The sequence below is a fragment of the Cnephaeus nilssonii genome, assembly GCF_951640355.1.
Source record: "Cnephaeus nilssonii genome assembly, contig: SCAFFOLD_101, whole genome shotgun sequence".
Taxonomy (NCBI): Eukaryota; Metazoa; Chordata; class Mammalia; order Chiroptera; family Vespertilionidae; genus Cnephaeus; species Cnephaeus nilssonii.
In genome coordinates, this window is record NW_027645480.1 from 1 (window position 1) to 67,195 (window position 67,195).

Genomic DNA, 67,195 nt, shown 5'->3' on the forward strand with positions numbered 1-67,195 from the left:
TTTCTGCCTCAGGCCTCCTCCTTCCTCCTGGGCGCCTCCTCCTTCCTCCTTCCTCCCGGGCCTCCTCCTTCCTCCCGGGCCTTCTCCTTCCTCCTGGGCCTCCTCCTTCCTCCCGGGCCTCCTCCTTCCTCCTGGGCCTCCTCCTTCCTCCTTCCTCCCAGGCCTCCTCCTTCCTCCTTCCTCCCGGGCCTCCTCCTTCCTCCCGGGCCTCCTCCTTCCTCCTTCCTCCCGGGCCTCCTCCTTCCTCCTTCCTCCCAGGCCTCCTCCTTCCTCCCGGGCCTCCTCCTTCCTCCTTCCTCCCGGGCCTCCTCCTTCCTCCTGGGCCTCCTCCTTCCTCCTGAGCCTCCTCCTTCCTCCCGGGCCTCCTCCTTCCTCCTGGGCCTCCTCCTTCCTCCTTCCTCCCGGGCCTCCTCCTTCCTCCTTCCTCCCGGGCCTCCTCCTTCCTCCTTCCTCCCGGGCCTCCTCCTTCCTCCTGGGCCTCCTCCTTCCTCCTTCCTCCCGGGCCTCCTCCTTCCTTCTGGGCCTCCTCCTTCCTCCCGGGCCTCCTCCTTCCTCCTTCCTCCCGGGCCTCCTCCTTCCTCCTTCCTCCCGGGCGTCCTCCTTCCTCCTTCCTCCCGGGCCTCCTCCTTCCTCCCGGGCCTCCTCCTTCCTCCTTCCTCCTGGGCCTCCTCCTTCCTCCCGGGCCTCCTCCTTCCTCCCGCCTCGGGCTTCCTCGCCAGGTGTTCCCGGTGTCCGGCTCTTCAGGAACTGCTCTCGTTCCCCGGCTCACAGCCCGGCTAAGGCTCGTGACTTGGGTCCCGGGCAGAGCACCGAGCCACTGTCTGCAGCAGAATGGAGCCGACCTGGGTTACCCAGGGGTTTGGCCTCTGGTCTGCAAACCTCCTCCGAGGCCACCTCTGCGGCTCCTGTTCTCTCTCCGTGGCGATCCTCTTGGCGATGATGGTGAGCCCTGCACGGTCCCCCGGACCCCCCATCTGACCGGGACGCCGGGGCGTGCGTGGAGGACGGTGTCCTGCTGAGGACATCTGAGCAAGAACGCACGTGGCCTGGCCCGTGGCTCCGTGGTTCCGCCGTCCCGTGCACCCAAAGGCGAGGCTGGGTTCCGGTCGGGAACAGGCCGAGGCTGCGGCTCCATCCCGGGCCGGAGGAACGGATCGGCTTCTCCCTCACTGACGTGTCTCTTCCCTGCCCCTCGCGCTAAACCCGACAGACAGACAACGAAAGCAGAGCCTCGGGTCGGGGTGAACAAGAAGGAATCGGAACCGGGTTTTGGCCGTGACGTGGGGACTGGGTCATGCGTCCCTCCTGCCGGGCGGTGCCGCGGGCCGCGCCTGAGGCAGCTCCTCCAGGACCCGCATGGACAGCAGCTCTGTGACCCCCACCCCAGGGGCAGACCCGTGCGTCCCTGCCGGCTGGGTCCTCCTGGGAGGCGGCCGAGAGGCAGGCCACAGCACAGTGGCGCGGGGGCCCCGAGGGCCAGCAGGCAGGGTCGGGATCGGCCAGTGACTCCCATGTGGGGGGGGTGCCCACACAGCCTCCTCCCTGGCACCGTGCGGGCGGGGGGGCACCTGTACTTCTGAGCTGCCACGACCCCCCTCGAGGGCGAGTCCAGGCTCAGGAAACCCGTCGACGCTCCACCGCGTCCCCGAAGGTCCCGGAAGGGCTTGAATCAGCAGCCAGGTGAAGCCCGGCCGGCGTGGCTCAGGGGCTGACGTCGACCTGTGAACGAGGAGGTCACGGCTCGATCCCCGGTCAGGGCACGCCCAGCTTGCAGGCTCCACCCCCAGTGTGGGGGGTGCAGGAGGCAGCCCATCCCCGGTTCTCTCTCGTCACGGATGTTTCCATCTCTCTCTCCCTCTCCCTTCCTCTCTGAAGTCAATAAAAAATAAGTAAGTGCATAAATAATAAATAAGGAAACTACTGTTTAAAAATAAAGAGTTAGCTCTGAGAACCACGATGCGCTCTAAGCACCCTCTGCCTTTCAAATCCATTCCTTGTGTCCCTGTCGTCGCCCATCCACCTCCACGTAGTCACCTGAAGAGGACGCTGGGCACTGCCCGGGCCGGGCCCTCCGGGGTCCTCCTGGGAGCGGGGCGGGTGCGCGAGCCCCCCCCCCCCCCCCCCCGCCCTCTGCACTCAGGACCCCGGCTTCTCAGCCCTGGCCAGGGCGGGGCTGGGTGAGCTCGGGGTCAGGCAGCCGACCCAGAAACAGCTCCTCCAGCTGAAAATCCTGACTTCTGCGTCTCCGGTCGCTGCGCCATCTCCACAGATCCCCCCCCCCCGCCCCCCATCCACAGGCACAGCCTCCGGCCCCGTCTAGACTCCCAGACCCCCCTCCCCCAGCGCCTGATAGTGCAAAGGATGGCTCTTGCAAAACGCGTGGTGCGTAAGCCTCCTTTTCCAAGTTAGGTCTGTCCTACCCCCCCCCCCCCCCCACGTGCAGGCACCTGAGGCTAATGGCAGGCCTGGCCGGGGGGAGGGGGAGGGGCCTGGAGAGCATCGCACCTGCTTGCAAAGCAGCCCATCAGGTGAGGTCATGGCAAGGTCTTCAAACCGGCAGGACGGACCGTGGGGGCGGGGAGGCAGCTGTTTCCTTCTGCCCAGCAAGACTCTGGGATTCCGGCTGCCCCTCCGCCCTCTCCCCCCATCACCTCTCCCCTCTCCCCCACATCTCCTCTCCCCTCTCCCCCACATCTCCTCTCCCCTCTCCCCCACATCTCCTCTCCCCTCTCCCCCACATCTCCTCTCCCCTCTCCCCCACATCTCCTCTCCCCTCTCCCCCCCATCTCCTCTCCCCTGTCCCCCCCATCTCCTCTCCCCTGTCCCCCACATCTCCTCTCCCCTGTCCCCCCACACCTCCTCTCCCCTCTCCCCCACATCTCCTCTCCCCTGTCCCCCACATCTCCTCTCCCCTGTCCTCCACATCTCCTCCGGACTCTGAGGCACAGCTCTGTCCCATCAGGCCGGGAGAGGAGGTCGCACAGGCTCTCGGGAAGGCGGCCACCGCTGGGATGCTCTCATGTGGGAGCCGGTCACCCAAAGGCTTAAAGAGCCAGACTCCCTGGTGAGTGTGGAGGCAGCCAGGCCTCACGTGCATTCGGACCCCTGGTGACCTCCCTGAACGCCCGTGGGAGAGCCCAGCGCGGCTCAGAGCAGCCAGCCCCCTGGGCCCCCCCATGCCCCCAGCCCCCCATGCCCCCAGCCCCTCCAGCCCCCCATGCCCCTAGCCCCCCCACACCCCTAGCCCCCCCAGCCCTCCTAGCCCCCGGGCCCCCCCATGCCCCCAGCTCCCCGAGCTCCCCCAGCCCCCCAGCCCCCCCATGCTCCCAGCCCCCTGAGTCCCCACATGCCCCCAGCCCCCCAGCCCCCCCATGCTCCCAGCCCCCTGAGTCCCCCCATGCCCCCCCCAGGTCCCTGCCCCCCATGCTGCTCAGCACCCGAACCAAGCCCTCCGCAGGCACCTCACCAGGTGAGCACGCAGTCCTTCCAGCACGGTTCGCCGTGTGGCCCTGGGCTCGCCTGTCCCGTCGTCCAGCGCCCCCGATGGCCCCTGAAGGCCCGCCCTCTGCGGTCCCCGAGCAGGCCAGTGGGCTGTGCACGGGACCCCCCCCAAGGCCTCGGGCACAGGGATGGGAGGGCCGGGCCCCGAGCAGGCCAGTGGGCTGTGCACGGGACCCCCCCCCTCCCGACGGCCTCAGGCACAGGGATGGGAGGGCCGGGCGCCGAGCCTCGGCGTGGCGGCCACAGGGCCTGCTGGGTGGAGTCGGGAGACCGTCCGCTCCTCGAGGAGACCAGCCTGGCGCCCGTGCAGCACAGAGGCGCCTCCCGGGGAAGGAGCCGTGTGTCTGCTCCTGGGCCCGCCCAGAGCCGTGCCCAGCCCAACACCAGTCACCCCCAGGCTCTGTGCGAGGCCGGGAACCAGCCAGACCCCCCAGGACCCGTTGCCCAGCCACGGAAGCTCCCGGGAAGCCGGGGCCACGTGGGCAGGAGGCCGCACAGCTGGGCCCCGCCGAGACCGGCCGCCAGCCGCGCCTGCTGACCGCGGCTGAGCGGTGGGGTGGTTGCCACGCAGCAAGGGGATGGCCGTCCTGCCCTCTGCGAGGAGCTGAGGACACGGAAGGCCGGGGCCTGCATTCGGCTCCAGGGCCACACCCAGCCACGAGCCGTGGCAGCCGCACGGATGTCCTGTGACGTGGTGTTGGATGAGGCTCAGGCCGCTGCTGGTGCCTCTGGCCTGGGCTCACAGGATGGAGCAGGCAGACCCGCCTTCGCCTTCCCCTCCCAGCCCCACCTGAGCCTGCGGATCGGAAGGTCACCCCCCCCCCCCTGCCCGGGCCTGCTTATCTGATCGGGATTCTGCCCCGTGACAGGGACTAAACCCGCCCCAGCAGCTGCTGCATTTGGGGTAACTGGTGAGGCAGCACAGACAGCACTGACCATACCAACGAGAAGTCCAAGGACACGTGTGTCCGTCAGCGAGGGGAAGGTTGCCGCATAACAAGCATCCCCAAAGCCCAGTGTGGACACACACAGAAGTGGACATCCTGTGGGTCCGGGCAGCTCCACGGGCTGGGTCAGTGTCCCGGCCCCACTGCTGGCGGCCCCTCAGCACGAGCCCACACGGCCACCTCGGACCGAGAGCCAGGGGTCTGCCGAGGCTTCGCCCGGGCGGCACGGCGACGTGGTGCGGGTTCCCCTGCAGGGCAGGTGAGGGGATGGGAATGCAGGAGCCCAGGAGCCCGCCCCCCCAACCCCCCGCGGCCGCTCTCCCCTCACAGGTCGGCTCCTCTCCCGGTTCTTTGGGAAGTTCCCTCTTTTCTGATCCTGCTGGCGTGTGTCTCGGACTCGCAGCCGCACGAGCCTCCCTGGTGCAGAGCGTGGGTCCCTGCGCGCCCCGGAGACACCGCCTCTGCTTTATCTCGCTCAGAGGAAAGCGCGCTCATTTTGACGCCGCTCTGCCCGTCTGCCCTCCCTCTCCTCGGCTGCTTGTGTCCACACAAGCCTCCTGTCCCCAAGCCTCTCCCCCACACACTCCCTCCCTCCCTCCTGACCTTCGAGTCCTGACGGGGTCTCAGCACCGCCCGCCTGTCCCTTCGGGCCGCTGCCCAGCTGGTTTGGCTCCAGAGGCATTGCTGTGGTGCCTGGTGATCAGCTCTGTCTCCCGGGAGGAGCTGGGGTGCTGACCAGTCTCTCTGGCTACTGAGCCCCCCGAGGGCTGCTGTCAGCTCTGCCCGGCTGCAGGGGGGGGGTGGGTATGGGGGGCTGGTGCCCACAGCCTGCAGGAGTGGAAGCCCCAGCAGCCGGGGTGGGGGGGGGCGTGGCGAGAGCCCACGGGGCCTGGGGCGGCGCAGGAAGGACCGAGGATGGGGCCCATGCCACTGGGCCGCATGCTATTCGCTCAAATGCCGCCGATGAGGGGCAGGGCCACGTGCAGGAGGCTCTTGGCAGGACACACCCACCCCACCGGCCCCGTGTCTCCCGCCCATCGCACCCCCCATGGCCAGCCCGTAGGGCTCATGGGCCCGGTCGCCCGGGACCTGCTCCAAACCTCCGTCGCGCTCCCTGGGGCCGTTTCTTCGGAGACTCGGCCGCCTCTCCGAGCACCGGCAGCGGCTCAGTCCCCAGGGCCCGACACAGAGCGCTGCGGGCGGGGGGGGGGGGGGGGGGGGGCCGGGTCCAGCCAGGGCTCAGCCAGGAGGAGGCCCTGCCAGGACACAACGCACCCAGGCAGGGAGGGGGCCCTGCTCTAACCAGGAGCGGAGGACGCAGGAGGGAGGAGGGAGGGCAGGTGCCTCCAGGCCTGTGCAGGGCGCTGGCTCCGCCCTCGCATGGAGCCACCCGGGATCTGAAGGGCCCTGGCAGAGCTGCCTCATGGAGGAGCTGGCGGGCCTGCGCGGGACTGCACCTGACGCCTGACTGTGCGCCTGACGCCTGACTGTGCGCCTGATCCTGACTGTGCCCTGATCCTGACTGTGCACCTGGCGCCTGACTGTGCGCCTGATCCTGACTGTGCGCCTGGCGCCTGTGTGCCTGATCCTGACTGTGCACCTGATCCTGACTGTGCGCCTGATCCTGACTGTGCGCCTGATCCTGACTGTGCACCTGATCCTGATTGTGCGCCTGATCCTGACTGTGCACCTGGCACCTGACTGTGTGCCTGATCCTGACTGTGCGCCTGATCCTGTGTGCCTGATCCTGACTGTGCGCCTGATGCCTGTGTGCCTGATCCTGACTGTGCACCTGATCCTGACTGTGCGCCTGATCCTGACTGTGCGCCTGATCCTGTGTGCCTGACGCCTGACTGTGCGCCTGATCCTGACTGTGCGCCTGATCCTGACTGTGCGCCTGATCCTGTGTGCCTGACGCCTGACTGTGCGCCTGATCCTGACTGTGCGCCTGATCCTGTGTGCCTGATCCTGACTGTGCGCCTGATGCCTGACTGTGCGCCTGATCCTGACTGTGTGCCTGATGCCTGACTGTGCACCTGATCCTGACTGTGCACCTGGCGCCTGACTGTGCGCCTGATCCTGACTGTGTGCCTGATGCCTGACTGTGCGCCTGATCCTGACTATGCGCCTGATCCTGACTGTGCGCCTGATCCTGACTGTGCGCCTGATCCTGTGCGCCTGATCCTGACTGTGCGCCTGATGCCTGACTGTGCGCCTGATCCTGACTGTGTGCCTGATGCCTGACTGTGCACCTGATCCTGACTGTGCACCTGGCGCCTGACTGTGCGCCTGATCCTGACTGTGCGCCTGGCCTGGGCCCCGCAGCCCGCAGGGCACCTAGAGAGCCCACGGACGAAGGAGCTTGCGGTCGGACCTGGGACCGCTCCAGGCTGCTTGCTGTGTCCTCCTTTCAGGCTCTGCTCCTGGCTTTGGCCCTTGTCTTCTCAGGAGACGAACGGCTTGAGCACAGACACCGCGCTGCTGGTCAGCCCGTGACGGCCGGCGAGGCCACCATGCCGCGTCGTTTGCCAACCGGCAAGGTGGGGCCTATGGCCTTGCGACCTCATTCTCTCCAGTTTGACCTCGTCCTTCCTTCAAGCCTCGGTAGCTCCTCACGGCGAAGTGACTGCTTCACAAAGCTGTTAGCTGGGGGTGGGTGCGCCTCCCTCCGGGGCCAGGACGCGCCTGAGGCCTGTGTCAGCCACGTGGGCACCGATATGCCGAGGCCCCGGCTGCCCACGGAGGCCCTGGGTCAGCAGGACCAGCCACACCGCACAGCCACCGCGGCCACGTGGCCCAACGGGCTGCCCACACCCAGCCTCCCTGCTCCTGGCCGGCCCCGCGGAGACCGCCCCTGCCCACCGCCCGGTCACACAGGGCAGCCCTGAAGAACACGGGAGACCAGAACGTTTAAGTTATTAAATCAAATATACAGAGTGATTCCTTTAATATGTACATATTTACAGAAATGCACTTTCACGGGCCGGGGCTGGCGGGCGGCGTCCTGTGCCCACAGCAACGCGGACAGCGGCGAGGGGAGTGTGAAGGCACTTGTCACAAGTTCAATACTGCCCCGTCCCGGGAACGGCCGTCAGGAAGGGCACTTCAGAACGCACAGTGGAGAGACCGGAGGGCGTGTTCCGGGAGGAGCGGGCGAGGGCGGTGGGCAGAGGGAATGGCCGTGGCCTCGGGCCACGCCACAGCCACAGGCGCCACTGACAGCCACGGCCACGCGGTCAGCCACGGTGGTCCCACCAACAGCCATGGGTCCCCTAAACACCATGGGCCACGGGTCCCGTCGGCGCTTCGGCCTGGAGCCACGGAGGCCCCCGCGTGAGGAATAAAAGGGGAGATTCTGTAAACGGGGCGCCACCTCGGGGGACAAACAGTTTGGGGAGAACACGACACCCTCTCCTGCCACACGGCGGACGCGACATGCGGAAACGTTACAAAAATAGCCACTATCCGAGAACACACCCTTGCTTTCCACCCGACAGTCACTGAATAATTTATACAAGGTCAAAGGAACGTAGAAAATAAACATTTGTTTTTGGTTTTTGGTGTTTTTTTACACAAAATAAAGAAACTATGCACACAGCCTCAGCCTCCTGGTCGGCAGTAGGGTGGCGCCCAGCACGGGGCAGGGGTCCCGGTCCCGGCCCGCGGCGGCCGGCCTAGTCCTGGCCGGCTCGGCGGGCCTCGTTCATGCTCCTGACCGCCCGGTTGTCCACTTTGGGGCCCGGGGCCCAGCAGGCCGGCCTCCCGGGCGAGCACCCGGGCTCTTTGGTGAGTTTGTGGGAGAGGAACTTCTCCGCCTCCGGGGAGTCCTCCTCGCTGCGGCCCGGCTCCTCGTCGTCCTCGTCCTCCCCGCCGCCGCCCCGGCCCGCGGGCCCCGGCAGCGCCTCGGCCGCCCGGCGCGGCGGCGGCGTGAAGTTCTTGCACTGGTACAGCACGTCCTTGTGGCCGCCCGGCCGCTCGATGGGGTTGCGGATGGGGTTGAGCGGGGCCCACTGGTTGTTGGCGCTCTCCTCCCGCGGCAGCCGGCTCCGCTCCCGCTCTTTCCTTCGCTTGCGAGTCCACCACATGCAGACGGCCACGCAGGCCAGACACAGCACGCTGAACACGCCGCACAGCACGGGCACCAGCACCCCTGCGGGCGGGCGGGGGCGTTTCCAGCAGGGGCTCGGCCCAGCTCAGCCCAGCCCCAGCCCCAGCCCCAAGCCCAAGCCCAACCCCAGCCCCAACCCCAGCCCCAGTCCAGCCCCAGCCCAACCCCCACCCCAACCCCAACCCCAGCTCCAGCCCCAACCCCAGCCCCAGCCCAGCCCCAACCCCAAGCCCAAGCCCAACCCCAGCCCCAACCCCAGCCCCAGCCCCAGCCTAGCCCAGCTCAGCCCAGCCCAGCCCCAGCCCAGCTCCAGCCCCAACCCCAGCCCCAGCCCCAACCCCAGCCCAGCCCCTCCCCACCCAGCCCTGGCGCACAGCTCCCCGCGCCCCACCCACTCACCAGTGGAGGAGCCGCCCATGACCACCGTCTCCACCTTGACCTCGGTGACGGCCAGCAGCAGCGAGCTGTTCCCGCGCTGCGTGATGGCGGCCACGATGATGTGGGCCGTGCTCTGGATCAGGCTGCTGTCAGGCAGGTCCCAGGCGGGGCTGAAGGACTGCGGAGAGGACACGCTGAGGGTGCTGCCGCCTGCGGGCCGGCCCCCACCCCAGCGGCGCTGGATGGAGCGAAGGCCGAGGCTCCGGTCCCGGCACAGCCCACCGGCCGCGGTGCTCCGTGGGCGGGCCGCCCTGGACAGGGCTGCAGGCAGGAGCCTGGGTCCCCAGGGTGGCCCGAGAGGGGTGCCCCCAGGCAGCTCAGAGAGGTGGGTCTGGCTGACCCCCCTTTCACGGGCCCCACCAGCCACCACCGTCTCCCGGGGCCCTGGGCCCTCTCGGACCTGCACACACCTGCCCCCGGCCCCCACCTCTGCCTGGCCCGGCGCTGGCCCAGCCTCTGGCCTGGCTGCAGGCACTGTCCAGCCGAACAGGCCCGACCCCGGCCTTGCTCCCTGCCTCTCCGCTCACCCCGGGCACCTCAACACCCCTCCCCAGGCCCGGCTCCCCCAGCACCGGGCAGGGCACCCCAGCTCCGCCCCCGGCAGTGGAGTGGACTCCACGTCTCCATCAGTCACTCTGCCTTCAAGCACCTGGGGACCGGCCGGCCTGCCCCCTGCACTCCCAGGAGCCCGTGCAGAGCAGGACCGAGGAGGGTGGCCGCCCGCCCGCCCGCCCGCCCGCCCGCACTCACCACGGCCACCTCCACGGCACTGGCCTCCGCGGACGGACGGTCACACAGCAGCACCAGAAGGCGGTCCCGGGCCACCGCCCGCGTGGCCGGCAGGGCGCGGATCCCCGAGCAGATGGCGCCCACCGTGGTACCCTGGGCAGAGACGCACGGCACGTGAGCAGCCCGCACACCCCCAGCGGCCACTCCAGGCTCCTGGCAGGACACGCCCGCAGCCGTCCGGGGCCAGTGGACACGGGGTCAGTGGGCAGCTGTTTCCACACCAGACCTGAGCCCCACCCAGGACAGACCGTCCCCTCCCCGGGGTCCGCCCTGGCGGAAGCAGCACCTCCCTACCCTGAGCCCCTCCCCATGGGCTCCGGGCACCCAGCCACCGGACGGCCTACCAGCTGCAGGCCGAGGGGCCCCCCGGAAGGCTGAGGGGCCCCGGCCGACGGCCCACGGCCACCTGGACTCCAGGCCCCTGGACGGCTGATGGACAGGCTCCCTGGCCTCCACAGAACCCACCGGCCTCCCTGACCCCCAGGGGCGGAGCCACAGGCAGCGCGGAGGGCAGGCAGCAGTCCCCGCCGTCCGAGCGGCCGCTCAGAGCGGACAGGCGTGTCCAGGCCCTGCAGACACGCGGGCGCCCCCAGGACAGCTCACCGGGGGCACCTGGTCGCGGTCGAAGTGCAGCGTGAGGCGGGCGCAGTTGTTGTCCAGGTGGCCGGAACGCGGCACGCAGGGGGTGCCGGGCAGCAGGGGCTCCTCGGGGCCACACTCCCCCCAGGCCGCGCAGGGCGGCTGCAGGCACTGCCCCGGGGCCTTCTCCCCGCACTGCTGGCCCGGGGGGCACTGGGCGCTCGGCGTGTCGGGCCGGCTGGCCAGCAGGCAAGGCTTCCGTCCACACCACACCTGGGCCGGGCACACCGGACGAGGGCCCACGGACGCCACGTAGGGAGACAGACAGACAGACAGACAGAGAGGGTCGGGGTCAGCAAGTCCCAGGGCCGTGCCCACCCCACCACCAGGGCTCCGGGCTGAGCCCAGCACCAGCAAGGACCCCGCCAGACAGGACGGCCCCGAGGGCGGGGCCCGCGCATGCAGGGAGAGGCTGCTGCCGCCCGAGCAGCGCTGAGACTCAGCGAGGAAAGGGGCCTGGTTGTGCCAGGGGGCCTCCATCTGGTCGTCCAGCAGAGGGGGGTGGACTTGGTTCATCCTCCCCCCCCTTCCCCCGGCAGCAGCTCCTGGGCCTCCCAGGGTGAGTATCGGGGTCACGGACAAAAGACGGAGCCCCCTGGGCACCAGGACGGCAGACCCGGGCAGGGCGGGGCCGGGCCGGGCAGGGAGGCTCGCTCGTGGGCAGGGGCCCCTGGCACCTTGCTGCAATCCCGGCGGCCGTCCAGGCAGCGGCAGCTGTTGCAGTCCTCCACCCAGGAGCCCCCGTGCGGGAAGGGCACCCCCTGCGACCAGCAGGACCTGCCGAACACGATCACTGCGGGGGGAGGAGGCGGGGTCGGCGGCGGCACTGAGCCCGGAGACCAGGTCCTGCCCCTGCTCCTGCTCGGCACGCCCCCCACCGTGCTCCCCGCCTACCCTCCTGGCACCGCGGGCCAGCGCGGCCCGGCGGGCAGCTGCAGCGGTAGCCGTTGATCTCGTCCACACACGTGGCCCCGTAGGCGCAGGGCGAGGACTGGCACTCGTCGATGTCTGCGGAGAAGCGGCCGCTCAGAGGCAGCAGGAGGCGGCGCCCACGCGGGGCCCCGGGGACGGTCCGGGGAGCAGTCCCAGGTCAGCACGGGCCTCGAGTGCCCGGGGGTCTCTGAGCTGGGCCTGGACGGTCACCGTCACAGCCCGAGGCCTCATGGGCCCCGGCCCCTCAGCAGCCAGGACCTAGCCCAGCGGGTCCCAGCGGGGCACACGCCCCAGGGGGCCCTGATTTCTGAGGGGCGCCATCTGAGAACGAGTCATTAACAGTGAACCTTCTGCGTTCCTTATGGGTCTAGGGCCTCACCTACAGGATGTAAACACATACTGTGACGCACACGGAGCGGCCAGATGATGATGATCGCTGAACGCATAGTAACCTGGCCACTCAGTGTACATCCTATACAATAAAAGGCTAATGTGCAAATTGTCCCCTCGACCAGGAGTTCGACCAGCAGGCAGGCCGGCCAACCGCCCATGTCCCCTCCCCCTGGCCAGGCTGGCCGGACCCCACCCATGCACGAATTCATGCACCGGGCCTCTAATATATACATACACACACACACACACACACTGAGTGGCCAGATTATGCGTTCAGAGATCATAATAATCTGGCCACTCAGTGTATTTATGCATTTCAGTTCTCTATTCTATGTTTTGAAAGTTTATTGGCTATTTTTTCACATCGCTTCATTTTTTTCTTTTTAACAATTTCTTAGTGATTTCTTCCTCCGTCCTTAACTGTCCTTTCGTCCTTTTACTTTTCTCTCTCATGGATGCCGTGCTCCGTGGAAGCTGGTTTAGGCCAAGTTCATGGCCTTTGAGGCTTCCTCCACGTGAACAGGAGTTCCCTCTGAATAATAAGGATTCTGTGTCACAGGGGCACCAGGATTTTAGAGATCTTAGGTGGGGCGTGGCCAAAACAAGGCTGGGGAGCACGGGTCTAGCCCCCCCCCCCCCGGGCAGCCCCAGAGCAAACGGGGTGTCGGCAGGGCACAGACGAGGGGGACACTGAGGCCTGGCGCCAGGCAGGAGCGGGCTGTGCCCACACCGTCCTCCAGGGTGTGTGGACTCTGGTGACCCCCGACGCTGGACACCCGAACCCGCGCCCGCCCGCCCGCCCGGCGTCTCACTGATGCGGCAGTCGGGGCCCGCGAAGCCGGGAGCGCACTCGCAGCGGAACCAGTTGACGCCATCGACGCAGACACCGCCGTTGTAGCTGCGGAGAGAGGGCGGGTCTCAGGGAGCCCCCCCGGGCGGACAAGCACCCGGCCCGCGGCCCCAGGGCTGCCACTCACCAGGGCAGAGGGTTGCAATCGTTGGTGTCTGCATCCGAGAAAAGAGAAAGGAGGTGGGCGTGGCGTCCGCCACCCAGAGCCCCCGTGCTGGGCGCGGCCTGGGCACCCCAGCCCACCCTGACCACGTGCACCGGCAGGCGGGGGTGAGGGGCAGCGGTGGCCTCGGAGGGCGACCTGGACAGCTGCAGGGGGCGGGGCCTGCAGCAGGAGTTTGGGGGGGCCTGCAGTAGGAGGGGTGGGGCCTGCAGCAGGAGTGGTGAGGAGGGCGGAGCCTGCAGCGGGAGGGGGAGGGGCCTGCAGCGGGGGGGCGGGGGGCATGGGCAGGAGCCTGGCTGCAGGCTGAGTGGTTGGCAGGTCCATGGAGGCCAGGACACCCAGGGAGGGGAATGAGGCTGCAGAACTAGGGGTCAGGGGTCAGGGGAGCACAGCAGGTCTTGGGGTACAACTGTGCTTTGGGCGACAGGTGCAATGGGCACGTGCATGGGCAGGGTCAGGAGGGGGCGGGCCCAGGGAGCCCCAGCCCACAGGCCCCGCCCCACCCCACGCCTGCCCGGCGCCCCGACCGGAGCTCACTGTGGGTGCAGGTGCGGCCCTCCCAGCCGTCCCGGCAGATGCAGGAGAAGGAGTCGCCGCTGCCCACGCAGGTGCCCCCGTTGAGGCAGGGGTTGGGCAGGCAGCTGTTGTTCCTGGCTGTGAGGGGGCAGAGGAGGGTCCTTGCCATGTAGCCCTGGACAGACAACGTCCGCCCCCCCCCCCCCCCCCCCCGCCGGAGGCAGAGCGAGCGCCCGGCCTCACCGAGAGTGCAGGTGCTGCCCTGCCAGCCGGGCGGGCAGGCGCAGCGGAAGGTGTCGCCGCTGTCGTAGCAGGTGCCGCCGTTGCTGCAGGTGTAGGCGTCGCACTGGAACTCGCCTGCGGGCACAGGGCTGCTCAGCGGGCGCGCCTCGCGGCGAGCAGGCCCGCGGGCGGGGGCCGGGCGGGCACTCACGCGAGTGGCAGGTCTTGCCCTTCCAGCCGTCGTCGCACGCGCAGTAGAAGTCGTTGACCAGGTCGTGGCAGCGGCCGCGGCTGTGGCAGGGATCGGGGAGGCAGTCGTTGGGATCTGGGGGCGAGGACGCCGGTCAACAGGGGGTCACCGGCATTCGGGGAGGGCGGCCGGGGCGGAGGCCCAGGAGCGGGCGGGAGAGGCAGAGGGTGGGGAAGGGGTGTGGGGAGCCCGACGCCCAGGGGGGGGGGCCGGGGAGGGGGCGGGGGGAGCCGGGCCCACTCACTGGTGTCGCAGAGCTCGCCCTCCCAGCCGCTGGGGCAGAAGCAGCGGAAGGCGGCCACCTCGTCAATGCACGTGCCCCCGTTGCGGCACGGCTGGCCCAGGCAGTCGTCGATGTCTGCGGGAGGCAGGCGTGAGCGGGGCCCCGGCGGCCGCCCCACCCGGCCCACGGCCACGGCCACGGCCACGGCCACGGCCACTCACTCTCGTGGCAGTAGGCGCCCGTGAAGCCGCTGTCGCAGACGCAGGAGAAGTTGCCCCCGGGGTGGCTGACACAGTGCCCGTGGGGGCCGCACACGCTGGACGGGGCCCCGCCGGCCACTCCTGCCTCGAACCCGCAGCTGTCAATCACTGCAGCAGAGGGGAAGAGGTCAGTCGGCCCCGCCCCCGCCTCTGCAGGCCCCGCCCCCTCCCCGCCTCTGCAGGCCCCGCCCCACCTCTGCAGGCCCCGCTAGGGCAAGGCTCCCTGGGCACAGAGCAGTTCTTGCCACCCACGTCGTCCGGGCACGCGCAGTAGTAGTCGCCCTCCAGGTTGTAGCAGCGGGCGCCGTTCTGGCAGGGGCTCGGGTCGCACAAGTCGATATCCACCTGTTGGGCGGGGGCCTCGTGAGGGCGCAGCCCCCTGGACACGGCCTGGACACCTGGCCTCCACAGCCAGAGCCCGAGGGCCTCCCACCCGAGACGGCCAGGCCCCTCGGCGGGACGGAAACACCTGGGCCGCCAGCCCCTCCCGCCACCGCGCTCCGCAGCAGCCGCTTCCTCTGCCCCGGCGGCATCCGGCCTTCGCCCCTCCTGCTGGCAGGAAGGCCGCTCCGGACCTGCTCCCCCGGGCCTGCCGCCCGGAGCCCGGTCTGCGGGTCCTCGCCCGACGTGGGTCCTCGCCAGGCGGGACCTCTACCACGGGCCCAGGAGGCCTGCTGGCCAGGGGCCTGCCCTGTGCCCCCTGCAGCCCACGGCCAGGGCAGGTCAGAGGGCGGTGGGCACAAGCCAGCATCTGGAGCACCCCGCCCCTCCCAGGGCCACGCACCGCACACGCAGCCCCTCTCATGCACGGCACACGCAGCCCCTCTCATGCACGGCACACGCAGCCCCCTCACACTCAGGCACACGCAGCCCCTCACACTCAGGCACACGCAGTCCCTCTCATGCACGGCACACGCAGCCCCTCACACTCAGGCACACGCAGTCCCTCTCATGCACGGCACACGCAGCCCCCTCACACTCAGGCACACACAGCCCCTCACACTCAAGCACACGCAGTCCCTCTCATGCACGGCACACGCAGCCCCCTCACACTCAGGCACACACAGCCCCTCACACTCAAGCACACGCAGTCCCTCTCATGCACGGCACACGCAGCCCCTCTCATGCACGGCACACGCAGCCCCCTCACACTCAGGCACACGCAGCCCCTCACACTCAGGCACACGCAGCCCCTCTCATGCACGGCACACGCAGTCCCTCTCATGCACGGCACACGCAGCCCCTCTCATGCACGGCACACGCAGCCCCTCTCATGCACGGCACACGCAGCCCCTCACACTCAGGCACACGCAGCCCCTCTCATGCACGGCACACGCAGCCCCCTCACACTCAGGCACACGCAGCCCCTCTCATGCACGGCACACGCAGCCCCTCTCATGCACGGCACACGCAGCCCCTCACACTCAGGCACACGCAGCCCCTCTCATGCACGGCACACGCAGCCCCCTCACACTCAGGCACACACAGCCCCTCACACTCAGGCACACGCAGCCCCTCTCATGCACGGCACACGCAGCCCCTCTCATGCACGGCACACGCAGCCCCTCACACTCAGGCACACGCAGCCCCCTCACACTCAGGCACACGCAGCCCCTCTCATGCACGGCACACGCAGCCCCTCTCATGCACGGCACACGCAGCCCCTCTCATGCACGGCACACGCAGCCCCTCACACTCAGGCACACGCAGCCCCCTCACACTCAGGCACACGCAGCCCCTCTCATGCACGGCACACGCAGCCCCCTCACACTCAGGCACACGCAGCCCCTCTCATGCACGGCACACGCAGCCCCCTCACACTCAGGCACACACAGCCCCTCTCATGCACGGCACACGCAGCCCCTCTCATGCACGGCACACACAGTCCCTCTCATGCACGGCACACGCAGCCCCTCTCATGCACGGCACACGCAGCCCCTCACACTCAGGCACACGCAGCCCCCTCACACTCAGGCACACGCAGCCCCTCTCATGCACGGCACACGCAGCCCCTCACACTCAGGCACACGCAGCCCCCTCACACTCAGGCACACGCAGCCCCTCACACTCAGGCACACGCAGCCCCTCACACTCAGGCACACGCAGCCCCTTACACTCAGGCACATGCAGTCCCTCACACTCAGGCACACGCAGCCCCTCACACGCAGGCTCCTGCACCCCATCCAGGGCCCCTCTCGGGAGGCCCACATGCCCCACCTGGTCACAGCCCGCCCCCTCAGGCCGTGTGGGGTGGACAGGCCATGTGCCAGGGCTTGGCATGACCAGCAGGGACCCTTTGCTCTCCCCGCACCTCCGCCCCGCCAGGCCACCTGCACTTTGGGGCCGGGGCTCCGTCTGGGACTGAGCCCGGACACTGGAGGGTGGTCCCCACAGCGGCCTGTCCCGATCCCCGAAGGGCAGGGCCCCGCACGCACCTCGCACAGCGGCCCCGAGACGCCGGGCGGGCAGTGGCAGCGGAAGCCGTCCACCAGGTCCTCGCAGAAGCCGCTGCGGCAGGGGCTGCTGGCGCACTCGTCCAGCGCGAGCTCGCAGTGCCGGCCCCCGAAGCCCCGTGGGCACACGCACTGGTAGCCGTTCACCAGGTCCTGGGAGGGCGGCGGGTGAGCTCCCGCGAGGGCACGCCACGAGCACACCTCCCCGGGGGCACGCCACCCCACACCTCCCCAGGGGCACGCCACCCCACGCCTTCCCGGGGGGGGCACGCCACCCCACGCCTTCCCGGGGGGGGCACGCCACCCCACGCCTCCCCGGGGGCACGCCACCCCACGCCTCCCCGGGGGCACGCCACCCCACGCCTTCCCTGGGGGCACGCCACCCCACGCCTCCCCGGGGGCACGCCACCCCACGCCTCCCCGGGGGCACGCCACCCCACGCCTCCCCGGGGGCACGCCACCCCACGCCTTCCCTGGGGGCACGCCACCCCACGCCTCCCCGGGGGCACGCCACCCCACGCCTCCCCGGGGGCACGCCACCCCACGCCTCCCCGGGGGCACGCCACCCCACGCCTCCCCGGGGGCGGGGCCGGCGGCGGCCACACCTCACCTTGCAGGTGCCGCCGTGCTGACACTGCCCTCGACAGTCGTCGATGTCTGGGGGACAGAGGGACGGTCACGGGGGCCCGGGAGCCGCCCAGCCCCCCCGCGGCGGCCTGCCCCCCGTACTGACTGATGTGGCAGTCGATCCCCTTCCAGCCCGGGATGCAATCACAGTAATAGCCACCAATCAGGTTTTTGCAAGAAAAAGCGTTAAGGCACGGCTTCCCTTCACACTCATTGGCGTCTGTGGACGAGACAAGAGGGCGCCATGGGGCCCGCGCCCCCGCTGCCCCCGCGCCTGGCACCCACAGCAGCACCCGCAGCCACAGCGGCACCCACAGCCACAGCAGCCGAACGCACAGCCCGCGCTCCATGCACACGCGTGCCTCCCGGGCCTTACCCAGCCGGCAGGTGGCCCCCACCCACTGCGGGGGGCAGAGGCACTCGAAGCCGTCCACCTGGTCCACGCAGGTGCCGCCCGCCGCGCACGGGTTGGAGGCACACTCGTCGATGTCTGCGGAGGGACGGGGCGGCGGCATGTGGGCGGGGCGGAGGCAGGCCGGCGCCGGGGCCCCGTGGGGAGGAGGGGCCGCGTGCCGGGGGCTCCTGTCACGGCTCCCCTGGCCACCAAGTCCACCGCCACGTGGTGGACGTGCAGCAGCGGCCCCGCCCCAGAGCGCCCCCCATCCCCCTCAGGGCCCCCCTGCAGCCCCCGGTGGGCACTCACCCAGCGCGCAGGTGGGTCCACTCCAGCCAGACGGGCAGTGGCACTCGAAGCCAGAGGGCACCTCGTGGCAAGAGCCCCCGTTGGCGCAGGGGTTGGAGGCGCAGGCGTGCTCGGCTGCGTGGGGAACAGAGGCGGCGGTGGGTGGTGGGCGGTGGGCGTAACAGCCCAGGGCCCCCCTTTGCAGGGTGCTCCCCTCCACCCCAAGGCCCCAGGCGGGCAAAGGTGTGTCCAGGGAGAAGGAAGCCGGAGCGCTGGGCCCAGCGGGCTCCCGGGCACCAGCCGGGCCGGGCCCACCTACCCCGCTCGCAGTTCTTGCCCGCGTAGCCGGCGGGGCAGACGCAGCGGTACTGGTCCGGCTCCGCGTTGATGCACGTGCCCCCGTTGGTGCAGGGGTGGTGGCTGCCGCAGTAGTTCAGGTCTGGGGAGCAGGGTGGGTGCTCAGAGCAGGCACCCCGGCTCTGCACCCTCCCGGCCGGGCGAGCCCCCGCCCCCCCCCGCCCCCCCCCGCCCGCCCACCTTTGTTGCAGAGCAGGCCGCCCGCCCCCCTCGCCCCCCGCCCGCCCACCTTTGTTGCAGAGCAGGCCGCCCCCGCCCCCCCACCTTTGTTGCAGAGCAGGCCGCCCGCCCCCCCTCGCCCCCCGCCCACCTTTGTTGCAGAGCAGACCGCCCCCGCCCCCCCACCTTTGTTGCAGAGCAGGCCGCCAGCCCCCCCCCCCGCCCACCTTTGTTGCAGAGCAGGCCGCCCCCCCCCCCCCGCCCACCCGCCCACCTTTGTTGCAGAGCAGGCCGCCAGCCCCCCCCCCCCCGCCCACCTTTGTTGCAGAGCAGGCCGCCCCCGCCCGCCCACCTTTGTTGCAGAGCAGGCCGCCCCAGTTGGTCTCGCAGTTGCACTGCCAGGGCTCCACGCAGCTGCCGTGCACGCAGCCGGGGTACGGCACGCACTCGTCGCAGAAGCGCCCCTGCCAGCCGTAGTGGCACCTGGGGGAGTCCAAGGGGCCCGGGGCCCAGTGGGTGGGGTGGCCCGGGAGCGGCGGCTGCCGTGGGTCGCGCAGGGGCCACGGCCAGGGCTGGCATCCGGGCCTCTGCACGGGAGCAGGCCGGGGCCAGGCGGGGGTGACAGCCGGCCAGCAGCCCGGCCCAGGCGCTCCCGGCCGCCGGCCAGGACAGTGGGCGCAGCTGTCCAGTCACTCCTGCCCGAGCTATTCTGGGACCGACCCCTGAGCGGGGCCCCAAGAGCAGGCGCCGGGAAGGGAAGCCCGGCCGGGACCCCGGGCACGAGCGCGCCGACGCGGCCGCACCGCACAGGCCCCCGGCCTCGGGCCCCCGGCCCCCGGCCAGCGGGTGGAGGACCAGGGCTCCTGCCGGGCCGGCTGTGGGGCTTAGGGCTCAGCGCGGCCTCGCCTGAAACCCCGGGCAGTCACGTCTCTCCCAGAAAGCCCCACGGAGGGTCCGTCTCACGGGGAGGCACCGGCCCCCGTCCAGGGGCCAGACTCAGGGCGGCGACTGGCCCAGGAAGCCACCTGCTCCCGGCAGACGGCGGCGGGACCCCGGGCTCGGCCCTGCCCTGCGGTGGGCGGCATCCCCTCAGGGAAGGTGCGGGCGGAGGGCAGGCAGCCAGGACACGGGAGGAACCGCCCCGCCCCGGCCCCGGCGCTCGGTCTGACTGGGACGCAGCCCTCAGACGCCCCGGGGCCCCCTCCCAGGACCTGCGGGCCCTGCGGGAAGGAGTGACATCACCGCGTCGATCCCGTGCCGGCACCGCCACGTGAACGTATTTTTGGATGAGGAAGGAGCCACGGCCTTCCTGGGCTGCCCCCGCCCGCGGCCATTGGAGGGGACACTGCCTGCCCGCGGTTCGGGCACGGGGACGGGGAAGCTGAGGCCGGGAGAGGGGCGCCGCCACCCCGACCGTGCCGTGTGCCAGACGGGCCACGTGGTGCAGGCCGCACCCCCCACCCGGACCCTCCAGGTGCCCGGGCCGGGTGGGGCGGCCTCGGCGGGCCCCCACCGCCCGCTTCCCCGCCCAGGGCTCAGGGGCCAGGGAGGAGGCGGCAGGAAGGCAGGGCCATCTCCTCAGCATCCGGTGGGGGTGTCCTCGCTGAAACCTGAGCCACCGGCAGCTGGGCCTCACCCAGGCTGTGGGTGGGGGCTCACCTACCCCCCAGGCGGCCCTTCAGGCCCCTGGCCCCGGAGTCCCGCCCCCCAGCTTCCTGCAGGGAGGGTGAGGCAGACCCGTCCCTCCCGCCTTCCTCCCTGCTCGCTCCTCGGCCAGCGTGCGCCGGGCATCCAGGCTGTGCACGGCCCAGGGCGGGGCCGAGCCGGGAGCGCAGGGCTGGGACCCGGCCGCGCTCTGCTCCTGCCCAGCCCTGGGCCCAGAGGACCCAGGCTCCGGGCCACCAGCCAGCAGGCCGGCCTCGCCCCGGACAGCCGGGCAGCCTCCCACCCCCTCCCACCCGGGACACGGACCCGCCTGGGCCAGGCCCCGCACCTTGAGGCCCACGGGGCGTGTCTGAAATCCTGCGGTGAGGGGCTGGCTGGGGGAAGCCCTACCCTGCCTTCCCTGGGGCCACGCAGAGGGGTCACCACCCCCCTTCCTGGCTCCCAAACCTTGCCCTCCTGTCCAAACTCGTTCCTGTGTGACGCTGGGGAAGTTAACTGACCTCTCTGGGCTCAGTGTTCTTGTCTGAAAAACGCACCGGGAAGCAAGCCCAGCCCACAGGGAGTCCAGGCCGGGCAGAGTGCCACGGCCCCACCTGCTCGTCTCGGCCAGCCTGCACCCCTCCCGAGGGCGACGGCATCGCCTGGGCCCCGCCGGCTCCCAGGCCACCCCTGCTGCTCGCACAGTAGGCGCCTGCCCCCCTCCGCTGAGGCAGGAGTGTGCACAGCCCCGCGCACAGTAGGCGCCCGCCCCCCTCCGCTGAGACAGGAGTGTGCACAGCCCCGCGCACAGTAGGTGCCCGCCCCCCTCCGCTGAGACAGGAGTGTGCACAGCCCCGCGCACAGTAGGCGCCCGCCCCCCTCCGCTGAGGCAGGAGAGTGCGAATGCTGACGAGGGGCGAAGGGGCAGGTCGGACTCACCTGCACTCGCCGGGCACGGAGCAGCCCCCGTGGAGCAGGTTGCAGCCTTGTTTGCACACGGCTGCAAGAGAAGGGGGCAGAGAGCCTGTTGCAGTGGGGGGCCCCTCCGAACCCCCGCCCCGCCCCCGGGCGCGGACGCGCACCTTCCTTGCACTCGGGGCCCATCCAGCCGTCCATGCAGGCCTTGTGGCCGTACTGGTCGCAGGTGTGGTGGCCGAAGAAGTCGTCGCGCGGCCGGCAGAACTTGTTGCAGGTGGGGCTGAAGTAGTTCTCGGCGCAGCGCACGCGCACCTGCAGCTCCAGCTGCGCCACGTGCCCGCTGAAGTGCAGGCTCTTCCAGCGGTCCTCGGGGTTCACCATGCCCGCGTGCGACACCCGCTCGATCAGCAGCTCCTCTTGGGGGGGCGCAGAGTCAGCCGGGCCCACGCGGCTCCTGCTCCACCCCCCACAGGCAGGCGGGGCAGGAAGGTGGGGGCGCCCCCACCCGTGCCCCCCGGCTGACGGCCCCTCCTATGCCAGGGCCCTGACCCAGCAGGGTCCACCCTGGCCCGAGATGGCTGGGGCTCGGCCCACGGCAGGCACACCCACTGCCCATCTTTCTTCTAAAACACGTTTCATTGGTTTCAGAGAAGAAGGGAGAGGGAGAGAGAAACATCAGTGACGAGAGAAATCACTGATGCGCTGCCTCCTGCACGCCCCACACTGGGGCCCGAGCCCACAACCCAGGCCTGTGCCCTGAGCGGGAATCGAACCCTGACCTCAGTGGATGCTCAACCACTGAGCCACGCCGGCCGGGCGTCTACTGCTCATCTTAAAGCGCCTTCTCTCTCCCGACAGCCGGGCCTCACCTCAAACCAAGCCAGTGCACGGGGGGAGGGGCATGCGCGGGGAACCGCGGGCACACAGCGACCGGGGCACCACTCCCTACACTTCCGATTGGCTCGGGATGGGGCTCAGAGCCTCCCTGACCTGCCCCCGCCCTGCTGGCCTCATCACCTCCCTCCCCTCTGCCAGGCAGGGCCGGGGCTGCTCCCTAAACACATCCGCTCACTCTGGCCCCAGGGCCTTTGCACGTGCAGCTGCCGCCGCCGCCTGTGGTGCTTCCCATGTGCCCAGGAGAAACCTCTCTGCCCTGCACCCAGGGCCCCGCAGGACAAGCACAGGCCAGCCCGCCTCGGGGCGCCGCGGGGAGCGGGCCACCGGGCCGATGCTCCAGGTCAGGTAGGCAGAGAGGGGGCCACGGGGCTAGAGAGCCTCCCGGGGGAGCCCCACTCCTCTATGCCACTGACATGGCCCCCGGAACACCCACCCCCGGGGGAACACAGGTGCAGCCGTGACGGGGACGGGGCAGGGCACAGACACCTCTGCAGACACCAGCGTGGCCGAGGCTCCTGGCAGCCGGGGTGAAAAGGGGCAGAGTCCCAGCCAGCAGAGGGCGAGGAACCTGGCACCCCCATCCTGTAGCTGAGAGTCCCCTCCTGTCCCCAGGGGGCCCTGTAGGCAGCGCTGCCAGCACCCGCCTGCCCCCTACCGGAGCCGGAGCCGGAGCCGGCGCGGCGGGCGCGAACTCACCATCCGGGGTGGTCTGGTTGTCCCAGTCCCAGGCCTCCACGATGAGGGTGAAGGAGCGCTGCGGACACGGGGGGGGGGGGGGGGGGGCAGTCAGGGACCCGAGCCCCCAGCGGCCAGACCCGCCCTGCCAGACCCTGGCCCGAGCCCCAACTCCGCCCTCAGGGTCTGTCAGGGCTTCCCGCCCACCGAGGACCCCGCCCCCCATCTCAGCAGACCCCAGACCCCCGCTGACAGGAGGGAGGATGCTCCCCGGTCAGGCAGGCCAGGGGCTAGGGTCCTGGCTCCCTCGGCAGCGGCCCAGACCCGGGAGCCTGAGTGGCCCCGGCCGAGCAGGCCCCCCACCATGGCCTGGACGGGAGGGGCCGCGCCCGAGCACGGCTCAGGAGGCAGCCGAGGGCCTGCAGCGAGCTCACCTGAGAGGGCCCCTGCCAGGACACGCAGGCCTGTGAGCAGCCCACCACGCAGCCCGCCTCACCTGAGGCCACCAGGGCAGCGAGGGCCCGGCTGCAGAGGCGGGAAAACGCGCCCGGGACCCCTGCGCCGCCTCAGCCACGGTCACCGTCCCCACGGGCTCCCAGGACCATCTGTCCTCAGCCCCAGGCTACGTGATGGGGTGACGTCGCCGCCCACCCCTGGACCCGCCCTCTGCAGGGGTGACCAGAGCCTTGTCACTCACAGGCACAAGCTCCGAGGAGGGGCGGGACTTGGCCTCCCCCGGGGTACCTCTGTGGTTCCCCATCCGTACCACTCGGCCCACCGGACCCTGGTGCCACCCAGGCTGGGACCCTGCAGAGCAGAGGCCAGACTCCTCCCGTCCCGACGACCCGTCTTCCAGCCCCTGCAGTCTGGCTGTGCCGGGACCACGACGCTTCACCCCCCCCCCCCCGCCCCCGCCAAGCACCCAGGCCACCCCCCCAGGCCACCCCCCTCCCCCGCCCAGGCTGCTCCCCCCCAGGCTGCTCCCCCCCCAGGCTGCTCCCCCCCAGGCTGCTCCCCCCCCAGGCTGCTCCCCCCCAGGCTGCTCCCCCCCCCCCGCCCAGGCTGCTCCCCCAACCAGGCTGCTCCCACCACACGGCAGCCTCCTGCTGACCCCCAGACCCAGCACCACCCCGCCTGCCCCCCTCCCGCCATGGGCATCTGTCACAGTCAGCCACACCCACTGCCTCTGGACTCCGAGGCTGGCCCCTGGGGACCCTTCCTCCCTCCCTTGGCCGCCCTCCCTCCCCCGCACTCCTGCTCCGGCCCTGAGCCCCGGCACCACCAGCTCTCCGGGACCCCAGAGGATCCACAGGACCTCACACCCACCACCGCCACCTGGGCCTGCACCCCCCAGAAAGCACGGGCTGAAACTGGGGAGCCCACAGCTCCTGCCCTCCTCACAGCCAGCCCAGCACGCACAGCGCCCGCCCTGGCACGGATGCCCCCTAGGCCGCCTCCCCCTGCCCATCCCACCTCTGGCGGCAGCTGGAGCCCAGCTCCTCCAAGCTTCACTCGTTTCACTTACTCATTCGTCCCTTCCCTCCCTCCCTCCCTCCCTCCCTCCCTCCCTCCCTCCCTCATTCACTCCCTCCCTCCCTCCCTCCCTCATTCACTCCCTCCCTCCCTCCCTCCCTCCCTCATTCACTCCCTCCCTCCCTCCCTCCCTCCCTCATTCACTCCCTCCCTCCCTCCCTCCCTCCCTCATTCACTCCCTCCCTCATTCATTCACTCACTCCCTCCCTCCCTCCCTCATTCACTCACTCACTCCCTCATTCATTCACTCACTCACTCCCTCCCTCCCTCCCGCCCTCATTCATTCACTCATTCACTCACTCACTCACTCATTCATTCACTCATTCACTCACTCCCTCATTCATTCACTCCCTCCCTCCCTCACTCCCTCCCTCCCTCCCTCATTCACTCACTCACTCACTCCCTCATTCATTCACTCCCTCACTCCCTCCCTCATTCATTCACTCACTCACTCACTCCCTCACTCACTCATTCACTCCCTCCCTCACTCACTCATTCGCTCCCTCCCTCCCTCACTCACTGACTCACTCATTCACTCCATCAATCACTCACTCACTCATTCACTCACTCATTCACTCACTCATTCACTCACTCATTCACTCCCTCAATCACTCACTCATTCACTCACTCCCTCATTCATTCACTCACTCACTCACTCATTCACTCACTCACTCACTCGTTCTTTCATTTGCTCATCCCTTTCTTCCTTTACTCATTCCCTCACCCATTTGTTCCTCCTCTCCCCCTCCCTCCCTCTCCTCCTCCATGCACAGAGCCCAGCCTCTGCCCTGGTGGACAGATGAGCCAGAGGGGCTCCAGGGTGGGGAGCAGAGATGCTGTTCTAAGGGGTGTCAGGGCAGGGCCCACAGAGTTTCCGCTGGGATTGGGGCTGCAGAGAGCGAGGGAGGGGTCCCTTCACGGGACTGCAGCAGGGACCCAGGGCCAGACTGCGAAGGCCACCACGCCAGAGCGAAGTGAGTGGCTGCGGGGGGCGCTGGCGGGAGCAGGGAGCCGGGCCGGTGGCCTGTGACCACTACAGGCCACCCCACAGCAGAAGGGGACCCAGGCTGCCCACCCTCAGAGTGCTGCCGCCTCCCCACACCTGGGCACCACGGGCAGGGAGCGCCTCCCGGCTCCCAGGAAACCCCACGCCGCCCGCTCAGGTAGGGTTACCGGGGCTCCGGTTACCTGCTCCCCCAGGGCCGCGCCCGCCCGCCAGGGCCCCGCCGCCCGCCAGCTGGGCTCCCGGCACCTGCCCAGCAGGACGTCACCCCGAACCTGAGCCTCCCTCAGTGCTGGCCCGGCACCTCTCCTCCCGGCGCCTCCGGGACTCAGTCTCCCCTCTGCCACGGCAGCCAGGCACCCCTGCGCTCCCGCCTCCGGGCGCAGGCAGGCAGGGCTGTCAACCCACAGAGCCGGCCCACGGGCCTGGGCAGGGCTCCAGGGGTCCCATCGCTCCAGGATGGGCTGGGCGGGCGGCGGGCGGCCTAGCAAGCAGGCAGAGGGACCCTGGTGCTCCGCCCAGGCTTCGGGGGGCCTGGCCTCAGTCCCCAAAGGCCTGGCTACAGCTCCTCCTACAGCGAGCCTGCCGGGACCCGCCCGCACTGCACGGACAGACACCCCCCACTGTCCACCGCCTCCTCCCGACCCTGACCCCTGACCCCCAAGGCCAGGTCCAAACCCTTCATCTGACCGTCCGACGACAGGGTGACAGGCAGCAGCCCCAGACGTGGAAATGGCACCGGACAGACACGGGACCAGGTGCACCACTCCCCAGGGCTCGGGACTCCCCATACGTGTGCCCCACCCCACAGGCCAGGGCATCCCACACGGGCAAGGCCCAGCACGGCCTTCGGCCCAGGGCCCAGGCCCGGCTCCAGCCTGGCTCGTTCCCGCCCCATCCCAACCGGCCATCCGGCCCCCCACGGAGCGGAGCTGGTGTCTGCCGTGCCAGGAGCTCCAAGCACAGATACATTTCCTGAAACCCGAGCTTGGAGAGGCCTGGGCCTCTGCCGCCATTGTCACCGAGAGGAGGGGGAGGGGGAGGGGGAGGGGAGGGGTGCCTCCCGCAAGGCGTGGGACCTGGGAGATGGCAGGAGGGATGGACCACAGGCCCACCCCATGCAGGACCCAGAGGCCCACACTCCACAGCAGACACCAGTGGGCCCCACCCACCCACCCTCAGGGCCCTGTGTGAAGAGGACCAGCAGCCCAGGGCCCCCAGCACCTCTGCCAACGGGCCGTGTGAGAATGCTGCCGCCAAGACTGGGCTGATCCTAGTCACACCCGCTCACCTGGGGATGAGGATGGGGACCCGCTCACTGGGGATGAGGATGGGGACCCGCTCACCTGGGGATGAGGATGGGGACCCGCTCACTGGGGATGAGGATGGGGACCCGCTCACCTGGGGATGGGGATGGGGACCCGCTCACCTGGGGATGGGGATGGGGATGGGGACCCACTCACCTGGGGATGGGGATGGGGACCCGCTCACCTGGGGATGGGGATGGGGACCCACTCACCTGGGGATGAGGATGGGGGACCCGCTCACCTGGGGATGAGGATGGGGACCCGCTCACCTGGGGATGGGGATGGGGATGGGGACCCACTCACCTGGGGATGAGGATGGGGGACCCGCTCACCTGGGGATAGGGATGGGGACCCGCTCACCTGGGGATGAGGATGGGGGAGGATGGGGACCCGCTCACCTGGGGATGAGGATGGGGGAGGATGGGGACCCGCTCACCTGGGGAGGAGGATGGGGGAGGATGGGGACCCGCTCACCTGGGGATGAGGATGGGGGACCCGCTCACCTGGGGATGGGGATGGGGGAGGATGGGGACCCGCTCACCTGGGGATGAGGATGGGGGACCCGCTCACCTGGGGATAGGGATGGGGACCCGCTCACCTGGGGATGAGGATGGGGGACCCGCTCACCTGGGGATAGGGATGGGGACCCGCTCACCTGGGGATGAGGATGGGGGACCCGCTCACCTGGGGATGAGGATGGGGACCCGCTCACCTGGGGATGGGGATGGGGACCCACTCACCTGGGGATGAGGATGGGGGACCCGCTCACCTGGGGATAGGGATGGGGACCCGCTCACCTGGGGATGAGGATGGGGACCCGCTCACCTGGGGATGAGGATGGGGACCCGCTCACCTGGGGATGAGGATGGGGGAGGATGGGGACCCGCTCACCTGGGGATGAGGATGGGGGACCCGCTCACCTGGGGATAGGGATGGGGACCCGCTCACCTGGGGATGAGGATGGGGACCCGCTCACCTGGGGATGAGGATGGGGACCCGCTCACCTGGGGATGGGGATGGGGACCCACTCACCTGGGGATGAGGATGGGGGACCCGCTCACCTGGGGATGGGGATGGGGGAGGATGGGGACCCGCTCACCTGGGGATGAGGATGGGGACCCGCTCACCTGGGGATAGGGATGGGGACCTGCTCACCTGGGGATGAGGATGGGGACCCGCTCACCTGGGGATGAGGATGGGGACCCGCTCACCTGGGGATGAGGATGGGGACCCGCTCACCTGGGGATGGGGATGGGGAGGATGGGGACCCGCTCACCTGGGGATGAGGATGGGGGAGGATGGGGACCCGCTCACCTGGGGATGGGGATGGGGAGGATGGGGACCCGCTCACCTGGGGATGGGGATGGGGATGGGGACCCGCTCACCTGGGGATGGGGATGGGGAGGATGGGGACCCGCTCACCTGGGGATGGGGATGGGGATGGGGATGGGGATGGGGATGGGGATGGGGATGGGGAGGATGGGGACCCGCTCACCTGGGGATGAGGATGGGGACCCGCTCACCTGGGGATGGGGATGGGACTTAACATCCTGAAGTGTGGGGACGAGGACGCTGCGTGGGCCTGGGGATTAGAGGTACTTGTCTCCCCATGACCACCTTCCACCTCAGGCCCTGGCCTGGCTCCCCAAGAACCCTCTTAGGGCCCCAATCTGCCCCCAGAGCCTGAGACGGTCCTGAGAGCCACAGTCCCTTCCACGAAGCCCCGGCCTCAACCCTGCAGGGGCCTCCGCCCTGTCCGCGGCAGCCTGGCCGCCCGCCCCCAGGGCAAGGGACAAAGCCCGGCCGTCTCCAAGCCCACCCAGTGGCCCTCGTGGCCAAGCCCCACTCCTGGGGGGAAGGTGTAGGAGGGAAGCAGGGCGGGGTACACACAGGCCCCAGGAGGGGAGGGTGGGTGAGGAGGATCCAGGGCCCCACCAGCCCAGCCCCCAGCTCCTGGGGGGGGCAGGGAGCACAGGGAGGACGATGCTCCCTCCCCCGAGGGCAGCAAGTGCCGGGCACAGGCCTCGCCGGGCCACGGGGGCTGGGGGCTCGGGCAGCTGCCAAGCCCCTGGATAACTGGATGCCGTGTGGCCGGACTCTGGCCCACATCTCACCAGACCTCCCATTTGGGACACACGGCTCTGACAGGCCAACCCCCCCCCCCCCACACACACACCCCTGAGCACGCAATGGCTCCCTAGGGGCTCGGCCTTTTGCTGGGCAGCCAGAGGGGGAGGGAAGGAGACCAGGCAGGCGGGGAGCAGGGCTGGGGGTCCCCGAAGCTGCTGTGTCTGAGGGTCTCAGGTTGGCTGCGCTGTCAGAAACGGGGTCAGCCTCAGGCCCCCCATAACATACAGGGGGCCTATGCCCACCTCGGCAACCCCTACCTCTCAGTTCTGCCTGCCACAGCGACCCCCAGCCACACCCGGGTGGGCGGCACAGCCTCCAGCCAGGCAGCCCCCCTCACTCCCTCACTCAGTGGGGCCCTGGCTGCCACCCTGCACCTCCATCAGCCAACGCCGCTGAGTCCACCACCCACCGCCCCTGCCGGACCCGGAGAGCCGTGCACACACACGTGCACACACGCACACACACACATACACATACACGCACGCACACACCCCACCCACACACACACACGCACACACACACACACACGTGCACACACACGCGCACACACACCACACACACACACGCACTCACACGCGCACACCGCCTCCACCTGCCAGCCACAGCCCAGCTCCGGGCAACGGGTGTCCCTGACCGCTGGGAGGCCAGGGAACAAGGGGGCGCCTGTGGGGTGGGGTCAGGAGAGCAGGGGCTGCCTCCACCTCCCACATGCAGGCCCGGCCCAGCCTCTCGGAAGGCGGAGCCTGAGTTCCACCTGGAGCCACAGTGCAGACACCTGACAGCCTGGGGGACTGCAGGGGCCCTGGGGGCGGCTCCCTGGATTCCGGGGGGGGGGCCACGTTCCACCTCCAGCCCCCCAAGGCCCTCCTCATGTTCCTACCCCAGGGACCCCCAAAGTCCACGCTGGCTCCAGCCGAAGCCCCTGAGGCTGGGCCCAGGCACATCCTCCGCTTCCTCCGGTCACAGCAAAGCGCCCCGGGGGCGCCCCGGGGGCCAGACGTGCCCCCGCTCACAGGACAGAGTGGGACCCCAGCAAGCCGAGGCCGCGTGGCCACGGAGCGGCTGCAGCCGAGCGGAAATACCAGGGCGCTGGCATCACCACCCGCTCCACGCCCGGTGTCGCAGCCACACTGCGCCGGGAGGGGAGACGGGACAGCCCCGAACGCAGGCTCCCCCACGGTCCTGCTCCCCCGCTGGGCCCGGCCCCCCGGCCCCTCCTGGGACATGGGGGGGGGGGAGCGACCAGCTGCGAGCGGGAAGAGGGGAGCTGCCTGAGACCCAGAGCCCAGCACCCAGGCTCCCAGGGAGCCGCGGGCCTGCCCCGTCCCATCCCAGGCCTGGCTGGCCAGTGGGCCCAAAAGCCACGAGGGACACGTGTTGGCCCGCCACATTCCTCTGGGGCCTCCCTGCCCCCACGCCACGGCTGCCAACTCAGGCAGAAAACACATCCTCAGGTAGCGATCCGAAGCCGCCCTGGCCGGGCCCCCCAACTGCAGATGACAGGCTGCGGCCCTGCTCAGACCTGCCTGCTGCGCCGATGTGGGGGCGAGAGGGCGGGCTTATCGGAACTGCCCCAGGCCCTCCCGGGCCCTCCAGGGCCCTCTCCATCGCAGGGACACATTCTCCTGAGGCCCCGGGGTCAAAGGCAACCCCAGGAGTCAGCCGGGCTCAGGGGGGCAGGGCCACGGCCAGGGGGGCCAGGGACAGACAGGCTTCCTATGAGGTGGGCGGCCAGAAAGGGGTGAGGCTGCCTGACCCCAGCTTGGAGGAAAACGCCAGCACAGGACTCCTGGGGGGCGGCCTCCGAGCCCCACGACTGGCCTGGCCTCGACTCCCGGTCTCCAGAGGGGCACCAGGTGGGCACATTCCTGGCGCCTCCAGACAGCTGGTCCAGCGGGGAGTCCTGGGTCAGAGGACGGGGCCCCTGGATCGCAGCCTGGCGCCCCGCTCCAGCGACTCCCCACTCCCAGGCCCACCCCAGCAGCTCCTGACCCTGCACACCGGGATCGGCCCCACCCGGGGCCAGGGCTGCGGCACACGGACCCTTGGGTGCCAGGCCAGGCCTTGGTTCAGGAACAGAACACATCAGCCACCTGGAGGCCTTGGCCTGACCACCAACGCTCCGTCAGACAGCCCCCGTCCGTCTGTCCTGGCCCTCCCGCACCGTGGCCTGGGGCAGCCCACACCCCTCCTAGCGAACCCAGGTCCGGGGCTCCAGCCCAGGCTCCATGCCCCCACCCAAAAGAGAGCAAAAACAAAAGCCCACCACAGACGGGGCCACAGATGGAAGGCACCAGGGCCCCTATTTCTTCCCCGGGGGTGAAGGGGGGGGGGGTCCTGGGCCAGCAGCAGGGGCTGCAGCCTACACGCATGAATCAAGCCCTCCTCAGCCCAGCCCCCAACCCCCATCCCCACCCCATCCCGGGGCATCCAGGAAACGGCAGGGCGAGCGCAGACTGGCTGCGGGCCCAGGGCGGCTCCGCCGGGGCCTGCCCCATACCAGCCCCAGCACGCGCGGTGCACATGCCTCCGCGGCCGCCGGGTCCCAGGGCGCCTCGCGGCGCTTCCCCACCCAGACAGACACGCGCAGGGCGACGCAGGCACACGCCGCGGGCCGCCGAGCACGCGGGCGGCCGCCACCCCACCCCCGCCGAGACCCCCGCGCGCCCACGTGGCGGGGCGCGGACCCGGCCCCACGGAGCACGCGCCGGGGGTCTGCCCGCCGCGTGGCGCCCCCTGCCCGGCCCGCCCCGTCTGGGTGCGCGCGGCCGCACGCAGGGCCCGGGCCGCAGGTGCGGGAGGGTCGGCGGGCAGGGTGGGGGCCGGGAGGAGAGAGCTGGGGCCCAGGGTGGGGGCGCACGTACCGGCCAGGCGAACTGGAAGGGGATGACGACGAGGGCCGGGTCCTGGTCGCCGCCAGCCCGCGCTCGCGCGCGCACCCTGTCCCCCGTGGCACCCGCCGGCGGCAGGTAGAAGGAGTTGCCTCCCAGCACGGGCGTGGCTCCGTGGCCGTAGCTGCAGGGCCCCGTGGGCGTCACCTTGGCCTGGTACTCCTTGAGGCACACGCGCACGTACGTGTCGCACTCGTCGTGGCCGCAGCCCCCCGCGCGCGCGGTCCGGCCGTGGCCGTCGCCGTCACAGCAGGCGCCGCTCAGCAGCTCCCCGTTCGCGTTCCGCAGCGCGCTCACCCGCAGCTCGAAATAGCCCATGGGCCGCGCCGCCTAAAAATAAGGCAGAGGGAGCGCGGGAGGCGCGGGCCGGGGTCGGCGAGCGGCGCCCCGCCCCCACCCGCAGCGAGCCCCCGCCGCCGCGCGGAGCCCCGGGGCTTCCGAACCGCGGCGCCCACAGGCGGTGCCGCCCGGCCCCGAGGGACCGCCCGGTGCGCCCCGTCCGCACCCCACCGCTCACCTGCACGCAGAGCGCCAGCAGCAGCAGCAGCCTCCGGGGCAGGCGCCCCCGGCCCCGCTCCCGCATCGCCGCCTCGACCCCGCGCGCCGCCGCCGCCACCCCTGCGCGTCCGGCCCAGCTCGGCCTCCCCGCGCCCGCGCGCCCTCCGAGCGGCAGCGGCGGCGGCGGCGGCGGGCGGAGTCGAGGCGGCGCCGCGCGGGCCTGGGCGGTGGCGAGCGCGCAGGAGCGGCGGGCTCGGGCTCGCAGGCGGCTGCGCTCGACCCGGCCCGGCTTCCTCCCGGCGGCGGCGGCGGCGGCGGCGGCGGCGGCGGGTCCCGGCCTCGGCTCTGAGCGCCCGCGCTCCCGGCGCCCGCAGCCAACAAGTTCGGGACGAGACTGACAGCTCGCTCGCCCATTCGTCACCCGCGCACCTGCATATGCATGAGGGGGCGGGGCCGGGCCGCGGGGTGGGGCCGGGGGCCGGGGGCGCCGGCGCTTTAAAGGCGGCGGAGGGCGCCTCCTGCCAGCGCCCGGTCCGGCGCGCGCTTCCCGGGACGCCGAGGCCGCGGGGGGTTCGCCGCCGACGCTTCGGCGGCCGATCCCGGCGAGCGGGGACCGGCGCCGCCAAGCGCCCTCTGCTCGCCCGCGCCCCGCCGAGCGCTGGAGCCAGGGGGTGGGGCGCCCCCTGAGGTCACCGCGGGGTCCCCTCCCATCAGTGCACCACCGCCGCGCTCCGCGGAGTCCCCGAGGAGAGGCCACCGCCTGCACAAATCAGGGCTCGGCCCCCACGCGCGGCGGGCGCGGCCTGCCCAACCTACTGCGCTCCCCCCTTCGCAGGGGAGGGTCCCCTCCCTGAGCCGCTCCCACCGCTCCACGCCGGCCGCAGGGGGCGCTGCTCCCCGCCGACGCCCGGGCCCTCCCCGCCCCCCGACTCGCGGGTGGGGCAGCCGGGCAGCCAGGCAACCAGCGCTCCAGCCGGAGGCTGCGTGTGCACTCGCGCTGGCACTCGGGCGCCCACGTTCGAGGAGTGCCTGGGCCGGGGCCGAGCTTGGACGAGGCGAGGGGTCCCCTGAGAGGCTCCTCCTGCCGTCCTGGTCGCCAGCCCTCGCCCCACCTGCTGCCACGCCGCCACGGCGCCGTCACCAAGAGCTCCAGTCTCCGAGCATCGCCTCCCCGCACCCAGCAGGGCCCCTCCAGGACTGCTGGGGTCACCACATGTCCCACAGGGGTCTTCCCGCCCCAGGCCCTGGGCTGGGTGCTGAGTGCGGCGCTGCCTGGGGCTGGTCATGGGCACAATTAGGGGCATGGGAGGCCCGGGAGGAAGAGCGCCTGAAGGAACTGGTTCAGGGCCCGGCGGGCACTCACCCAAAGGGCCCGGTGCCTCGGGGTGAATGCCGCCCCCACCCGTCTCAGGCCCGGGCTGAGCACCCTGTCCAGGGGCCGGGCCTCGGTGCAGCTGGGGGCCCAGAGGGAAGGGGCCCGGCTCTGCTCATCCCACGTGGCCATCCCTAACCTGAGCCCCTCTGTCGGCTGGAAGGGGCAGGACACAAGCCAGGCACCCGTCCTCCTAATAGGGCCCTCGAGCTGCGTTCAGGGCACCCCTTTCCTCCTGCAGGGGCGGGGGTTCCCTGACGAGGGCCGACTCTTTGCTCTGGCCTGGAGGGAAGAGGAGCCCCCAGTGCCAGGGGTCCGAGGCTCCATCCCTGCTCATGCCCACTGCCCCACTACCCACCCAGGCCCTGGGCACCTCTGCCCCGCACTGTCAGCGCTGAACAAGGCAGACAGTCCCTGCCCACCCTCAGGTCTCCCGGGCAACCCAGGGAGGAGCCCGAGAAGGGGGCGGGGAAGGGGATGGTCATGCAACGGTCCTGGGGCCAAGCGAGCCTGACCCCAGTGAGGGCCAGTGAGAGACCACGGCCGAGGCAGAGGGGGCGGGGGCGTAGGTGAGGCTGAGCTGGCCTCCCGGGCTGCAGCCTTCCTGCCGAGACCAACGGGAAGTCACAGAGAGCAGCCGAGCGGGGTTGGGCTCCGCGCTGTGACTTCCATTTTCACAAGGATCCCTGGCCGCGGGGGAGGGGTGGCCGGGGGGAGGCCATAGGTGGCCACTGTCACAGGGCACGTGAGGGGGGAAGGAGGCCAGCGCCCGGGCGGGGCCTGGAGCCGGAGGGACTGAGGACCGGGGAATTCCGGCGTGCGCCTCCCGCACCCACCTCAGGCTGCGCAGGCCGGCTGGCGGAAGGAGGGCGGCCTCGGCTGGGCCCCCATCCAGAGCTGCTGTCTCTAAAAAAAAAAAAGAAAGAAAGAAAGGAAAAAAAATTAAAAAAAAAAAAAAAAAAAGCCCAGCCAGCAGGGCTCAGTGGTTGAGCATCGACCTGTGACCCAGGAGGTCACAGTTCAACTCCCGGTCAGGGCACAAGCCTGGGTTGTGGGCTCCATCCCCAATGTGGGGCGTGCAGGAGGCAGCTGATCAGTGATTCTCTCTCATCCTTGATGTTTCTCTCTCTCTCTCTCTCTCCCTTCCTCCCTGAAATCAATAAAAGTAAATTCTTTTTAAACAGTGGAAGCTGCTTTCTCAGCTGAGGCTCCTTCTCAGCCGGAAGCACCAGGGATGGCCGCGCCCTGCACCTCAGGACCCAAGCTCAGCCCGTCCGGAGACGCACTCCCTCGGGGGCCGGGGAGCCCCTGCGCGCCTGCACAGCTATGGAGACAGCGGCCTGGCCCCTCCGCCTCCCTCCACACCCTCTGGGGGCCGGACCAAGGTCCCTGTGGCCAGGGCAGCTGGGGAGCTTCGAGGCCGTACTGGGGTCCACAGGCCCTGGGCGCCTGCCTCCCCGCCCTGGGTGCCATCCTGTGGGCCCAGGAGCCCCCTCCTGCCTCCTAGGAGCCACAGCCCAGACCTACTGCTGCCCAAGAGGTTCAAGTCAGGGAAGGTGGCCTCTCCCGGGGGCAAGGGGATGGGGGCACTGGAGGTTGCTAGGAGACAGGGACCCTCCCTCCGAGGGGCCCCTACAGGGATTCCTGCAGCCTTGGGCCAGAGGGCTGCAAATCCGGGGTGGTCAGGGCGCCTGCCTCCACCCCTGCCGGGCCAGGCTGCCCTGCCTCTTCCAGGAAGGCTGCCGTGATTGCTCTGGGGTCCAAGGAGCCACAGCACCCCTCAGATCCCAGTTCCACGGGCCCCCTCGCCTGGGGCTCCCCCTCTGAGCTCCAGCCGCAGGGGTTCTCCGGGTGTGCCCTGGGCGAGTGCTCTGCTTGTGCTGGACACGGCACAGGGAGTCTGGGGGCCACTCAGCCAGGCCAGGGGGCTTCCGCCCGGCCGGGGTGCGGGCTGCCCAGGGTGTGGACAGAGCCTGCTGCGCTCAGGGTGAGCTGTGCTTCCGCCCGGTTGTGCGGTGCTAAATATAGCGCCAGGGAGGGGGTTTCCGGTTACAGCCCCCCCTCCAGTGCCGGGAAATCGATGCCAGTTCCATTAGGCTCCTCAGCCGCGCCTGCTGACCTGCCCCAGGCTGCAGAGCGAGGGGCGGGGCTGCACTCCCGGCCAGGGACCCTGCCCTCTACCCCCACCCTGCAGGGAGCCCAGGCCCTGCCGGACGCCCTCCCGAGACAGTGCGCGGGCAGCCCAGAGCCTGTGAGCAGCAGGGTGGGCATCAGGCAGGCGGTGAGGGAGGCCGGCGGCGCGGGGCATAGCTGGGCAGAGCTCCTGCCCCGGGACAGTTCTTAGATGAGCGAGGCCGGGGCAGCCCGCTGGGGTCTCCTCTGGACAGAACGGAGCTGCAGCGCCCGGGACCCCACAGTAGCCCAGCCCTCTGGCCCCCTGGACGCACCACACACCCGCGGGCCCCTCCCTAGCAGCTTGGCTCTCACCTGGCCGGGCTCCCAGGAGGCCCCACCTGGGTCAGGGCCAGCATTTGCATATAGGTGTGCTGCTGGGTGGGTGGATGGGGCCTCAAATGCCGGGCCTGGGGCTGTGCTGCTCGGCTAGGCTCCACTACACGCACCCCCAGGCCCACAGGAAGGGAGGGGCCTGGGCGCCCTCCACCTGCTCACAAAACACCGCCTGCCTGGGGTCGGCCTGGGGTCGGCCTGGGGAGGGCAGGGGCAGGGCGAGCACACAGGGCAGGCGGCCCCGCAGGAGCCAGAGGCAGCATGGCCGCCCCCACACCGTCCAGTCGCAGCCCAGGGCCCAGCCCGGGAACACTGGGGCCCATGGCAACGCTCCTGGCCACTCCGGTCCCCAGACCCGCCCTTCCTGTGGGGACAGCACCCCAGGGGCTGACCAGAGGGTGTGGGGGCTCTGGGGAAGGGCCCCATCCCCGGCTGGTGCCTGTGACCATGGTGACCAGCACACACTCCCCCCAGCGGGCTCCTGGGGGCTGGCTACGTGGGCAGCGCGCCCACCTGTGACCCAGTGCTCGAGGCAGACGGGGCAGCTCGCACGGCCGGACCCTCTGGACGGGCAGGGCCTTCGAGACCACACACAGGCGGCAGGGGGAGGGAGACGGCACCACGCTCCTGCGGCCCAGGGGACACGGGCTCTGGGGGTGCCAGCCCAGGCCACTGGGTGGGGGACCTCACTTCTCCAGGAACAGGGAGTGTGCCCCCTGGAGTGCATAACCCCCAGTTCTGCCCCCCTCCTGACCGAGGCTGGCTCAGCCATCACCCCGGAGGCCCCAGCTCACTCCGCGGCCTGGTGCCCGTGGGCCATCCCCAGGCCCTGAGCTGCCCTCCCTGAGTGTGTACCCCCCCCCCCCCCGGCCTGGCCTGCCCTTCGGCATCGCCACAGCCAGGCTTGGCTGCTCGGAGCTGAGGGCCTCCCCGGTCACAGCGCAGAGCCGTGGACACAGCTGAAGCGACATGAGCGTTTATTGGGGCTGCAGGTGGGGGGCAGGCCCGGCCTCGATCCAGACCCTCTCGAGGGTCACTGGGGATCCAGGCCAGGGCGCACACTCTGGAGGAACCAGGAGACACCAAAGATGACGCTGGGGCTCCTGGGGATGCTCGGGTTGTCCGAGAAGGCCTGGGCGCCCCCCAGGGGCAGGTGCACGACCTCAATGGGCTCGCCCTTCACACCCCTCAATGGGCCCCAATTCTGGGCATCTGTCACCTCCGCATAGAACATGGTCAGCCCCAGGCCAGCCCTGTGGGTCAAGACAGCGCAGGCTGAGCCCCAGAGCAAGCCCCCCGCCCTCTCCGCGGCACCGTCCTGTCCCCGGGGGGCAGGACTCAGAGGCCCCCAGCCATCCGTGCCGGAATGAAGGCAGGCAAGCCACCAAGCCGTGAGGGCCACGTGGCCAGGACCTGCGCCCGCCGAGGAGCTGACCGTCCAGGCCAAGAGGGCCAAGCCGTGAGCTGGGAAGGGGGTCTGAGCCCCAGGGCAGACAGGAGGCCGGCCACCCTGACCACAGCAGCTGAGGCTCTGAAGGGCCCACCGGCCGTGAGGCTGAGGGGCTGCAGCTGCTCAGCCTCAGGACTGTCCGGGGCACCGCCCCTCCCGGCCTGTCCATGCCGGGCCCTCGGCCAGGGCCTCCTTCCCAGCGGGCGGTGGACGTAGCCCCCAGGCCCCCCCAGGCTGCTGAGGTGTATGCTGCAGGCAGGGCCACACCAGCTACCCGCGGGGCGTGGGCCTGGGAGGGCTCCCCAGCGGCACCTGCAGGGCACCAGGCGGGGGGCAGCAGGTGCCGAGGCAGCCCACGCCCACGCCCAAGGGTCCTCGCCCCGAGAGGAGCAGGAGGGTTCCATTCTCGATGGGTGGCGGCCAGAGGGGAGTACCGGCCCCCAGGAGGGAGACCCCCGCCGAAGGCAGTGGCCCGGCCGGCTGGGGCGGGGGCAGGGCGGTGCACGGGCCAGCCTGGATCCCAGAACGGGGAGCGAGGCCCGTAATGGCGCGCAGGGGGAGAAGGGGTGTCTGGGGGGGGTGTCTGGGGGGTAAGGGGGACCCAGGTCCGCGGCGGCACCCGGGGCAGGGAGCGGGACCGCGGCCTTCTCGCCCCGCCTCCAGGAGGGCCCCGCACTGACCTCGCCCAGCTGCTTCCCCTGCCCTCCATCCCCTTATCTCCCTCAGACCCTTCCTGGCGGCCTTTCCGCCGGCGGCACGGCCGCCTTTGATGGAAGCCCGTCTGTGGGTTCCAGTCTGCTTCCTCCGGCTGACGAGACGGGCGTGGCCTCTGAGCATGCCCAGCCAGGCCGGGCACCGCCTCCCCCCCCACTCAGCCATTCCCCGCCGGCTGACCCGGCGAAGGCCTGGGACCTGTCACCGGGGACTGGCAGGTGAGCGGCCGCCTCACCACCCGCCCTGCTGTGTGTCCGGCCTCGGGAGGCCCACGGGACAACGGCCTGACCTGCACGCCAGCCCCACTTCAATCCTGCTCCCCACAGCCGCCCTCAGCCCCGAAATGCAATCTGAGCAGGCTGCTCCCTGTCCCCAGCCTCCCCTGGCTCCCCAGCACCCTCGGGACCAGGCACAGCCCGGAGGCCTCGCCCTGGAGCCCTTTTGTCAGGACGCCCGCCAGGCTTACCTCCCGGGAGGGAACCCCTCCAGGACACCCCCACCTGCCTTCCTCCTGGCCCACCCCCCGAACCAGCCCCTACCTCAGGGCAGGCCCCTGGCCTCTCCCGGCCCCCAGCAGGCTCAGGGGAAAGTAGCCGCTGGTGGGCCGCACAGAGGCCACTGCAGAGCATGGACAGAGACCCCTCACACCCAGACAGCCAGCCCCTGGCACGGAAACCCTCCATCCCGTGTAACACGGAGGGCCCTGTGGCCCACCTCCAACCCCCCGGAGGCCAGGGGCCGCTGAAGCTGGGGCGGGGGGCCCAGCCCACCACGGTGCGCCCTGCGCCGGGCTGGGAGTAGAGCCCTCAGGGTGCGGGCCCTGCCTCCGGAGAAGGCGCCAGCCCAGTGAGCTCAGGGCACGGAGGCCCTCCCGCCCCAGGCCTCCCTGAAGCCAGCGTCCAGGCCACACCTCGTCCCCCTGCCCGGGAGAGCTGGGCCTCTCCTGCCCAGGACACAGCCTTCCCCTCCTTCCTGAGCCCCTGTCAGAGCAGCTCTGTGACTCACCCCCACCCCCAGGGCCCCATCCTTAATCCCACAGGAAGTGGAGGCATCTGTCGGCAGCAGCTGCCCCCGAGCCCGCCCCACAGGGCTGGGGGGCCGCAGGGCAGGCGCATGGGCCCAGCCTGCCCCCGAACCGGCTCCCAGACCCCAGGTTCCGGCCTGGGTCAGCCTCTGGGTGGGTTCCACCCCACCTCCCCCCACCCCACGGTGAGAACAAGGGGGCAGGCACTGCCTGGCTTGCATACCCCCACGGACGGGGCGCTCACTGCCCGCAGGCAGCCTGTGCCCGCCCCCAGCGCCCCTCGCTGGCCCCGCGGGCCCGGCCCACTCGCTTGTAGGTGGCGACGCGGACGGCTCCTCTGAGGACAGAGGTAGCGACCCTTTCCCAAGGCCTCCCTGCAGCCACGTCCCCCGGCACAGCCCCGGCCAGTCCACGACGCCCTCACACAGCTCGTGCATCGCCCCGCCGAGCCTGGCAGTTCCATGGGCAGCGCCCGCGGCCTGTCCGCGTTCACCGTCGCCAGGAACCCTGGGAAGCGGCGCTCCACCTGGCTCACGTACACACCTGCGTGGGGGGAGGCAGAGCAGGGTCACGGCCGCACGGAGGCCACCTCCTTAGACCAGACCCCTCCCCAGGCCTGTTTCCCCGGAGCCTCCCCACATCTGCGTCCTAACCCTAGACCACTGGGCCAGCTCCCCGCCCCGGGCCTCACCCCCGGCCTCACCCCCGGGCCTCACCCCCGGCCTCACCTGACCTCCCCCCCCCCCCCCCCCCCCCGGCTTCACCCCCGGCCTCACCTGGCCTCACCCCCGGCCTCACGCCTGGCCTCACCACAGGCCTCACCCCTGGGCCTCACCCCTGGCCTCAAGCCCGGCCTCACCCCCGGCCTCACCCCCGGCCTCACCTGGCCTCACCCCGGGCCTCACCCGGCCTCACCTGGCCGAATTGCTCCAGCAGCACCGGGCTCCCTTGGGAAGCGTTGACCAGGAGAACGGTCACACTGCGGGGGGGGGGGGGGGGGGGGAGGGGCGGGGACGGAGCTCAGTACAGAAGCACCCCTCATCTCGCCTCCCTGGGGGCCCCGTTCCCAGCATTCCCAGCCGCCCTCCTCTCCCCGGCAGCGTGGGAAAAATGGGTCCCTTGCTCAGATGGGGAGAGTGAGGCCCAGGCAGGGCCAGAGCGGCCAGGTCACACATTCGGGTGAGGACCCCGCTGGCAGGAGGGGCAGCGGCGTGGGGGAGACATGTTTGGAAGCTGGGGCCGGTGACTGACAGGACGTGGGGTCCCTGCTGCCCGGCTGCCGGCTGACCACTCCTGTGGCCACGTCACACCGTCTAGCCCACACGCCATGGTCAGGAGCCAGGCACGCAGACAGCTCCTCTCAGTCCCACGGGGTGGCCCTCAGCGAAGGGAGAGTGGGGGTGTTCGTGGGGGACACAGACGCAGAGGAGGGTCCCCCTGGGCATCAGAGGAGCTGGGCTGGCCCTCACCTGTCGTGCATCTTCATGAAGTCCCACGACCTCTGGGTGCCGTTCTGGAAGAGGCGGGCGGCGGTCAGGGTGGGCACGGCCGCCCCGCGGTGCAGGCCCTCTGAGAGCCGAGGCCAGAAGCACCGGCTCCGACCACGGAGGCCCACGCCCAGGCTGGCCCATCGGAGCCGAGCGCCCGCAGGGGCTGGGCAGGGGGTCAGGGACAGCCGGAGAGCATCCAGGCCCAGCACGGCACCCGCACCGGTTACGCCCGGAGCTGCGGAGGTGCACGCTGGCACCAAGTGCGGGTAGGACCAAGGCAGGGCAGGCAGGCCCAGGGGCCAAGCGGAGACCAGGTTCCCATGGCTGAAGGCCCCTCGGGCACTGGACGGGAGGGGGGGGCGGGCAGGAGGACAGGCTCCTGAGAGAGCACGACCCCAGGAGCAACGGGGTAGGGTGGCACCGGGCAGGGTGGGGGTCACACACAGGACACGGGGACTCAAGGATGGTGACCGGATGGTGGACAACCCCCCCACCCTGAGCACCCTTCCCTGGGCACCCTGCCCCCCCGCCCACCCTGCCCCCCCCACCCTGGGCACCCTGCCCCCCTGTCCTGGGCACCCTGCCCCCCCCCCGCCCTGGGCACCCTGCGACCCCCCGCCCTGGGCACCCTCCCCCCCCGCCCTGGGCACCCTGCCCCAAGGGCGGCCAGGACCCTGGGGGGCACGCTGTACGCTGGAGGCAGCGTAGGCAGGGTCTGGGCTGAGCCTGCTGGGGCCGGCAGAACGGACACTAATGGGGTCCTAGCAGGCGGAGGGTCGAAGCTTTCCAGAACCCTGCCGGCGGGACACCAGTAGGTGAGATGGACATCCCACCTGGCCCAGCACCCTCCCCCGGCACCCTGTGGGTCAGGCTGGACCCTGGGCACTTGGGGCCCTGCCCTGTGGCTGCCCATCACCAGCCCCTCAGTCACTGGGTCAGCCCAGAGGCCCCGAGAACTGCTGGCCCCACCCCTGGGCTCTGTCCAGCCACGAAATGGACTTGGTCCTGAGCACGAGACACAGGAAGTGCAGGCGCGGGGGGAGGGGGAGTTTCAGGAGAAATTCTGGAGGTGACGCCACACAGAAAGGACAGGGCATTCCGGGGGGGGGCCTCACAGGAGGGGGGGCTCACAGGGGGGGCTCACAGGAGGGGGGCTCACAGGAGGGGGGGCTCACGGGGGGGACGTTCACAGGGGGGGCTCACAGGGGGCCCTCACAGGAGGGGGGGCTCACAGGGGGGGCTCACAGGAGGGGGGCTCACAGGGGGGGCTCACAGGAGGGGGGGCTCACGGGGGGCTCACGGGGGGGCTCACAGGAGGGCTCACAGGGGGGCTCACAGGAGGGGGGCTCACAGGGGGGCTCACAGGAGGGGGGCTCACAGGGGGGCTCACAGGGGGGTCCTCACAGGGGGGCTCACAGGAGGGGGGCTCACAGACAGGGGCCCTCACGGGGGGGGCCCTCACAGGAGGGGGGGCTCACAGGGGGGCTCACAGGAGGGGCTCACAGGAGGGGCTCACAGGGGGGCTCACAGGAGGGGGGGCTCACAGGGGGGTCCTCACAGGGGGGCTCACAGGGGGGCTCACAGGGGGAGACCGTCACAGTCGGGGCCGCAGGTGGTCCCAGCAGCACGGCCTGGGTCTGGGTCTGAGCTGGCCGGAGGCAGAGGTGGTGCCCAAAGGGCAGGGAGGACGGTGCCCGTGTGTGCGGCCGGCTGCCCTGGAGGCTGTCCTCAGACCCTGCCCCCGGAGCAAGCCTGGGCCTGCCTGCCATCGGCCACCCGGAGCCAGCCACCCCCGGGCTCCAGCCTGCCGTGTGCGCAGGCCTGCCGTGTGTGCGGGCCTGCCGTGTGCCTGGGCCTGCCGTGTGCGCGGGCCTGCCGTGTGCGCGGGCCTGCCGTGTGTGCGGGCCTGCCGTGTGCCTGGGCCTGCCGTGTGTGCGGGCCTGCCGTGTGCCTGGGCCTGCCGTGTGTGCGGGCCTGCCGTGTGTGCGGGCCTGCCGTGTGCCTGGGCCTGCCGTGTGCGCGGGCCTGCTGTGTCCCCGCCTCCCTCAGGGCGTGTCCCCTGTGTGGGTCTCAGAGACCCTCGGCTCAAGATCAAAACGTCCGTCAGACCTTTAGGTCCAGCCGAGGCAGGTGCAGGGCCAGGTCTGAGGCTGCCACGGCTCAGGGCCCCCCTCAGGGCCCCGGCCAGCTGGTGGGCCCCAACCTGGCTCCTCTTCTGAGGCCCGGACACAGTCCCCTCCCCGTCAGAGCCCCAGGGGTGCCCTGTCTGGCCCGTCTGTCTGTCCACAGCACGCCTTGGCCAGGGCGGCTCAGGACCAAAGGCTATGGGAGCTCCGGCCGGCGGGCACTGCCCCGCCCAGTGGCCTGGCCCCCAGCCTGTGCCCAGCTCAGCGTGGCCGCACAGCTCAGCTCTGGTCTCCAGCACCCACCGGTGGGAATGGAGCCCCGGGGACCCCGGCAACAGGGAAAGTGGGGTGCGGGGGCCTCTCTCGGGCTGGGCTCCATTGGGGGGTTCCCGGGGTCACTGTGCTGTGTGAGAGGGCAGCCCGCCGGGGCAGGCGGAGCTGCAGGTAACGGGTGGGGACCTGGGTGGACACAGCAGGTCCTGGAGGGGCGCGCAGGAGGCGGCCACCGGCTGGACACGGGAGAGGGAGGCGGCAGCCCCCCCTCACCCACAGATGCTTCCTGGTGGCCTGCTAGGCGCCCCCAGCCCCGGGCAGGGGGGGGTGAGGGGGTGGGGGGCAGCGTGGTCCCGCCCTCCAAGTCCCACGGGTGGGAGGCCCCACGGGGGAGCCCCGGAGGCGCGGGGCGGAAGCCCACCTGAGGCCGTCAGTGCCCGTCAGCCCGTCTCCCGCCTCCTCTTCCCCGGACCCCACCGCCTCCAGGAGGCCTCCCCTGGCCGGGCCCTCACGGGGCTGGGACCCCGAGCCCCCCGCGAGGCCGGGGGCGGGGCGGGCGCGGGAGTGGGCGGGGCTCCGCGCTGTGGGCGGGGCGGGCGCCGCGGAAGGGACGGGGCGGGGGCGGCGGGCGGGCGGGCGGCTCACCTGGCGGCCGGCACCGGGAGCGGCTGCAGCGGGGGCTGCGGCCCGGCCCACGTCACCCGGTCGATGCGCTCCCGGGCCGCGCGGGGGTCCCGGGCGCGGCGGCCACAGCGGGTGCGCGCCGGGCTGGAGCGGGCGGACGGGCGGACGGGCGAGCGCGAGACGCCGCTTCGAGCCTGCGCAGCTCGTGCGGGGCGGGGCGGGGCGGGTGCGTTCGGCGGGGCGCGGAGGGTGCGGCCGGGCGGGGCGGGGCGGGGCCGGAGAGGACGCGCCGGGGAGCCGTCGCGGGTGCTCGGGGCTGGGGACGGCGCGGGGAGAGACGGCGTCGCGTGCGGCTCTGCGGGATGAGCCAGCGGAGGCCTCCCCACGGCCCCCGCAGCCCCGGGAAGGGCGGTCCGGGGGGCGGGGTGGGGGCAGCCCCGGGAGGCAGAGAGCGGCCCCTCCCGGGAGCCCCGTGGCTGAGGCCGTGCCGCCCGCGTGGCCCAGGGGCTGACACCGGAGGGCACGCGCCTGGGGTGCCCACTAGGTCCCCAGCGAGGGGCGTGCAGGAGGCAGCCGGTCCATGGTTCTCGTCATGGATGTTTCTCCCTCTCCCTCTCTGAAATCAATAAACATTGGAAAGAGAAAGCTCGCCCTGACCCGTGTGGCTCAGTGGATAGAGCGTGGGCCTGTGGACTGAAGGGTCCCAGGTTCGATCCTGGTCAAGGGCATGTACCTTGGCTGCAGACGCATCCCCGGTAGGGGGTGTGCAGGAGGCAGCTGATCGATGTTTCTAACTCTCTGTCCCTCTCCCTTCCTCTCTGTAAAAAATCAATAAAATGTATTTTTTTTTAAAAGAAGAGAACAGAGAAAGCTCTGGAAGGAGTAAGGCAGAGCGAGGCCCTGCCCTCTGGGTCCTGGGGTGCGGGACCTGGCCCGGCCCGTTGTCCGCAATGCCCTCCCCCAACAAGTCCCCACCCTTCCTCCATGTGGATCCGAGGACCCCCTCCCAGTGTGGCCTCGGCCTCCCCAGGCGCTGGTGCAAGGGGGTGCAGGGGGAAGGGGGGGACTATGGCCCCAGGAGGGACCGCCCAGGTGGGGCTGGCCACGGGCTGTGAGATTTGTCCCCGTGTTGCCTCTAAAAAGCTCCCAGAATTCCGCAGCGTGGAGCCATTGATGGCCTCCTCCCGCCCGAGCGGTGCCCTGCTGGGCGGGCGGCTCTCCCGGTCGGTCTCTCTGCACCCACGGGCAGGGGCGGTTGGGGCCGGAATATTCTGAAGGCTCCGTGGGATGGCGTCAGCTTGGCTTCTCCGCCCGGGTCGGGGGCCTCAGCTTCATGGCTGGCCGGGCGTGTCACTGTGCATGGCCTCTCCGTGTGGCTGGCGTGGGCCTCCCCGCAGCATGGCGGCCTCAGCACGCGGCCTCGGGGCTGGCCTGTGGCCCGGCCTGGGAAGACCAGCGGTGCCATTCCCACGGTGTCCTGAGTCGCAGCCAGCCGCAGCCACAGGGTCCAGGGGAGGGGACTTCTCCGGGGGGCCTGGGAGGCGTGGGTGTGGGGTGTCAGAGACCAGCCGCTGTCTCCCTGCCCCCGGCCTTGCCCTGGTGTCCTGGGGGCTGGAGAGAGAGAGTCACCCCAGAAGCTTCCCCCAACCCTCACCAACGGCCTTTTTCTCCGCGCACACGCCCGGTCCTCCTCCTGCTGGGGCTGCGTGGAGCGAGGCCTGGCCACACAGCGTGACGCGGGGCCAGACCCAGAGCACACGGGCCACCCAGGAGGCCTCTCCCGTGTGTGTGTGTATGTATGTATGTATGTATGTGTGTGTATGTGTGTGTATGTATATATATATGTGTGTGTATGTATGTATATGTGTGTGTGCGTGTATATGTATATACTAGAGGCCTGGTGCACGGATTTGTGCACCGGTGGGGTCCCTCGGCCTGGCCTGCAAGGATTGGGCTAAAACCGGCTGGCTCTCCAACATCCCCCGAGGGGTACGGATTGCGAGACCCCGCCTGCAGGCCCAGCCCCCAGGACCTGGACGCCCACCGGCTCCCTCCTCCCTCCTCTCTGGGTCCAGGGTGCGGGTGAACCAGATTCAGGGCCCACAGTGCCCCAGCAGCAACCCAACCCACGGCCCATTCCACAAGGAACTCACTCCCTCCTCCACTGGTCGGAGCTTCGGCCCCCTAGTGGTCATTGCATGTCATGGCTACCAGGCGAACGGTTTGAACAGTCAGTCAGTCACTTAGGCTTTTATAGATATACTAGTGGCCCAGTGCACAAAATTGGTGCACATTAAAAGGGAATTAACTAGAGGAAATATTTTAATATTGCTATTTGCCCTTTGTAATAGAAGTGTGAGAGATGAAAGGAAATTAGTAAAGTGTATATGAAAATAATATATAAATTTATTAATAAATAAACAGTAACAAAAGGATATAACAACAACAGAGGCATGATATAAAAACAAAATAAATAAATAAATAAATAAATAAATAATAAAATAAAAAGCCCTAACAGGTTTGGCTCAGTGGATAGAGAGTCGGCCTGCGGACTCAAGGGTCCCAGGTTCGATTCCGGCCAAGGGCATGTACCTTGGTTGCAGGCACATCCCCAATAGGGAGTGTGTAGGAGGCAGCTGATTGATGTTTCTCTCTCCATCAATGTTTCTAACTCTCTATCCCTCTCCCTTCCTCTCTGTAAAAAATCAATAAAATATATTTTTTTAAATAAATAAATAAAATAAAAACAACAAAAACATGATATAAAAACAACAGGGATGCAAACAATGACTGATAAAGTGATTAACCTTATTCTAATGTCTCCCTGTGCACCACATTAAGAGTGAAAACACTCTCAGAGTTCTTGACGAATTTCCCTTGTGGTGAAGTAGTTACAACTTTAACTTTAACGTCACACGCTCTTCGAACTCGAGAGAAAGCAACATATACCTGACCCTGTCCGAAAACGAGTTCAGGTAGGAATATTCCTACTCTGCCTAGAGTTTGTCCTTGTGGTTTATTAACAGTCATCGCAAATGCTGGCATCACGGGAAACTGTTGTCGAATCAGTTTAAATGGTTGGCCAGTGTCAGACGGGGACAAATCCATTCTTGGAATCAGAACAACCTCTCCCTCTGCAGATCCTGTTAATATTTCAGCTTTGATAATGTCAGGTCGTAATCTTTTGATAATAAATCTAGTGCCATTACAAAGACCCCATTTACTATTAAGATTTCTCAGTAGCATGATGATTGCACCCACTTTCAATTTTAACTTATGACACGGCATTCCCGAAGGAGTAATGCTATTAGGAAATTCGATGGGAAAATTTTCCTTTTCAGCATTGTCTGTTGAGTCAATGGAATTATCACTCAAATGTGTGTGAAAATCTCCATAGAGTATTTCCAATATTTCTTCATTTAATTCTTGAACATGCTCATTTTTTGGACAAAGAATCGCACATTTAGACATATCCTATCTAATAAAAGAGTATTATGCAGATTGACCATCACTCCAACACACAAGATGGCTGCCCCCATGTGGTCAAAGATTCTGCCCCCAGGTGGACACAAGATGGCCGGCACAAGATGGCCAGCAGGGGAGGGCAGTTGGGAGGGACCAGGCCTGCAAGGGAGGGCAGTTGGGAGCAATCAAGCCCGCAGGGGAGGGCAGTTAGGGGTGACCAGACTGGCAGAGGAGGGAAGTTGGGGGTGACTGGGCCTGCAGGGAAGGGCAGTTGGGTGGGACCCAGGCCTGCAGGGGAGGGCAGTTGGGGGGGACCAGGCCTGCAGGGGAGGGCAGTTAGGGGCAAACACGCTGGCAGGGGAGCAGTTAGGCATCAGGCTGGCAGGGAAGTGGTTAGGGGGTGATCAGGCTGGCAGGCAGAAGCGGTTAGGGGCAATCAGGAAGGCAGGCAGGGGATCAGTTGGGAGCCAGCAGTCGTGGATTGTGAGAGGGATGTCCAACTGCCCGTTTAGGCCCAATCCCACCAGGATCAGGCCTAAACGGGCAGTTGGACATCCCTCGAGGGGTCCCAGATTGGAGAGGGTGCAGGCTGGCCTGAGGGACACCCCCCACCCCTGCCGGGCACGAATTTCATGCACCGAGCCTCTAGTTCTTAATATTATCTATAGATACACTATTTCCAAAGGTGGCTTCACTAATAGATCCGTTACAAATCATTTCACAGGGGATATCAATAATATCCATTCCTAAATGAAAACTGCTATCAAGTTTGCCATCTCCAAGTTTTACTAACCATTCACTATAAGCCGAATCCTCTGATCTCATATTTGTTTTAAGAGACAACTTTCTGAAACATGGACATCACAGTACTTTAAACTCGTCTGTACTATGGCCGATCGCATAGCATGCGGCACAATACTGAGGCATTGTCGAAAATCCCCTCTGAACAAGGAGGCACGGATCAGACTGTCGGGCCTCAGAGGGAGGGTAGGGGAGGGTGGGGGTAAAGGGGAAAGATCAACCAAAGGACTTGTGTGCAAGCATATGAGCCTAACCAGCGATTGGGGACAACAGGGGGGTGGGGGCATATGTGGGGAGGGGTGTGGGATGGGAATGGGGGCATGAGGACAAATATGTGACACCTTAATCAATAAAGAAATTAAAAAAAACAACAAGATCAGATGCAAATAAATAAATAAATAAATAAAAAGAAAATCCCCTCCGAGAAGGAGGACTTTCCCACCAAATACAACATTCAGATTCATAATTTCTCTTAGTAATCTGCCTATGGTGTTTATAGCATGACTGGATGCCACGGTGCATTCATCAATAGTCAGAAGTTGGGCCTTTGTAATGGTTTTAGCAACTTCACTGTTTATATCGAGTCTAGAAATTGAAGTTTCATTTAATGGAATTGGTAATTTATATTGGGAATGCAAGGTTCTTCCACCGAGAAGTAACTTTGCAGCAATTCCTGTAGACGCTGTGGGTAAAACAGGACCACCACGGCCTCTAATGTAACATATTAAAACTTTATACAGATGTGGGGCGCGGACACAGTGTTTGGACAGGCTCAAGCCTCGGACTGATGAGAGGGCACAGTCCTCTCGTGCACGTGCCAGTCCCAGCGTGGAGGGCAGAGCCTCCCAGCACAGTCATAGCCAACAGCTGTGGTTGTGAGCGTGAACCTGTGGTCCGGACACGTGGCCCCACGTGCCTGAGTGACGTGGGCTGATAGGGTTCAGGTGCATGTAGTTGAGTAGGATCGAAACCCACGAGGATGTTGTAAACACCTTGACCCGCCCTTCCTGTGCCTCGTGGCATCGGCTGTAAAATAAAGACACGGCTGGTGGTCCGCGGCGCTGTCTCTCCACGAGAGAGGGCAGCGTCCCACCCAGACCCAGCTTTCCTCTCTCGTCTGTCTCTTCTCAGTCCTTCACCGCCCCCCTCAGGGTCACCCTTGGCCGAGCCGGCGGCACATACAGATATGCAGGAGAATGGGGTTCCTGGCTGGCAGGCCCCTGACAGCAAGCTATCCAGCAGCGGATTCTGAGGAATGGGGCTCCCTCCTCCCTCCTGTCAGGGTCTCGTTTGAAGGCCGGCCACGCCCCCTGTTGGGCCAGACCCAGAGTTCCGCCACGCCGTGGCCTCCGCCTGGGCAACCCAGGACTGCCTACCGCTGGGTGCTCCTGGTGCTCAGGCCTCGCGGGAAACAGCTCGGGGAGGGCGCAGCTGTTGCCAAGGCGACCCCTGCAGGACTGCCTTCCTTCGGTTGGTCGAACTTCTGTCGTGACTGTGTTGCACCAGGGTTTTTATAGAAAGAGATACTGGAGGCCTGGTGCATGAAGATTCATCACTGGAGGGAGTCCCTCAGCCCGGCCTGCCCCCTCTCACAGTCTGGGAGCCCTCAGGGGCGGGAGGCAACCCAGTGATCCGGGGAAGGAGACGCCCCCATCACACCTCTGCTGCTGCCACTGCCGGCAGCGCAAGCCTCGGCCGGCCCTGGTTACCTGAGCCTCGGGCGGCCCTGGGGGGCTGAGGGGACTTGGGGAATCCAGAGGCAGTCGCACGGAGCGGCCGGACCCGCCCCCAGGCTCCCAGATAGTCAATTAGCATATTCCCTCTTTATTAGATAGGAGGATATTTATTGATGTCAGAGAGGAAGGGGGAGAGAGAGAGAAACATCAGTGATGAGAGAGAACCATGGATCGGCTGCCTCCTGCACACCCCCTCCTGGGGATGGAGCCCGCAACCCAGGCATGTGCCCGACCGGGAATGGAACCGTGACCTCCTGGCTCATAGGTCAGCGCTCAACCACGGAGCCACGCTGGCTGGGCCCCCGGCACCTCACCTGTCGTCGTGTGCAGGGGAAGTAGCATTTTTGTAATGAGGCAGCCGCGGGCTGGCGTGCGGGCTACAGGTTTACGTGCCTCAGAGGCACCGCCCCCCGGAACACCCCCCCCTCCCCCCCGATTGGGAGACGGACTCAGAGCCGAGGCTGCCCCACAGCCCTGCCTCTCACAGCAGCCGGAGCCGCACGCCCCTCGGCAGGTGACGGCCCGTCACACACGGAATGTGCGTCGCCCGCGAGGAGTCACCCCCACGCCTGCCGCCACATGGATGAACCCGTGTTAGCTGCCGGAAGGCGGCAGACACGTATGTGCATGTCCAGGACGGGCAGACCGCGCAGGTCAGAGGTCGCCAGGGGCTGGGGTGGGCGGATGGGCAGGGGCTGCTGAGTGAGGACGGGGCTTCCTTCGGGGTGAGAGAATGTTCTGGAACTACGTCGTGGTGGTGGTCACACGCCGTTATGCATGCACTAAAGGCCACCGCACACGGTAAAAGGTTCGTGTTACGTGAATTTCAGTTCAATTTTTAAAAAAATGGAAACGGCTCCATGAGGCTGTTCAGGAGCCTTCCACGCGGCCCGTGGCCACCAGCGGTGTCCCACCTGCCAGGGCCGGCCGCTGACCCCGGGGGCGGGGGGCGTGCGTCTGTCCAGCGAGACGTGAGTCTGACCGTTCTTCTGGAGCGTCCAGTGCATCCGGGCAGCTTGGAACTGGGGCCGGGGTCCAAGAGGCCTCTGCAAAGCCACCACTGGCCCCGGCACTGGGGCTGCCGAGCCGAGGTCTGACCGGAGGGCCCCACGGCCGCCTCCCAGCACCCCCACCGCCGGGCCCTGTACGTGGTCACGTCTGTGCCGAAGGTTCGGGGGATCGGGGTGTACACCCGGGAGCAGCTGCACGGATCCGTCAGAAGGGTCCAGGCGAGTGGGGGCCTCGGGCGGGTTAGGGACACAGGGGCGCTCGGAGGACACCCCACAGGAGGGGGCAGGTGCTGGCGGGGCACCCAGGAGGCTCCCGCTGCCGGCCACCTCCCTCTTCTGTGTCGGGGTGAGGATGCGGTGGGAGGGGAGGTGGCAGCAGCCGGGGCGGGTGGGCAGGTGGACATTGGCCTCCTCCAGCGTGGTCTTCCCCCCGACGGGGCGACAGGCGGGGAAATGGGGGACGAACCAGCCCCCGCGTGTTCAGCTTCGGGCCCTTCCGTGCCCCTGGCCTGAGCCGCTCGGACAGCGTGTCCACTGACCCTGCCTCCTGCTCCCAGCTCAGGTCTTGTGAGGACCCCAGACCAGCAGGGGCCGGGGTCAGCTCTCAGGCTTCCTCCTCGGCCCCAGCGCCGTGCCAGTTCCTGCTCCGACTCATGAGGCCGTGGAGGCTGAGTGGCCCCAAGTCTGCCCTCGGGGAGGGAACAGCCTCCCTCAGTCGCCTCTTGTTCCATCCAGACCTACGGGCCGAGGAGGCACCCCCAGAATTGTGTCCCCCCAAATATCAGGGCACCTGGGCCTAGCCCATCCCTGCGGACATACAATTATCCACCGCAGAAGGAAAGGAGAAGAAAGTGATGGTTAGAGAAAACCACGCAGCAGGGAGTGGGAGTGGAATGCACTTGGAGAGAATCAAGGATCGGCCGCCTCCTGCCCGCCCCCCACTGGGGATGGAGCCCGAATCGCAGGCCTGTGCCCTGACGGGGAATCGAACCGTGACCTCCTGGTTCAGAGGTCAACGCTCGCCCACTGAGCCACACCGGCCGGGCCGGAACGCACTTCTTAACACGCTGCGAAGCGTGCGCGCTCACAGGAACACACCTGCCCGGTGCGGCTGAGGCCCGGGTGCTCTCGCTGGCGAGGGGGGAGGACGTGGGCATGTGTGTGCCCGGCGCGGGGGGTGCACGTGTGTGCATGTGCATGTTGTGCTGCTGTGGCAATGCCGTCGACGCCCATCGGGTCCCGCCGAGCCGCTGCCGGGGTGGGGGTGGGGGGAGCCCCGTGGGTTCTCCGAGGCTTCAATGTGAGAAGTGTTCTCCGTGTGGAGGAGTCTGTGGGGCGTGTCTCTATAATCACGGATTAAAGAATAACGGCCTGGCCACGTGGCTCGGGCTGAGTGTCGACCTGTGAGCCAGGAGGTCATGGTTCGCTTCCTGGTCAGGCCATATGCCCAGGTTGCAGGCTAGATCCCTGGGGGGGTGGGGGGGAGGGGTGTGTGCAGGGGTCCCTCAGCCCGCCCTGCCACCCTCTCCAATCTGGGACCCCTTGAGGGATGTCCAACTGCCCGTTTAGGCCCCCAACTGCCCTCCCCTGCTGGCCTGATTGCCCCCAACTGCCCTCCCCTGCTGGCCTGGTCATCCCCAATTGCCCTCCCCTGCCGGCCATCTTGTGGCGGCCATCTTTGACCACATGGAGCGGCCATCTTTGACCACATGGGGGCGGCCATCTTGTGTGTTGGAGGGACGGTCAGTTTGCATATTGCTCTGTATTATACAGGATTCTTTAAGGTTAGTGAAGCAGATGCTCAGGCGCCAGGTCATGAAACAGCAGGTTCCTGGGGCCCTGGCGGCTGCAGGGAGCAGGGGGACGGGGCTGCTCCCACCGAGGCACCTCCTGCAGGCGCTGGGACCCCTCCCCTGGACCCTCTGACCTTTTCCACCCTCGGGGTACCCCCAGCTACATTCCCCTTAGTTTTGACCAAATGCTCAGCTGAGCTCCCAGGAGAAGAGAGGCTGAGGGATCCCGGGCCAGGGCCGGCCTCAGCTCCCTCCGGTTTCCAGGAGCCATTCTGTGGCCGTCCGTGGGGAGGGGCGCAGGCGCTCCGGGGACATCCGAGCCCCCCGTCCGGGCCCCTGGCAGGGCTCTGCACTTCTGCTTCTCGCTCCCCCGCGTAGGTCCAAGCAGACACGCCTGGGGCAGCCGCATCCCGTCGCGGCCACACGGTCTAAGTGGGTGCTGACCCCAAAGGCAGAGCGGCCCTGCAGACGCCTCCCTTCCCCTGGCCCCCGCGTCCAGGCCTCTTCCTGGCTTTGCACCCTCATTGCAGGGCGCACACCCCGCAGTGGAGACAGCGGCTGGAAGATACGCTAACAAGACAGCGGCTCTGCTCCACCCTCACGCACGGAGCCCGGCTGGGCTGGGTATAGAATTCTTTCTTCTTTCTTTTTTCCTTTCTTCCTTCCTTCCTTCCTTCCTTCCTTCCTTCCTTCCTTCCTTCCTTCCTTCCTTTCTTTCTTTCTTCTTTCTTTCTTTTTCTTTTTTCTTTCTTCCTTTCTTTCTTTTTTAAAGGGAAACATGTTTTTTGTTTTGTTTAAAATATATATTTTTTTATTTCCGAGAGGAAGGGAGAGGGAGAGGGAGAGAGAAAGAAACATCAATGATGAGAGAGAATCACTGATGAGCTGCCTCCTGCACGCCCCCTACTGGGGACGGAGCCTGGGCCCTTGACTGGAACTGAATCCGAGGCCGACGCTCTCGCTACTGAACTGAACCAGGCAGGGCTAGGATTCCTGGCTGGCAGTCACGTTCCTGCAGCAGGTGGTAGGCATTGCTTCGTGGTCTGCGGCCCTCCCGTGTGGCTGCCTCGCGTCGCAAGCCCTTAGGAGGCCTCTTTGGGGACCCGGGCGTGGACCTGGGGAACGTCCCGTTTGGACTAGGAAAGGAGGCGTGTCTTTCTGTTGCATCATCCAGACAGACCATCGCCGTCTTGGCTCTCGGGAGCTTGAGCTCTTGGTGCTGCGTGCGGGCCAGGGTCCCGGTTCCCACTCCGGTGGCTGGCGGCTGGCGCCTTGCCCTGTCTCCTGGGGCTGTGTTTGCAGTTGTGTGTATGTTACATGTTGTTATCTGCTGTTCACGTCCAAGTAGTGTGTCCTCTTTGTTCTTCATGATACTGTTATTTTTAAAATGTTTTTATTGATTTCAGAGAGGAAGGGAGAGGGAGAGAGAGAGAAACATCAGTGATGAGAATCATCGATCGGCTAACCCCTGCACGCCCCCCACTGAGGATCAAGCCGCAACCTGGGCATGTGCCCTTGACTGGAATCGAACCCAGGACCCTTCAGTCCGCAGACCGACGCTCTATCCACTCAGCCCAACCAGCGAGTGCGTGACGCTATTATTTTAAAATCTACTTTCTTGTTTAGTAAAACAACTGCCCGGCTTTCCTTTGGTTAAAAGTTCTCCATCTTTTATTTTCAGCGTTGCGTGTCCTGCTGTTTTAAGTCGCGTTGTGACAGCACAGTACTGGTTTGTGTCCATGGTGGCCAGGGCCCGGCATAGGCTGGACTTCCTGTCCCCCACCCATGGCAGGGTGCCCCCAGGGCAGATGGGCCCACGCCGCCAGAGCCAGGCTGAGCTGGGCAGCAGGGCAACAGCAGGCCCCTTGTTGGGAGTCCCCTGGCCAGGTCGAAGGGGGTGCAGAGTGGGTTAGGATGACCCTCCTGGGGAGGGAGGGGGCGGGGGTGCAGGACAGGCCCCTCCAGGTCCGGGGCGGGCGGAGACCAGCGGCGACCTCACTGGGCCCAGCGCAGAGCAGGCGCCGGCTCCTGAGACGCACGCACGCCTGTGGGGGTGGCTGCCCGACACCCTGGGGCTGGCGGCTCGACCAAGGTCCCAGTTCCCAACCTCTAGGCGCCCCTGGGTCTCGAAGGGAAACAGCTCAGCCGGGAGCCCAGGAGCGCACAGCCCATCAGAGGCGCAGCCGCCCGGAAAGCGGGGCCGGGAACAATGCCTTCGTGTGACAGGCTTTCCCCTCGGAGGGAGAAAATAGCGCTCAGCAGAATGGCGACTTCCTGCATTTGTGCCCGGGCCCAGGAGTGAATCACGCCGAGACCTCCCACAGAGGAGCTGCTGGCCAAGTCTGCCCGGGCCGGGCCCGCAGCCCCGCGGCCCCACGGCCCCACATGCCGGGCCCCACAGCCCCACGGCCCCGCACGCCGGGCCCCACAGCCCCACGGCCCCGCACGCCGGGCCCCACAGCCCCACGGCCCCGTGGCCCCACAGCCCCACGGCCCCGCACGCCGGGCCCCACAGCCCCACGGCCCCGTGGCCCCGCAGCCCCACGGCCCCGCACGCCGGGCCCCACAGCCCCACGGCCCCGTGGCCCCGCAGCCCCACGGCCCCGTGGCCCCACGGCCCCGTGGCCCCACAGCCCCACGGCCCCACAGCCCCACGGCCCCGTGGCCCCACAGCCCCACGGCCCCACGGCCACACGGCCCCACACGCCGGGCCCGCAGCCTCGCAGCCCCACGGCCCCACGGCCCCACACGCCGGGCCCGCAGCCCCACGGCCACACGGCCCCACACGCCGGGCCCGCAGCCCCACAGCCCCACGGCCCCGCACGCCGGGCCCCACAGCCCCGTGGCCCCAGGCCAGGCAGGTCCGCCCCAGCCTCAGCCACTGACCTCCTCCCACACGTGGGCTCCACCTCAGCAGCTTGGACACCTGCAGAGGGGCCTGGGCTGGGAGGGGAGCGGGGGGAGGACTCCAGGGCAGGCAGTCTAGGGTCGGAGGGGCCGCGGCCTCTGGTCCCGGAGGTCAGGGCAGCACGGGCTCGGACCCCAGGGGCTGTGCTGCGGGCAGCCAGGGTCCCGGGAGGCAGACGCACTGCCGGGTCTCCTTCCACACTCGCGCGGGGGAGGGTGCGGGGAGGCTGACCGGTGCCACCTAGAGGGCCCCCACGCGGAGTCCAGTCAGAAGGTGCCCACTCAGCGGGTCCTGGGAGGCCCGGGTGGCCAGGCCCAGCGCCCGGGGGACATGGGACCTGCCCAGGGGGGTGAACTTGCCCGGTGGTAGCAGGGGGACCCTGAGGGCACCCCTTCAGTCTTTTCCTCTGAACCAGAGGTGTGAGGGCGGGGCCTTAGTGGAGGAGGCCTGACCCCCGATCCCCACCGTGGGGCCTGGGGGCGCAGCTGCAGGGCCAGACTCACCCTGAGCCCCCCTTCGGGGAAACGGGACCAGGATGCTGACCTTCTCCATCACTTTCCACCTGCTGGCTCCCCATCCTCCCAGCACACGCCCCAGCACCCCCCACCCGCCCCGAGAGCCCCTCCCGAGACCGCCAGGGCACAGCCTGTCAGCCAGACTCCCACATCACGTCTGTCTGCCGTTCAACCTGGGGGACGGGGCTCCTGTGCCCCGTGAGGAGCCGGCCGCCACCCCAGCCCACTGCCCCTCTCTCCAGCCGCGTGTCCATGGCCTCTCCTGGGTGAGGCCCCGGCTGACCACCCTCCTCCTACTCCCGCGACTTCTGTCACCCCCACACCAAGACCTCCCGTGGCCAGACCACCCCTGCCCTGCAGCTCAGGGCCTCAGCCCTGCATCACCCCCGCCCCCGCCCCCGCCCTTCCCAGGGCCGCACGGCACGGGGACAGTGGTGCCAACCACCTGCTTTGGCGACACGGCCCTCACGGGGCGTCCCGGACACAGCGTGAGGCTCGTCCCGTGGCCGCCCGACGAGGCTCTGCTGGGCGCCTGCTGCCATGGCCGCCGGACGGAGGCCTCAGTGCCCGCTGCGCCCGGGGCGGGAGGAAGCCACGGAGCGCAGAGGGCGCCCCTCGCTCGGCCGCTTCCCGCCAGCCTCCTGCCTCCCCTGTGCTCCCAGGGCAGGTACCCCGAGAGGGGGCTGGGGCCCCCTCTTGATTCTTCACCGGTGTTTCCCCCAAATCTCTTCTACATCAAGTCCCCACTTGGCCCCTCGGATGAGTTCAAGTTCAGGCCCCACCTCTCCTGGGCCTTCTGGCCTTCAGACCCTCAGGCCAAGGTGCCAGGATGGCACGCCCCCCCCCCAGGGGTACCCAGGCCCCTCGTAAACACTCGCTGCCCTTTGCAAAGGGCCTACTACGCGCTGGTGCTCTCCCTCCGACACCTTGCTTTACCTGCACAAACCCTCTTGTTACAGCCAAGGACCTCGAAGGGGGTGCAGGCACCCAGCCCTGGGGGGCCGGGCCCAGCTCTCCCCTTGCTCCGGACCTCAGGCGGCGGCGGCCTCCGGCGCATTCAATTCCTTGGGTGCCCAGCCTCCTCGCGATGCTCCCCCAGGCCTCCCAAGCCCTTGGTTGCCAACTCCTCCAATGAAGCCCACCGCTTGCTACCCCCCCGGCGGTTTGTGATCGAGTTGGATGGGATCGGGGAGGGCTTGGGGGTGGGAACTGCTGCAGATTCTAGGGCCCCAGGGAGAGGGGTGCCGTGGGCAGGGAGCCTGGCCAGGCTTGGTGAGCCCGGTGCAGGCGGGTCCCAGTCCCCAGGTGCTCACTCCCTCCTGCGGTGAGCACGTGGCTGAGGCCGTCAACAGCGCTGCGCTGAGGTGACCCCGGGCAGAGGGGACAAGGGACAGGGACGCCGTGGAGGGCAGGACGCCAGGCAGTGCCCAGCCCAGGGAGGGAGCGACCGGAGGCCTGGCCCAGGTGGGGGAGCCTGTTCCCCCACTCCCTCCGCCACCGTCCCGCATCCCGGCCGGGATCCCGAGTGGGCCCGCCCTCCTGTAGGGAGGCAGCGGAGGTGTGTGTCCATCCCTGGAACCGAGTCCTGCCTGATGCTGCGGTCACCCAGCCAGGGTCCGGGGCAGAGGGCAGGCCGGGAGGGGCCCCGAGGCCCGCCTCCTCCAGCGCAGCCCCCCGGCTCCACAGGAGGATGCACAGGGGTCCCCACCTGCGGTTCCCCAGGAGGGCGCTGCCCGCCCGCCCACTCTGCAGATGGCAGACTGAGGCCGAGGAGAGGGCTGCGCGGGCCCAGCTTCGCGCTCGGCCCGGCCCCGGCCCGGGGCGCCCCCGGAGGTGGCCGCTGCCTCTGACCCTAGGCTGGGCGGCCTCGGCTCGGAGCGTTTCCGCCTGCCCGGCCCCGCAGGAAGTGGCCGCCTCCTGAACAAAGGGGCCGGCGGACAATGGCCATTGAATTGGGCCGGGGCGCTCGCGCACTGACCGGCCGCCAGCTGCCCGCGCAGATAAGACCCGCTCCGCTGCGCCCGCCTCCGGCCTCCGGCCCGCCCGCCGCTGGAGCGCTGCAGGCTGCGGCCCCGCCCCAGGCCGGCCGAGGGGGCCAATCCGGGAGCTCACCGGGGAAGCCCCGCCCCGCCCGTCTGGCCCCGCCCCATGCCGGCCGAGGGGGCCAATCCGGGAGCTCACCGGGGAAGCCCCGCCCCGCCCGTCTGGCCCCGCCCCCAGGCCGGCCGGCGCGCACGGGCCTGGGAGTCGGGCTCCTGGGCGCCCGCCAGGCCCTGCGGAGCGAATGAAGCCGCGTGGGGCGGCGTGATGTCTGACATCCCCCATTTCCCCCAAAGCATCGGAGTCCGCTTCTGGGAGCGCGGCGGCGCCTCCTTCACCTCGTTTGGGTGGAACGACAGCCCCGGAGAGCCGCCCTGCTGGTCCCCGACACCCCCGCCCCCCGCGGCTTTGAGGGAGGGCTGGGGGGGGGGGGGCCTCGACACGACAGCCTGATCTCACGCGCCGGGAAGCCATTCGGGGCCCTATTTCCTCAGACTCTCCACCTTGGGGACCCCTCCTCCTGGGGCCCCTGGCACAGCCCTGAATGTGGGCCCCCAGAGCCAGCTCCGGGGGGGGCAGTGGGGTCCTCGCCCAGGCCTGGGCCCTGCAGCTGGGCCAGCAGTCAGCTCTGCGCGGGCCGGGCCCTGCTGCGCGCACCCTGGTCCCCACCCCTAGCCTGCGGCCTGGTGAAGCAGACGCAGATCCGTGACCAGGGCAGGTGGGAGGGGTCCTGGCACCTTCTGAAAGGAGCCAGCACCGGCCACCCCTGGGTCAGAAAGCTACGGGGGAAGAGGGGTGCTGAGAGGTGCAAGACCTGCAGGTTTGGGGAAACTGAGGCAGGCTTTCTTCCTGGGCAGGTGAGGTGGCTCAGGCCCACTTCTGGTCCTGGCCAGCCTGGGCAGGGCAGGGGGCTGGGGAGGACTCAGGAGCCCAGGCCTAGCACCCCGTCCCGCCAGTCCAGCCCGGGGTGCTGGGACCACTGGCACCAGCCAGCAGGCCGTGCCCTCAACAAGCCCCTGGCCTGGTGAGCGCCTCCCCCCAGGACAGATGATACAGGGCAGGCAGCAGGCCGGGGGACACTCAGGCTGCAGGGCCAGGAGAGGGCTCTGACCAGCTATGGAGCATTAGTGGGAAGGAAGGCTTCTTGGAAGAGGTGACACTGTTGGGTTTCTCAGGGGAGGAGGGAGCACCCCAGGCATAAGCGGGAGTCGGGGAGAGGCCAGGTGTTTGCAGAAGGGTGGGGGGGGGGCCAGGTGGACCACTGGGGGCTGGAGGGTGTGCCCAGGCTGTGGGCAAGGCCCCCATCAGCACGGATTGGCATCACCCTGACCCCCGCTGCCCTCAGGCCTGCCCTGCTGCAGGGGCTGTGAAGTGGCCGTCAGAGGCCAGCCTGGCAGAGAGGGCACACTGTGTCCTGCCCGGGGCGGCCAGGCTGTGGACACCGGGCCTGCACGGGCAGACGCAGCCCACCAGCCCTGCTCAGCACGGAGCCCTGCCCTCAGGCCACAGGCAGTGGGAGGCCAGTGGCTTCGGACTCTGGGGCTCCAAGTTCAGTGACTCCCCGAGAGCCCACCCTGGGGACATCCTGACCGACACCTGCCCACCTGAGCCCTCTGGCCCCCAGCCTGCACCTGGCTGGCTGCACTGAGCCTCTCCCGGGAGCCCTGGCCCTGCCCTCCTGCACCCCCAGCACCCCCTGCAGCGTGGAGCCAGGGCCCGGGCCCACCAGAGCCGAGCACAGGCCCGCGTCTGCCACACACCTGCTCCCGCCCACAGGCGTGGCTGCCCCCCTGAAACCACCAGGACACCCAGCCTCTGGGGACCCTGCCTTTCCCACCCTGAGGCCCTCACCCCCCCCCCCGCCTCGCTCGCTCAACCCCCGCCACCTGCCCCAGGTGGGTGGCCCACTTGCCTCTTGGTGCCCCATGTGCCCTGACCAGCTGCTCCTGGGGACCCAGTGTGGGCTCCTCCCCCTCCCACCAGAGGGATGTCCCACCCCCTGAACTAGCCTCTGACCAATAGGGACCCTCAGTGGGAACCCCCCCTCCCCCCACAGCACCCTTGCCCAGTGCACGGGGGGCACCTGGGCAAGAATAGAACTGAAACTGGGCACGGGGCTGAGGCCCTGAAGGCTCATCTTGGTCTGATCATGCAGGGCTGTCCCTGTCAGGGACCACCCTGGGGCAGATGTAAAGGAACCAGCTGTCTGGGCGGGGGCTCCCTCCCAAAGAAGTGCCACCCCCTCCCTGGAGGAGGGCTCCTCACAGCACTGACCACCCCCACACACACACCCTGCAGGAGGCTCCCTGTCCTCTCAGGCCCACCTGGCCGTCCTGCAGCACCACCTGCTGGCCGGGACCGAGTGCCTCCCCGACCTGCAGAGCCTGGGGGCAGGCAGGGCTGCTGGGCAGGGCTGGGCACCATGTGCAGGCCTCCCTAGGCTGTGCCCTCCAGCATCAGAGACCCGGCCAGGGCCAGGCTGGGGCCTCCAGCCCGCGGGCACGAGGGGCCTCGGATGCACCGCAGGCTGCTGAGCCTGGGCTTGCAGGCCGTGCCCTCTCACTCCCCCTCCCCTGCTGCTGCAGAGCACCGCGCCAGCCCCCACAGCCTGCTGGGTCCCTGCCCGGCCACCCGCCTGCGCTCCCCCCAACCTGCCGGGCCCTCCCGCCAGGGCCCCACGCAGGCCCTTGGCAGTGGGTCACCTGGGAGCCCTCGGTGGGTTGGAGGGGACATCCCGGGAAAGGGCTTTGGTGGGGCGGGGACCCGAGTGCAGACGAGCGGGAGACACGTGACAGCTGAGTGTGCAGGTGCCCATCCTGCCCCAACCTCTGGCGCCGGTGGCCGCCTGCAGCGGGGCCTGCCCTGACCCTGGGGCCCTGTCCACACCTGGCCCTTGCTGGCCCACCGCCTCCTGCCCCCGCGGCGACCCCCCCGCAGGCCCAGCTCCGCCTGATGCTGATGCCAGGCCCGGGGACGGGAAGGGCCACGCGGCCACCCCCCTTGGACCTGCCGGCAGCCTTTTCCCAGGCCCCTCCAAGGCGGGCACCGCAGACAATGCCCGTTCACTGGCCTTGAATGGGAAGCAGCGACTTAGTCCTGCCCGAGCCGAGCCTCTCGGGCGGGGACACGGGCTGGGGGCCGGTGCCGCCTCCGGCCACAGGCTGGGCCTCTCTGCTCCCCCTCCGGCTGAGCGGCCATGGACACGGACCCTCCCTGCCCACAGGCCTGCCGGGGCTTCAGGGCACCCCCTCCCCACACCCTGTCCTCAGACCACAGCCGTGTCCACCGCTCGGCCCGTCAGCGGGGGCGGCCAGGAGAGGGCGCCGTGGGCAGTGCCGGTGCTGGGTCAGGGTCAAGGTGGTGACAGGCCAGGGTCAGGGCCAGTCCCACCGTCTGGGGCCCTGCCCTCCCAGGTCCCCGAGGACCCATTGTGTGGACGGCGGCTTCCTGAGCAGCCGCTCCCAGCAGGAAAGCCACGAGCCTGCTCTGCCCTCTGAAGGGCTGGGCACCCGAGCCTGAGGCCTGACGCCGCGGAGCCCTCTCAGCCCCCACCCCTTGCCAGCCTGGCAGGGGCCCAAGCCTCCCCAGGGACCGGCCAACCCTCCAGGCACGTAGGTGCTAACTGGTCCCGGAAGCTGGCGGCCACAGGCAGGCACGCCCCACACAGCACCAGGGCTGGGCACCGCCCCGTGGGAACCGAGTGGACCTCAGTGTCCCCCAGGGGCCGGGGCACACGTGCAAGATGGCTGTGTCCTGCTGAAGGGCCGGGCCCTGGCGATGGCCCCTGGCAGGCCGCATGGCGTGATCCGCGGGCAGGCCCACGAAGGCACCGCGTGTCAGAGGCCCGGGCGTGAGCAGACTGAGGACCGCTGAGGACGCACACATGACCGTGGTCTGGCAGGTTGTGGCTTTTATTACTCGGGGAACGGGGTGTCCTTGGGTGCAGGGCACCGGGGTGGGGGCTCGGGGACAGGAAGACGGGTGGGGACCAGTCTGGGCAGAGGGTCAGTGCCTGCTCCTGCCTCCAGGCTGTGCTGAGGTGCCACCAGGGGGCGGGCAGGTGGCCGTGGGGCGGAGCGGCGTGAAGACGTCCTGGGTCGGCCGCCAAGCAGGACCTGCGGGCACGGACCCCTGGAAGCCGGTCCCTCTGGGGGTCCGAGCAGCCAGAGTGAGCTCCTGAGCCGACCCGCCGGGACCCTGGAGCCCTGTCTGCTGCAGCAGCCGCAGGGAAGGCCCCTCCACCCCAGCCTCGGGAGGTGGGGGTCGGGGAGCGCTCCACACCCCTCCCTGGGCCCAAGTCCCTCAACAGCAGAGTGGGCTGCAGGCCCAGCTGATCGAACCCTGGCGGCACATGACCAGCCAGTGACCAGCCGCCACGCCTAGACCTGTGGCCCCTCTCCACGTAGCAGCCCTGGGTCAGACCTGCCAGCAGCCACCTGCCTCGGCCTCTGCCCCCCCTCGAGCACCAGGGAGCCTGAGGGCCTGGAGGAGGTGCAGCCTGCTGGCTGGGCCTCAGGGTGAGGGGCAGCTGGTCTTGGGGAGGCTGGACAGCGGGTGGGGGTGGGGCTGACAGGCCGGGCAGGACTCCAGAGGCAGAGCCATCGGTGGGCTTTTGCCTCTCGGAGGCCTCCGTAGTCTTGGTAGCATCGGGCGGCCATCAGCCCGGTGGCCTGCTGGGACTGGAGACTGCTGGGACTGGAGACAGTTAGGAGTGTGGGCCCAGCTGGTGACCTTGGGCCGTCACTCAAGCCCCAGTCCTCTTGGCCTCACTGGAGACCTGCCAGGAGCCAGGCAGAGCCTGAGTTAGCTCCAGCGCTTACTCTGACCTTGACCCTGAGACGTTAGAGCAGGCCTCTGCTCAGCAAGGGTCAGGCAGGCCCCAGGCCCCGTCCCTCTCCAAGCCCTGGCGATGCCCACCCTGCAGCCCACCCAGCAGGGCTGAGATGGGGTGTCCTATGCCAACCCCAGGAGGATGCTCAGAGCAGCCGCTGGAGGGCTGCCCCCAGGCCACTCGGGCAGCAGCAGGAGGGACCTGGCCGTAGGACAGATGTGCAGACGGCATGTGAGTGCTGGGGCCTCCTCCCTCCCTCCCTCCCTGGGCCTGGTGGAGGTCACCTGGGGTCAGAGGGTGGCATGCAGATGTGGACGGAGGAGCACGCAGGCCTGCAGGTGTCCCTCAGGCCCACATGTGTGGTGATGGTGGCCTGCACGGGGGGCGCTGTCCACAGCCTACTGGCACCCTGCCAGCCGCCAGCTGCTCGCTTGGGGCCTTGCCCATTGCCATGGGGTCACCCACCACCAAAGCAGGTGCTCCCGCAGCACCTGTCAGCACCGTGTCCCGGGGGGCGGGCCCCCCACTCTAGGACCTGCCGCTGAGTGCTCCGCACCTCACCGGGGCCTCCTCTCACCTCGACTTCTGCTTCAGCGCACGCCCGCCCTGCCGCGCCCCAGAACTCCCCTCCAGCCCCACCTGCCCGCAGACACGTGGCCTCGAGTCTCAACTTGCAGCCTTTGCTGCACCCAGCCAGGAGACCGAGCGCTGGGCAGGGAGGGCAGTGTGCGCTGTCTGTCACTGCGGTCACCTCTCCGGGGAGCAGGGCGGGGCCACAACAGTAGGCTCCGGCCCTCCCATGCCGCAGCCTGGCCCCTGGGCCGTTCAGGGCCTGAGAACGCTCTAGAGCAGGCGGGGGGCTCAGAGGCCCTGCCTGCCCGCCTTCCCTCCCTCTGGACGCTGAGCCGGATGCCAGCTCGGATGCGAGCGCCCACCTGTCCTGGCTCAGGCCGCCTGGACTCGGGCGCAGCTCCGGGTGGGCCAGGGCCCGGCGCGGGAGGGAGCCGAGGATTGCAGCTGGAGTTCAGAGGGCTGAGCACAGCGCTTCTCAGCCAGCGAGCACGGCGAGCCGAGCCGTGTCCTGGAGCCCGCCCAGCCTCCACGCACTCGGACGAGCCGCCGGGCCTCCGGGCATTGCTCAAAACATGGCGCCAGCACGAGTGCCGGGACGTCCCTCGTGGCCACGACAAGGCTGCGGGGCAGGCGAGGCCACGCTCACACCTGGGCTTGGGGCCCGAGTCCCGGCCTGGCCCCTCAGAAGCCAGGGTCCACCTCGGGCGCGGCCATGCGCGATCACACCTCAATAGCCGTCGTCGTCGTCACCGTCACAGCCGTAATCTGCAGAGACAGACGCGCCGCTGAGTAGTTGCAGCCAGGCCCCGGCCCCGCCCCGGCCCCAGCTCCAGCACCAGCGGCGGCCTTGGCCACGCAGGCCCCACGGCGGGTGAAAAGCGCTGCCATGGTCTCTGCGGGGCCCGGGGCCGATGGCCTGGCTGTGGGCGGTGGGTGCCTGGCTTCAGGTCAAGGGCCGTGTGAGGTGGGTGGGACCCCTACGTCTGTGGGCATCGCTCCCGGCACCCCAGGCCCCGGTCTCCCAGGGGGCAGGCTTGGCCAGTCCATCGCACACACCTAGAGCCTCAGAACCCACAGTCCGCTCCGTCCCGACTCCCTCCCCGGGGGAGAGACCCCGCGGCCTCAGCAGGGTCGCCAGGGCAGGCGGCCGGCGCCCTTCTCTGGAAGCCCAGCCCCGCGGGCTCACCGCTGCCGCCCATCATCTGCAGGGCACTGACGCAGGGCTCCCCGTCCTCCTCATCGGGGTCGGGGTCCTCCTCCTCGGCGTCCTCCTCGGGGTGGTACGACACAGGCCCGCTCTCCACCAGCACCGCCGCGGGCCTCCCCGGGTCGCAGCCGCGGGCGGGGGGGTTTGGGGGCAGGGTCTGCGAGTGAGGGGACAGCTCTGAACAAGGCTCCAGGCCACCCCCAGGGACCCTGACCGGCCCCTCCTGAGCTGCACCTGCAGCTGCTCTGGGACCCCTGGGGACCCCTCTCTGCTTTTCATTTTGTTTCCTGACAATAAGGAGTGAAGACCCTGAGCCCCACCGGGGGGGGGGGGGGGGGGCGTCCCCACACCAGGCCTCCACCCTCAGAGGGCGCCGCACGACAGTGGCACCGGGACTTGGGCCTCGCTGCCCAGAGGCTCTCCGACGGCCCAGGAGACACGGCCGCAGGCTGGCCAGGGCTGCAGGGCGCCGGGAGGACTCAGCTCTCGGGACCAGGCCCTCCCAGGACACTCCTCCCCGCGCCCGGGACCTCAGGATCCCCTCTGCCCGCCGAGCAGGAGCAGCGAGGCCTGTCCCAGCTCCTCCCTCCCACGTCCGCTGGGCTGCTGCTCCCCGAGGCCCCGCCCTGGCGCTGTCCACACACACCTCTCCCGGGGCTGCCTTCTTAGCCGCCTGGGTGGACACCATTGGCCTCAACCTGAAAGCAAGCACAGGAGGGGGGTGAGGGGGGCACGGGAGGGGGTGAGGGGGGCACGGGAGGGGGTGAGGGGGGCACGGGAGGGGAGCAGGAGGGGCACTCTCAGGCCCAAGTCTGCCCCTCTCCTCCTAGCAAACAGCTCTGGCTGCTTCCCTCCCCCCCCTCCCCCGTCCCCGCCACAGGTCAGGGTGGGCACCCTCCAGGCCCACAGCAGGGGCACCCAACTGGTGCTCACAGCACCCCTCCCACAGGCCTGCTTTCCCTCCCCCACACCCTCCAAACACAGAGCCAGGGCACCTTCCCCACGGTCACCTGCGAGGGGCCGAGCGGGGAACACACGCAAGCTCAGCGCTCCCACCTCAGGAGGCTCCCCTCCGGGCCCAGGAAGCCCACACCCCAGGGCTGGCGGCAGGAGGCGGGGCGGAGCCCATGCGCAGCCCTTAGCCCGTCCCCCGGGCACAGCTGAGGGGAGCTGGAGGGACCCAGAGGACCCAGCCCCGCACTGGGTTTGAGCCGGCCAGGGCAGTGGGCACCACGCTGGCACCGACACGGCCCCTGGCACCCAGCCCCCGCCCTCGCCAGCCCCGGCCCAGCACCTTTTCCCCACGCTGGCCACGGGGTCGGCCGCGCTCCGGCCGGCCGGCTTCTTCCTCCGAGGCAGCTTCCGGGCCCCAGTCCTGTCCGCAGGCCCCGCGTCCGGCCGCTGCGCGCCGCCCTTGCTGTCCAGGTCGCGGAGCACACTGTAGTTGATCTTGCTGGAGATGCGCTTCTGCTCCAGCATCTTCTCGATGGCCTCGCCGGCCGTGCTGGCCTGGATCGGCTCCTTGCGCTTGCACGGCTTCTTGGGCTGAGCGAGGCGCACGAGTCACCCCCGGCCCACGCGGTGCTGCCCAGGGCTCCCGGGAAGGAAGGGGCTCAGCCACCCGAGGGCTGCGCCCACCTCCTCCTCCCGGGATGGGGAAGGGGCTGAGCCCCCCCGTCCCAATGCACCGCCCCAGGGAGCGGGCACTGCCCCAGCCCGCCACGCGGCCCCTCCCCTGCCGGCCCGTGGCCAAGCAGAGGACAGAGCAGGTGCTCTGGGCCCGGCTGTCACCAGCGGGACGATGGTCCCTGGATGCGTCCTGGCGCTGAGCTGAGACCCTGCAGGAGCCGCCTCCGCCTCTCCAGCCCACCCGCCTCCTGAGCAGCCCCCACGGGGCCACGACATGGACCAGCTGCCAGTCCCCGACCCTGACCCTGCTCCCAGCCTCCCCCGCTCTGGGTCCAGGTTTGCGAGCGCAGCCTCTCGGCCGCCACGACCCGGCCTGCCCTGACCACTCCCCCGGCCGCTCCAGCCAGACATCACCGCCTACCACCGAGGAGCCGCTCAGCCACGGTGCTGACCACAGGACGGGCGGACGAGCGGACGGGCAGGCCCTCCGAGGCCCTGAGGCCCCACTGCCTGCCTGGGGTTTCCCCACCGGAGTGCGCAGCTACGCCCCCTCCCCCGCCAGCCCCACCCGTCGGGGCGGTGGCTCCGCAGCACCCACCTTCTGCTCCTTGTAGATGCCCAGCTCCTTCTCCTTGGCGATGCGGGCTTCCTTCTCTGAAAGGCAGTGGCGGCGGGTCAGCGAGGGCCTCCCCCTGGGCGCCTGGGCAGGGCGGGGCGGGCGGGCGGCACTCACCCCTCTGCTCCCGCAGGTACTCGGCGTTCTCCCGCATCCACAGCTCGGCCTTCACGCGGGCTTCTGCCTCGTTCAGGATGTACTGGGGAGCACAGCGCGACCGGAGGGCTCGCTCACCTTGGCGGTGGGCCTCCCCCGAGGAGGGTGCAGGGACCCCTTTCCACGCCCGCCCCACCCTCTGGGCAGCTCCCAGGCCCCAGGGGCACAGAAGCGGGGCCACCGGAGGGCAGGGCAGGGCACGGTCCTGGGAGCTCACAGGTCAGTGCTGTGTCCTCAGGACCGAGCGGCCTCCCGACTGCAGGGCCTGCACACAGCTGGGGTCAGGGGTCCCCATGCCCGGAGAGCACCCCCCACCGCCCCCCCCCAG

General features: G+C 69.1%; 3 protein-coding genes across 8 annotated transcripts in view; all 3 read right to left on the reverse strand.

Annotated features, from left to right (window-relative positions):
• Positions 1-7,363: 7,363 nt before the first annotated feature.
• Positions 7,364-32,149, reverse strand: JAG2 (jagged canonical Notch ligand 2). Of its 3 annotated transcripts, none has more exons than XM_079800915.1 (26): positions 32,026-32,149; positions 31,482-31,838; positions 22,666-22,723; positions 21,237-21,488; positions 21,094-21,154; positions 18,863-18,993; positions 18,314-18,433; positions 18,016-18,129; positions 17,689-17,802; positions 17,419-17,532; positions 17,296-17,342; positions 16,668-16,838; positions 14,427-14,577; positions 14,194-14,340; positions 13,994-14,107; positions 13,711-13,824; positions 13,521-13,634; positions 13,299-13,415; positions 12,726-12,753; positions 12,561-12,646; positions 11,317-11,430; positions 11,193-11,215; positions 10,387-10,461; positions 9,745-9,876; positions 8,956-9,112; positions 7,364-8,598 (listed from the first exon to the last, which is right to left on the reverse strand). In XM_079800915.1, the coding sequence occupies exons 1-26, from the start codon at positions 32,089-32,091 to the stop codon at positions 8,123-8,125; spliced, it is 3,453 nt and encodes a 1,150-aa protein (XP_079657041.1). In that variant the 5' UTR covers positions 32,092-32,149; the 3' UTR covers positions 7,364-8,122. The 3 variants fall into 3 exon arrangements, with proteins under 3 accessions (XP_079657041.1, XP_079657039.1, XP_079657040.1); XM_079800913.1 differs by having other exon boundaries at positions 10,387-10,635; positions 11,100-11,215; XM_079800914.1 differs by lacking the exon at positions 17,419-17,532 and having other exon boundaries at positions 10,387-10,635; positions 11,100-11,215.
• Positions 32,150-36,919: 4,770 nt separating this feature from the next.
• On the reverse strand, positions 36,920-43,743 carry NUDT14 (nudix hydrolase 14; the record flags this gene model as incomplete). Its single annotated transcript, XM_079800916.1, has 6 exons — positions 43,609-43,743; positions 40,544-40,587; positions 39,990-40,053; positions 39,298-39,600; positions 37,771-37,919; positions 36,920-37,139 (listed from the first exon to the last, which is right to left on the reverse strand). The coding sequence occupies exons 2-6, from the start codon at positions 40,558-40,560 to the stop codon at positions 36,920-36,922; spliced, it is 753 nt and encodes a 250-aa protein (XP_079657042.1). The 5' UTR covers positions 40,561-40,587; positions 43,609-43,743.
• An 18,134-nt stretch (positions 43,744-61,877) lies between these two features.
• BRF1 (BRF1 general transcription factor IIIB subunit) overlaps positions 61,878-67,195 on the reverse strand; it is a 16,213-nt gene continuing 10,895 nt past the window's right edge. For 3 of the 4 annotated variants that reach the window (XM_079800920.1, XM_079800918.1, XM_079800919.1), the window contains 6 exons: positions 66,829-66,910; positions 66,694-66,749; positions 65,761-66,011; positions 65,113-65,164; positions 64,446-64,623; positions 62,500-64,024 (listed from right to left, as the gene is read on the reverse strand). In XM_079800920.1, coding sequence (XP_079657046.1) covers positions 63,987-64,024; positions 64,446-64,623; positions 65,113-65,164; positions 65,761-66,011; positions 66,694-66,749; positions 66,829-66,910 — 657 coding nt within the window. In that variant the 3' untranslated portion in view covers positions 62,500-63,986. Of the gene's footprint in view, positions 62,003-62,499; positions 64,025-64,445; positions 64,624-65,112; positions 65,165-65,760; positions 66,012-66,693; positions 66,750-66,828; positions 66,911-67,195 lie in introns of those variants that run through there. The other variant, XR_013813300.1, reaches the window with a different exon arrangement.

Coding starts and splice junctions, on each gene's coding strand:
- JAG2 (XM_079800913.1), bottom strand. CDS start 32,091: ATGCGGGAGCGGGGCCGGGGGCGCCTGCCCCGGAGGCTGCTGCTGCTG. Junction 14,108..14,193: donor GGGCGCCTACTGCCACGAGA/GTGAGTGGCCGT, acceptor TGCCTCCCGCAG/ACATCGACGACTGCCTGGGC. Junction 13,416..13,520: donor GGGCAGCACCTGCACTCTCG/GTGAGGCCGGGC, acceptor GCCCCCTCACAG/CCAGGAACAACAGCTGCCTG.